Below are 72,089 nucleotides of genomic sequence, written 5' to 3'. Positions count from 1 at the left end.
TATTTTTTTATCTATCTTCTTAATTTTTATTATTTATTTATATTTATATTATTTATTTTTTTAAACTATGCCTTTAAATCTTGATCTTAACTAATAAACTATTAATTACTTTATTTTCTTCATTATTGATTTATTTATTTTGTGTATTTTATTTTATTTTATTATTTTTATTTTATTTTTAAGTTTTTAGAATTAATTGTTTATTGTTTTGATTATTTAAGTTTGACCCAAATATCTTTATTTTATTTTTTGGAATTAGTTGTTTTATTGTTTTAGTTTTTTAAGTTTGGCCTAAATATTTATTTTATCTTAGATATTCTTTTCATTATAATTTTCCTTTTGATTAATTATTTTCCTTAATTCAATATTAACGACTATATTATAAGAGTAATTTCTTTGTATTAAAATATTTTTTATTAATAAATAATATTTATTAAGTCAAAACTAACACTTATATTATAACAACTATTTTCTTTTGTCTTCATCTCTTTAAGTTAATGCCAAGATCTGGTTGTTCATCTTGTCTTAGCAATGAGTTATATTGGATGGTTCGAAACATAGAACTCTAGTGATGTGATTTTTACCGAAAGTTTGGTTACTATTCATGATATGGATCACAAAAACCTAAATTCAATTATTAGTATTGTTTATAATATTAATATTGATGCTAATATTATATTATAATAAGAAGATTTATTAGATACTATAAATGGTTTAAGATAATTTATTAATGAAAAGTAAGAAAACTTTCAGTAAAAATCACATCATCAGAGTTTTGTCGACACGTTTCGATCCTCTGGTGTGGCTCACCATCAAGACAAGATGAAGAACCCAATCTTGGCATCCAGTTAAATAATCAAAACAATAAAACAAAAATATAATTAATATAATAATATAATATAATAAAATTAATATTTGGGCCAAACTTAAATAATCAAAAAATTTAATTTTAAAAACTTAAAAATAAATAAAAATAATAAATGGTCAAACTTAAATAAAAATATTTGGGTCAAACATAAATAATCAAAACATTAAAATGAAAATAATACTTAGCGCAAAATTAAATAATCAAAACAATTAATTCTAAAAACTTTAAAATAAATAAAAATAATAAATCATCAAACTTATAAAAAATAAAAATAATAATAATAATTAACTAAATAAATAAATCAATAATGAAAAAATAATTAATCGTTCATCAGTAGTCAAGATAAAAATACAAATATATAAAAGCTTAAGAAGAAATTATAGGGATCCAACAACTGCTAATTCTCCAGCCATCGTCTCTATTCAAATTGTTTGGCCTCCTTTCAATTTATATAGCTTCCCTAAACTTACGGTGATGGAAATGATCTATCTTAGCAATTACTCAGGAATCTTCAATGTAGATGTGGTGTTTTGTATTTTCTGCATGTTCTGCTAATGCTAAGGAGTGGGTCCTCCCATGTTTGATGTATGTCGCATGTTCCTGAATCCTCTGATTTATTGAGCGACTAGTTTCACCAATATAGGGTGTTACACATGAACAAGGGATTACATAAACACGTTTCATATTCTTAGGCTCCATCAGGTCTTTTACAGATCTTAGGGAACATTAAATAGTGTTAAGGGGCCTAAAGGTTGATGGAATCTTGTGCTTTCTTAGGATCCTTGTAATCTTGTAGTGCTCCCTTCTATAAAAGGAAGTTGTACCCCAGAAAACTGATCATTGGTTTCTTTTTTAATCTTGGAACCCTTTTCAGCCTTAAGGAAAGCCCTAAGACATTGGAGCTTATTATAACCATTATTTTTTAAAACCTTGAGGATATGGATTTTCTCATCTTCAAGATGACTTTCACGAGAAACTCTAAATGCACGAGTGGCTAAAGTGTTGAGAACAACCAACTTTTGAGCAGGGAAATGATGGAACTTAGCGTGATGATACTGCTTCGTGTGAGTTTTCTTCTAAAATGCTTGGTGTGAGAATGATCCATTGTCCTTCTTTGAAATAAGGATGTCAAGAAAAGGAAGGCTCCCATTGGTTTCACATTCCATAGTAAATTTTATGGAGCTAGGATAATTATTAAGATGATGGAGAAAGAGATCCAACTTATCCTGACCATGAGACCAGATGACGCATGTGTCATCCACAAATCTCTTTCAAAGCTTTGGTTTGTATTGAGCCAAGGAAAAAGCTTTGGACTCAAAGTCCTCCATGAACATATTAGCTACAATAAGGGAATGGAGCGAGCCCATGGAAACACCACACGTTTGTTCATAGAATTCGCCTTCAAATCTAAAGAAAGTAGAAGTAAGATAGATCTCAACCAATTTAGCATTATCAAGATCCATGATACGGTTGATCACCTCACTGGCCTCATTGATGGGGATATTAGTGTAAAGGGAAACACGTCGAAAAAACTTTGATGATGTGATTTTTATTGAAATTTTTCTTACTTTTAATAGCATGGATCATAGAAACCTAAATTAAATAATTTATTAATATTATATTTTTCATATCATGTAAAAATTGTAATACTATAATTCAATATAAAAAAAATATTCATTAATCCTAAAATTTGAAATTAATACTAAACTAATAATTTAATATTAATATTAATACAATGAATAAAATAATTTAATACTAAAACACTATAAAATAATTTAATAAACTATTCTACTGTATATAATTAAAATAATTTAATAAATAATTATCAAAATAATCGACATGAATTGAATAAATTAATAAAATAATTACCAAATGATTGACCTGAGTTAAATATTCAATTGAATAATTATTATTCTTTAATAATTAAATCACGCTAGGGCACCTATCATTTATTACTCCACTTACCTTGGGCGAACCCTGAAAAGTAATGTTCCAAAATTTAATTCATGTTTTGTTTTTTGTTTTTTGTTTTTTCTTTCTAATTCATTTTTCATGTGGGAAGCATAATTGGGTAAAATTTTATTTTAAATAAGGTTTATATATTTAATTTAGATATGAAAGGAAATTATTATTAAAACCTTCATAAGAAAAGATGACAACATTTTTTATTAATTTGTAATGAACCATAAATAAATAAATGAATTCCAATAGGAGGACGATCAGCATAAAATCCAAAAAATAAGAAAGAGCAACCTAAAGACTGAATCTATAATGAATATGAAGGGAAAGCAAAGCAACCCCCACTAGAATCGATTTGAGATATGCTAATGAGCTAAAAGGAGACTCCCCTCCCAATGAACTTTCTAAGATTGTCAAGGATGTCTACAATGAAATCGTTAAAGTCTAAAACATTTCTCTCATGCAATACTATGAACCCTTCAATCCTCTTTTGTTGTCCAGACATAGACTTGCAATGGGGGTTGTTGTATCTGTTTCTTGAAAGTAGTGCTTGGCTGCGAAACTGCGCCACGAAACCAACTCAACCAATCTTTGGGTTCAAGTTTGCCCTCTAACCAGAGGGGGATCCCTCAAGTGTTATGAATATTTTTAATGTTGTTCACTGCCACTAGACAACATTCTATGAAGCACAATGACCAGATCTAAGATTTGTTGTATAGGTGGTTGTTGATGAGTCACAAATCCATGCTCACAAACAAATCCCTCTCTTGCAGAGGTCTTATCAAAGTGCCAATGTTCAACTATGCTAGAAAAAATATATCTTGAAAGGTTTTGATGGAGGAATGAAGGAGAAATTAAACAATTACATATCCTTCCTAGATGTCTAATTACCTAAATAAGAACAAAATCCTATAAAAGGATCTTTACAACAAACAATAGTACGTTTAAGAAATTGTATAGAAGCATCAATTTATTTATTTAGAGGGATCAACAGTGGCACATTGTCACCATGATATACTTAGTAAAGAACATAACACTGTGGTAGGCTATTAAGGAGGTTGATACTCAACCTAGCCTTGCCTACTGCCCTATACAACCTTAAATATATGCAAAAAAAATATATGTATCACAGGAAAAGACATACATGAGGCAAATTCTGTCAGAGGCCTAAGCCAAGAAATTTTGACTAAAAATTATGTAACATGAGACTTTACAAAAAAAACTCAAATTTTTGGCATCAAAACCCAACCCTCTTCCCATAAAAATTAAAAAATATATAAGGAAATACATCAAACCAATTACATAATTGCAGGAACAAAATTTTAATAATAAATAAAAAATAAATTAAATATGGAATCACTACCAAATGTCTCAATCTGTTAGGCTTATTTATCAAAATTTTTCCTTCCACTGCTCGATCTACCTCTTTTCCTTCTCTATTATATCTCAACTTTGAACATTAAATGTCATTGCCAATTTTATCCTTTCGAATGCAAAACATGCTCTTATGTTGATTTTCTACAAGAAAATATTCATTTGTTGATTGGATGCCTGAAATTTCTGAACTGATCCCTCAAATATTATAGTTTTCAAATACCTTACCACTGAATCTAGAATAATATTTTATCTGTTGAGTTTAATGCCATTTGTTTGAACTGTCTACTTAGAAATATACAATTTGACCTTCAATTTGTTCATTTAGAAATGTAGTCACTTACTTAAATTGCCACTTGTTCCATTACTACTAAAATGTGCTTGAAAATGGGGGATTTGTCCTTAATTGCCTACTTAGAAAATTGAACTTGGAGATGACTCATCGTTTTACTGGCGCCTGTCTTTTTTAGACATCTGAGTATTGATATTTTTCTTTTTGTTTCCTCTCTTAATTTCAATGGCCTCTTGAATTTGTTGTAGGAACATTCTCAATAATGAGAAATGTTATAATGGAATCACTTGCATGAACTGCTAAATTTGTTTTTTCATTTTGTATCTAGGTTCCAGCACATGAAATAGCCATACATTGTTGCAAGTGCTCAAATGATGCTTGAACATTGTGATTAAATATATGAAAATATGGAAATTACTTTTATTGACTAACACCTTGCTATCCAGTTGTTATGAAACATTTTTTCCTTTGTTGATATCACCACCAGCCCTATTCTTGATTGATTCTTCCATGAAAAAAACAACAATCAACATGTTAAAGAGCTTTTCAAAAAAATTGAAAACTTGTTTATGATCAAAGAGGCACTAAAAGTAGCTATATGAAAACAGTAAGTGTTGTAGCTCATTATCATGCCAAAAAAAGAGAGCAAGTACACTCAAAATTATTATTTTCCATATAACATGAGGTCTTTGTTTATACTCAAGAGATTAACATGTCTCTTCTTTAAATAACTTGGAAATTTTAAAGTCAAGAGTCACAAGTGTGTATTCCTTTGTGAAGTCCAATAAGAAATATCCTTGTTCTCCCCTAAACTCCAATTCAACAAGTTCGTTTTCTAGTTAGGAGCTCAAGAAAAACCACACTAAAAATGTACACAATTATCTTCTTTATGGAATTTAAGGTATATGCATATACTGACAAAAGAGAGGAAAAACTTTCTAGGAGCAATATGACCGTGAATGCCTAAAAAAATGTGTTGTTGAATCCCCTCCTCTGTTGCAATCTTGAAGAACTTTTGCAAATATGTAATAACGAAACACTTGAAGCCAAGTTGCTTCACAAGAAGCAGAGAAACAAGGAAATAGTTATTGTGCGTCTTCCATCCATTCCAATTGGAATAAGAAACCATAATTGTGGAGACTCCTTTGGCAAGGACATCAAGATAGGATCCTATGTGGATGCGCATTGATCCTTTATAATTGATTACATAATTATTCACATCGATACCTTTGTTTGTTCTACCATCACGCAGAAAATGTTTAGCACAGGCTAGAATATTTGATTGTCCAACTATGTAAGGCAACTAATTCATGGAATTGGCAACAAGTTGTCCCTAATGGCCAAATATTATCTTTGTCCATGCATATGTAGTTCTCTGGTAGCAACCTAGGTTGAATATAGAGTTTTGGTAATAAAGAAAAATAAGAAAACTAAACCCAAGTCCATGTCGAATGAATCTGAAACTAAAATCGATACGAGCTTCATGGCCTCCATGAAGGCCCATGTTGAGCCACTCCCAACTGTGGATACCAATGCTCTATATGAAATATTTGATTTCCCTTTTGCAACTTGGATTTTTGTAGACCTAAGATAACCTATGCTAGCGAGCACCAACAAAATATGTATAATTAACACAATGAGACTCAACATTTTTGTAAGCCTTTGAATATATAGCTATATTTCCTTTCACTTCAATGGCCTTGACAATCACTCGAAAAGAAACAACCCACTGTAATGTTGGCTGGTAAAACAAGAAATGGGTTGTGGGGGGTGACTCTGGTAAGTGGATTTTTACTAGGGAATGCCGCAATATTTCCCAAGTTGCCACATGCCTAAAGTGGTTTTACAAAACCACAAATTGCGGTAGACCGCTCTCTATTAAATGTCGAACGACCATGGGGGTCCGCAATTTAAATCTCAACCATTGATTTTTGAACACCAACATCCATCGTTGAAAGTTGCAAAAGATTTATATCTATGAAATTTCACCACCTATTGAAACTTGGAGAAAACCCAAATCTCTTCCTTCATTTTTTCAGCTACTTAATGACACCCTTGACATTCCTATAAATTTGTTGGTAATTGGATGTTGTTAATTTCTTCTCGGTGTCCCATGTGGCAAGAGTATACTGACTATAACAACTTCTGAGCATTTGGCACTAAAATTTCCCTAAAATGTAAGAGATTAACTTTAATTGCCTCCATCAACATTTATTTTCTTTCATGTTTTCACATAAATAGTTTTTTGCAATCGACACTTGGCATTTATATTTTTTAATGACAGCATTCATCTCAAGTTGTTCTCTTGTTTCCTAAACAACTATGCATGTCTACAATATTACATTCATCCCATATAGGAATTTACATTCACAAATCCCGAAGAGCCATGAAAATACCTTAAGAAACAAAAGTACAATTATTGCATGTTTGAAGACTTATAACCAAGAGGGGACACACCACTTCCAAAGTGATAGTTGTTGTAGTTTGCAGAGGTATTGTAAGACTCGAAACCTCTCAGAGATGCCCCTAAATCATCTGATGGATTTGGATATAGGTAACCTTTTGATAGAGATATTGGGCTTCTGCTTCCACTTCCATAAGATGAGCCATAGATGGCTTAGCTGAACCAATCGTAATTGCTTTGGCCAAGTAAATTGTATGAAGCCATTGCACCAACGGGATATTGAACCATATCTGAAGGTTAATCGAAACTCCTATCAGAAATATTAGATGAAGTATAAGCATTAGGATCCTTTCCCACTTTAATTGGAGGCATATGTGCTCCAAAGCCCCCAACATTTGATCGAGAAATCTTATTTTGAGACATTGAAGGACCACAATATTTTTTCCTTTATGCTATTTTCTTCTATGGATCAGCCACACGGTTTTGGAGGTTATTAGTAGGAAAGAGTGATTCAAGGTTGTGTTCTTCAATGCACATAACAATGTTTTTCACGGAAGTGAGTTCTTTTGTGTTTGCTTCATTAACAACAACAAAATTATTTCCACTTTTCAATGTTTCCAGTGTAACTTTCATTGAATTCTTTAGATATGCCTTCAGTAAAGGCACCAGAGGAAACTTTTCAAAGAGTCTTGCTGCATGTGCAAAATACACATCCTCAACTTTTTTTCCCTTTTTTATTAATTCCTCTACAATATGTGGCATTTTCTCTAAAAGCCCGAGAGCACCACAGAGCTTCGAAATCTGCACTTGGAATTTAGCTTGCACCTGGTGTTCTCTTTGTTTCACAGATAAAAATGATCTTTGATAACAATTATCTTAGTGGAATCATATAAATGGACATTCATTTTCCTTTATAACTAAACTCTCGACACGTTTGGACGTTTGGAGCCTTTGACAACTGGACATTTTGATGACTTAACACTTATATGAATGCTACTTTTCATTTTCTATGAATGGGACTTTGAGTGAAGACAACAATGAATGTGACTGACATCTCAAATTAGTGGAATCAGTTCCCCAAAGGAACCACCATATAGACAAGGTGGAGCCACCAAGTGAAATAAATGTAACCAAAATCAGATGTCTAATCCTTGTTCACCAGCAAGGACTAGAACTAGTCAACTATCGTTCTCTGGGAAAATATATCTCCATTACTTCTCTCCACGACAACAACGTCAAATGTTGTATCTATTTCTCGAAGGTAGTTCTTGGTTGTGAAACTGCACTAAGAAACCAACTCGACCAATCTTTAGGTTCAAGCTAGCCCTCGAATCAGAGGGGGCTCCCTCAAGTGTTATAAAGCTTTTCAATGTTTTTCACTGTCATTGGACATCAACCTACGAAGCACAACAAATAGATATAATATTGTTGTAATGGTGGTTGTTGATGAGTCACAAATCCCTGCGCACTAACACATCCCTCTCTTTCAAAGTCCTTATCAAAGTGCTAGCATTTAGCTATGGCAAAAAAACATATCTTGAAAGGTTTTGATGGGGGAATGGAGGAGAAAATAAAAAAATAAATATCCTTTCTCGATGTCTAATTATATAACTAAGAACAAAATCATGTAAAAGTATCTCTACAACAAACAATAGTACATTTAAGAATTTGTATAGAAGTAACAATTTATTGATTTAGAGGGCTCAACAGTGACACATTGTCACCATGATTTACTTAGTAAAGAACATAACATTGCGGTAGGCTTAGGGAGGTTGATACTAAACCTAGCCTAGCCTAGTGTCCTATACAACCTTAAATATATGCAGAAAAAGATATGTATCATAGGAAAAGAAATAAATAAGACAAATTTTGTCAAAGTCCTAAGCCAAGAACCTTTGATTAAAAATTTTGCAACATGATACTTTACAAAAAAACTTAGGGTTTTGGCATCAAAAGCCAACCCTCTTCCCATAAAAATTCAAGAATAGATAAGGACATACATCAAACCCATTACATAATTCTAGGAACATAATTATAATAAAAAGTAAAAAATAAACTAAATCTGAAATCACTACCAGATGTCTCAATTTGTTAAGTCGCTTTATCATTTTTTTTCCTTCAACTACTCAATCTACCTATTTTACTTCTTTATAATATCTCAACTTTGACCATTAAGTGTCATTGCCAATTTTATCCTTTCGAATGCAAACGATGCTCTTATGTTTATTTTCTGCCAGAAAAGATTCATTTGTTGATTGTATGCCTAAAAGTGCTCAGCTAAGCCCTCAAATATTATAGATGCCAAATACCTTACCACCAAATGTGGAATAATATTTAATCTGTTGAATTTAATTCCACTTGTTTGAATTGTCTATTTAGAAATCTGCAATTTGTTGATCTAAAAATGTAGTCACTTACTTAAATTGCCACTTGTTCCATCACTGCTGAAATGTGCTTGAAAATAGGGGATTCAATCCTTAAATGCCTTCTTAGAAAACTGAACTTCGAGATGACTCATCTTTTTACCATCACCTATCTTCTTTAGATGTCCGAGTATTGACCTTCTGCTATTTGTTTCCTCTCTTAATTTCAATGGCCTCTTGAATTTGTTGGTAGGAACATTCTCAATAATGAGAAATTTTATAATGGCATCACCTGCATGAACTGCTAACTTTGTTTTTCCATTTGGTATCTAGGTTCCAACACATGAAATATCCATACATTATTGCAGGTGCTCAAATGATTCCTGAACATTGTGATAAAATCTCTGCAAATTTCGAAATGACTTTTATTGATTGCCACCTTTCTATCCAGTTGTCATATAACATTTTTTCCTTCATTGATATCACCACCAACCCTATTTTTTATTTCTTCTTCCATGAAAAAAACAACAATCAACATTTTAATGAGCTTTTCAAAAATTTTGTAAACTTGTTGATGATCAAATAGGCACCAAAAGTAGCTATATGAAAATATCAACTGTTTAGCTCATCATTGCACCAAAAGAAAGTGCAAGTGCACTCTAAATCATTAATTTCCATCTGACATGAGATATTTTTTTTCTACTCAATTTATTAACATGTCTCCTCTTTAAATGATGGGGAAATTTTAAAGTCAAGAATCACAAGTGTGTATTCCTTTGTGAAGTCCAATAAGCAATATCCTTGTTCTCCCCCAAAACTCTAGTTTGACAGGGTCATTTTCCAGTTAGGAGCTCAAGAAAAACCACACCAAAATTGTACACATTTCTCTTCTTTGTGGCCTTCAAGGTATATGCATATACTGAAAAAAGAAAGGAAAAACTTTCTAGGAGTGACGTGACGGTGGATTCCTAAAAAAGGGCATTGTTGAATCCCCTCCTTTGTTGCAATATTGAAGAACTTTTGCAAATCTAAAACAACAAAACCCTTGAAGCCAGTTTGCTTCTCAAGAACATGAGAAACAAGGAAATAGTTATTGTGAATCTTCTGGCCATTCCAACTGGAATAATAAACCACAATGGTGGAGACTCCTTTGGAAAGTAGATCAAGATAGGCTTCCATATGGATGTGCACTAATCCTTTATAATTTCTTACAAGATTATTCTCGTTGATACCTTTGTTTTTTCTTCCATCACCCAAAAAATGTTTGGCACAAGCTGGAATATTTGATTGTCCAACTACGTAAGGCACCTAATTTGTAGAATTGGAAGCAGGTTGTCCATGCTGCCCAAAGATTATCTCTGTCCCTGCATATTTGGTTCTTTGGTAGCAACCTAGCTTGAATACAAACATTTGGTAATAAAGAAAAATAAGAAAAATATTTTTGATATATCCTTAGTAATTATGTAATGGGCTTGATCTAACTTAGTAATTATGTAATGGGTTTGATGTATTTCCTATTCTATTCTGATTTGATGATATCCTGAACGAAGATCCAACTTGGTGAAGTAAATTGATCCATGCAATTCATCCAATAATTCATCAATGACAGAAATGGGAAATTTATATTTAATTGTGAGCTTGAGCTCCCTATAATCTAGACACATGTGCCATGATCCATCCTTCTTATGCACCAATACTACTGGAGTAGACAAAGAACTTTGACTAGGTTGAATTATACCAGCCTCTAGCATTTCTGCAACCATACGTTCAATTTCACTCTTTTGGGCATAGGGATATCTGTAAGGTCTAATGTTTGGAGGAACACTTCTTGGAATCAAATGAATAGCATGATAATGATCACGAATAGGTGGGAGGCCTTTGGGAGTCTCAAATAACTTGGAATGATTGTCCAAGATTTTTTGGAGATCTGGAGAAATAGATGATTTCGATGTGGGAACCTCTAACAAACATAATTGTGCAGTTACGCCTCGTTCTTTCTTTAGAAGCTTTGTCATTCCATTAGATCTTATTATCTTTCTTGGTTTCCTTGCAATACCCCTTAATTCAAATTCCTTTCCTTCCGAAAAAAAAATTCAAGAAGAGTTCTTGAAAATTAAAAGTTATTGTACCCAAAGATTGTAGCCATTGGACTCCTAGTACAACATCAGCACCGCCCATTGGAATGGAAAGAATTGGGCTATTCAATACATATTCTCCCATGGATAGCTTGATATTATGGCACTTTCCAGATAAATTTATGGTTCCTCCACCTGCAACCATCATTTGACACTCTCGTGCTGGATATAGGAAGAAATTCAATTCCTTGGCTATCTTACAATGAATAAAATTATGGGTACTGCCCGAATCAATCAACACTATTACCTTTTTCTTCTTGATATGTCCCTCTATCTTCATAGTTTGAGGAGTGGTAATTCCAGCCAATGCATTACAAGATATTGTCGAATTCATTTCTTCTTTCTCTAGGGTTTGTTCATGGTGTATATCTTCTTCTTTTGAAATTTCTTGTTCCTTTTATTCCTCCTCTTGACAATCTATGTAAAATAATTTCTTCTCAGCACACTTATGACCTTTAGTGTATTTTTTATCACAACTGTAACAAAGCCCTTTTGCTCTTTTTTCTTCCAATTGTTGTGGTGTCAACCTTGTAGGTTATGGAAGGCTAGGGGCAACAACAATTCCATCTTTATAGTTGTGAGTGGTAGGCTTCCTTGTTGCCATAATTTTGCTTTCCATTTTTCTTTCCAACCTGAATGCCTTCTCCAATGAATTAGGTTCCCAAAGGTGAACCTCATGTTGGATGTTATCCTTTAAAGTCCCTATGAACACATCAATCCTATGCTCCTTTGGAATATATTTTACCCTTATATTCAATTTTTGGAAGTCCTCAATGTGCTCCATCATTGAACCCTTTTGTTTGAGATTTATCAATTGGCTAAAAAAGGTGTTTCTTTTTGTATCCTCATAATGCGCTACCATTTCTTCCGTAAAAATTGCCCAAGTTACAATTTGTTTACAAGAGGAAAGCCATCGATACCATACAAATTGATTTGGTTCCAAATATAAAGTTGTAATGCATACCTTTTGTGTGGTTTGCACATTATGGAGGTCGAAATATTGCTCCATCTATAGTATCCATGTTACAGGATCCTTGCCATCAAAATTCCTCATATCGGTCTTTGGAACATGGTGGGTCTTCAATCCAACGTTAGAGTCTATGAAATCATGACTAAAATTTCTTTTGTTCACATCATGAGTTTCCTTTACTACACTTTCACCATTAGTAAAAATTTCTTGTAGCAACTTTGTCAAATCTATCTTCAAATCTTCCATGTTTCCTTTCAGTTTTTCTTCTATACCATGCATCTTAACATCCACGCCATTCGTCTTAGCTTCCATGCCATCCATCTTAGCTTCCACGCCATCCATATTAGCTTCCACGCCATCCATATTAACTTGCACGCCATTCATCTTAGCCTCCATGCCATCCATCTTAGATTCCACGCCTTTCTTTAAACCATACATCTTAGCTTATGTTACCTTTTGTGAGAGTGAAATTTTTTGCACTTGGTCTCGTAATTTTGATATATCATGTCGTATTTCTTCCTCTTATTCATGATTCATGCTAGATATTTCGGGTTTCTTACTAGGTGTTTCCATTTTCTTTCTTTGCAGCATCAATTAATGATAATTATGCTTCACTATGCCCTTTGAATCACTTCAAACTTATTTTTCAACCCAAACTTCTGCAAAATTTTAAAATGACTACACACATTTTTTCGTTTTGTAGGAGCTCGATATTGAATCTATTGTATCTTTGTAATTGTGGATCTCCAAGGTCTATAATTTCCTCCTACAGTAGCCCTCTGAGTCCTCTTTCCAATGCCACCAATCTGATCGAAATTGGATTCTCCAAGAAAGAGTTATGCCCAATCTCTCAAGATGACCTGATTATATACTTTTTTAGCAGAGAAAACTTGTACAAAGTCCCATGTATCCCTGTTTCGACCTTTGGCTCTGAAAAAAATATACAAAAAACTACATTTTGTCCTCTTTCTGTGACTTCTTACGAAATTTCAATCTGATACTTAGAGAGAAAGTTATGACGATGTTTCTAAGGTCACCTGTTTGGGATGTAATTCAGTAGCCTACAAAAACCCTAACTTCATTGGATCATATATCCAAAAATATAGCGAAAGGGTCTAAAATACAGACCCATGTTTCATTGCAATTTCGGCTCAAATGGGTTTAAATTTCAGCTTCTGCATCTTCATAGGCAAAAAGTTATAGCAAAAAAACTGCGATGACCTGTTTGGAGCAGTGAAACCTTAGAATCCAAAGCTCTGATACCAAACGTTAAGAAAACAGCTCACAAAAAGATACAAAAGATAGATCAACGACTTCAAAATCAGCCTCTTCGAGGAGGAAACCTCCTTTACATTACACAAATGAAAAATTCTTGGATGATACAAATGACAAAACCTTCTTTTTGTATATAGGAGTCTGAGGAGTCACAATATAATCAAATCCAACATAACAATAATAATATAAGGGCACAATAATAACAATATGGGGATAACACGGGCACAACAATAACAATAAGGGCTACAATGACAATAGTAATGGGGCAATCACTAGTATTATAGTGACCTAACAAAGTCCATGCTAAATGAATCTGAAACTTAAATCAATATGAGCTTTGTGGCCTCCAAGAAGGCCCATGTTGAGCGGCTTGCAACTATGAATACCAATGCTCTATATGAAATCTTTGATTGCCCTTCTGCAACTTGGATTTATGTAAACCCAAAATAAACTATGTCAACAAGCACCAACATAATATGTAGAATGAAGACAATGAGACTCAACATTTTTGTAAGCCTCTGAATATACTACTATATTTTCTTTCACTTCAATGGCCTTGATGATCACTGACAAAGAAACAACCCACGCAATGTTGCCTCGTAAAATCAGAAGTGGATTGCGGGGGCGATGGGTCACTCTGGTAAGTGATTTTTAACTGGGGGAGAAGCAAATTTTCCCAAGTTTCCATGTGCCTAAAGTGGTTTTACAAAACCACAAATTGCAAAGGCCTCCTCTCTATTAAATTTCAAACAGCCCTAGGGGTTCCCAATTTAAATCTCAACCATTAACTTTTGAACACCAACATCCGACGTTGAAAGTTGCAAAAAGTTTATATCTATGAAATTTCACCACCTATCAAAATTGGGAGAAAACCTAGATCTCTTCCTTTAGTTTTTCAGCTGCTTAATGACACCCTTGACATTCCTGTAAATTTGTTGGTAATTGGATATTGTTCATTTCTTCTTGGTGCCCCGTGTGACAAGAGTATATTGACTATAATAATTTCTCAGCATTTGACACTAAAATTTTCCTAAATTGTAAGATATTAACCTTAATTTCCTCCATCTACATCGATTTTCTTTCATGTTTTTAGATCAATATTTGTTTGCAATCGACACTTGGCATTTAGCTTTTTTTAATGGCAATAGTCATCTCAGGTCGTTCTCTTGTTTCCTAAACAACTATGCATGTCTACAGCACTAATTTCATCCCATATAGGCATTTACATTCACAAATCCTGAAGAGCCATGAAAATACCTTAACAAACAAAAGTACAATTATTGCATGTATGAACACTGATAACTAGGAGGGGGAACATGACTGCCAAAGTGATAGTTGTTGTAGTTTGAAAAGGTATTGTAAGACCAAGAACCTCTCAAAGATGCCCCTAAATCATCTGATGGATTTGGATATGTGTAACCTTTTGATAGAGTTGTTGGGCTTCTGATTCCATTGCCATAGGATAAGCCATAGATGGCTTAGCTCGACCTATCATAATTGCTTTGGCTAGGTAAATTATATGAAGCAATTGCACCAACGGGATATTGAACCATATTTGAAGGTCAATAGAAACTCTTGTTAGAAATATTAGATGAAGCATAAGAATTATGAGCCTTTCCTGCTTTAGCTAGAGGCATATGTGCTCAAGAGCCCCCAACATTTGATCGAGAATGCTTATTCTGAGAATTTCAAGGACCACCAGATTTTTTCCTTTCTGCTCTTTTCTTCTCGAGATCAGCGACACAGTTTTGGAAGTTATTAGTAGGAAAGAGCGATTCAATATTTTATTCTTCAATGCACTTAATAACAATTTTCAGGGCAGTGAGTTTTTTTGTGTTTGCTTCATTCACAACAACAGAATTATTTCTACTTTTCAATGTTGCCAGTGTAGCTTTCTTTGAATTCTTCAGATATTCCTTCAGTAAAGGTCCCAGAGGAAACTTTTCAAAGAGTCTTTCCGCATGTGCAAAATACACAACCTCAACTTGTTTTCCCTTGTTGATTAATTCCTCTACAATATTTGGAATTTTCTCTATAAGCCCGAGAGCACCACAAAGCTTCGGAATCTGCACATTGCATTTGGCTTGCACCTGGTGTTCTCTACGTTTGACAGATAAAAATGATCTTTGACAACAATTATCTTAGTGGACTCGTAGAGATGGGCACTCATTTTCCTTTATACCTGAACTCTGCGCGTTTGGACATTTGGAACCTTTGACAGCTAGACATTTTGATGACTTAACACTTATATGAATGTTGCTTTTTGTTTTTATATGAATCGGAATAATTCCATATGTGTAAGTTGGCGTAATAATATATTCTTTATAATGCCCCTTAGCTTTATCACAATTCAAAATGTTGAGCATATATGCCCCTTTTGTGGCTCCTCCATTGGCTTTCACCTAGCCGTTGTGGACTCCGTTCTATTAGTGTTTTTGTGGCTCCTCCATTGGCTTTCACCTGGTCCTTGTGGGCTCCGTTTTATTAGTGTTTATTTGGAGATTGGGTGAGAGGTCTTTTTTTTATAAAAAAAATATTAATATTTTAAATAAATAATTTCAATAAAGTATATATTATATATATATAGATATATAATTAATTTTTTTTAAATATTTAAAAGCTATAATTTAAACATTTATATTAAATAAAATATAATTAGTTTTCGCTCAATATATCTCAGAAAGTTTTGTGGGTCAATTTGAGTTGCAACGGGGCCAAAGTGCTATATCTTTGCAAGTTTAGCCATGCTGATGGATGAAATGAATATTGCTGCAAACTGGAAGAATGTGAAGGGGAGATGTAAATGCAATGACAGTTTTAGCCGCAAGAAGAGATCCAACAGAAACAAACGATGATAGTGCTAAAAGGAAGAAGCGAAGATCAATTTTAGATTGTATTGGAAGCGAGATGTTGATGCCACGCCATGTCTCGGACACGTACCCTGTACCTAGTGTGATGTCGTCTCATAAGCCGCGAACATTAGCCAATCGGCAGTAGACTCGTTAAGATTGCTGGCAGGCCTCCCCAGGGGTTTTCAATGTGTGGATGAAATGTCTGTCGGATTGAATTTCTTACCGATCATTTTGATTTTTTTTACATGGAGAAATCCCGTTTGGAGCAGTTCTCAAACATATATATGGTTTTGTCTCGAATTAGATTATGATATGATATGTATAGAGATTAATTTTCACTTAATTAATAGATCACATCCTGGATACTCTAGTGATCACTTCATTTACTTGCTACAATTTGTAAAATTTTCCACAAAATATACTGACAAAAATTTAAAAATGCCTAATAAATACATATATAATAAATATTATATATATATATATATATATAAAATAAACATTTTTAAATATTATATAATATTTTTTAAATTAAATAATTTTAATTATAGGATAGTTGTATTTATTTTGGAATAAAGTGTTTATAGTTTTAATTTAATTATAAATTATTATTAAGTAGATCATATGAATTTAACTTTTTTGGAATATTTTAAAATATTCATAATAGTATGTATAAATCAAAAGTTGATAATTATATTCAAAGTAAGAATCCACCATTGGGATTTCCTCTTATTTGTGTGACATAAAGTCAATTATGACAGCAACCACTATAATCTCCTATGTGAACCACTTAGCTACATCAATCACTAACCATAAATAGATTTGAATATTAGAGCATTCACTTACATTTACTTTACATTTTCTTGGGCTTGCCAAGTGAGGCATTCACTTACATTTACTTTACATTTTCATGGACTTACCAAGTGAGGCATTCACTTACATTTACTTTACATTTTCATGGGCTTGCCAAGTGAGCTCCCCTGGGTTGCTATTTTTAGTCTTTTAATTAAATTGATCAAAAAAATGTGTTATGAACAAGTCTCATTTGAAGTAAGTTATGGTTTTTTGGACATGTCGTATTCATAAACCATGGTATTGGCCCACGATATTGTAACAAAGTATATTTATTGAGCGGAGAGGCTTATTCTACAACCCAATATGAGGGGATGTGTAAGTTCCCCGTCAGTAAAATTGACACATGCCCCTATAAAATAAAAATAATTATTCTCTAAATAGAAAATTAATGTCGCTATAATAATATAAAAAAAATGTTGTAAATTAATTAGAAGTAAAAAGATGTGTGAGTAAGATGTTTAAACCTTATACTTTTCAAAATATTATACTTTTTAAACTTATTTCAACAACAAATTTAAATAAAATATTTTTTTAAAAATATTTCAACCGATTATTTAAATAAACTATTTGAAGATCTATGTTAATTAATTTATGTCCATATCAACTTCATATATACCTATATATACAAAAACAAATGGTTAAAATAAAATATTTTCATGTTGAATATAATAAAATATTCAGTGTGGGTTATCAATAAAATATTTTAATACTTGACATATACTTAAAAACATATTAATAATAAAAATACCATTTTAATTTGGGCTCATAAAATGTTTGGTCGTACATATTATACAAAATATTCTAATGTCAACTATGTATATATTATATATCATTCTTTTTGTATATATCGTCAAAAAATATATACTTTATATAGCATTCAAAAATGCAATCTAAACAATGAAAAATTACACTGTATTTTTCATTCTAAAGAAACATGTATGTGAACAAATTTGATCCCACTCTACACATTGCATTTTTCATTCTAAAGAAACTTGCATGTGAACAAATTTGATCCCACTCCGGTGCATGTTGGATCCATACTTAAGATGGATCTATGCTGGTAGAATAAGAACCTCCATCATAAAGAATTTTCTTCTATTTCTGAGTTTAAACTAATGTGACATGCTTAATTTAGATATAAGAATTCAGGATCCATCACATTTTTTCTTTTATTCGACTTTTCTAGTCAACCAGTGTGGATCATCATCAAAACACACTGATAAAAAATATGACTAACTTCTAATAAATAAATAATTGAGAAATACAGATTGAAAAATTGGAATAGATAAAAAACTAATAAAAATAAATAAATGTTGAAATTGAATCAAATGAAAATTAAAAAATAAAACAAATTAGAATAAAATAAATTAAATAATCTTTAATGGTGAAAAATTATAATATTATAAAAATAACATAACCTTAATAGTTAAAAAAATCTTGTAATAATATAATCAAAACAAAATAACTAAATTATAATTACTTATATATACGTATATATAAAAAAAAAATTATAATAATATAAATAATATAAAGAATAATTATAATATTAAAATAATAAAACTCTAACACCACAGAAATATAAATGGTAAGATTTATAAAAATATTAATATATAAATAAAATATAAAGATATGAAAAAATGTGATAGATAGAGAAGTTTTATATCTAAACTTTGTTCTATATTTTTTTAAATGTAAATATGTTTAAATTATACATTAATTCTTTTAATACTTTTAATAATAATAAAGATATAACTTAGTTTTTATGATTTTATTTTTAATTTATAGCAACATGAGATGAGATGTATAATAAAGTGTTTTGGTATTTATTACCTCTTATTGTTTTTAATCACTTTTAAAACAATTTTATTTTTTAGCTTATTTGGGTGGTAGTATAATTGGCAAAAAGCATGGGTGGTAGCAAAATTGGCAAAAAGATGTATAATAAAGTGTTTTGGTACTTATTACATCTTACTCTTTTTAATCACTTTTAAAACAATTTTATTTTTTAGTTTATTTGGGTGGTAGTATAATTACCAAAAAGCATGGGTGGTAGCAAAATTGGAAAAATCCTTGTGCATCCAAGTGATGGGAAGTTCAATCCCCTTCTAACCTTGAGGCCATTGAGGAGAATTGAACCCATGAACTCCTAATGGCAAGGTGTTTTAGCAACGGGACCTCAACCAAACTAGCTAACCCTTAAGGCTATAAGAGATGTGTCCCATAACTTTATATTTCAAAATAATAAAATAATACTTGCATTAACAAATAAAAAAATACTAATAACAAATAAACCAATGTTGTTAATAAATAAAACATTTCATTTTCCACCTTAAGTTTACATCTTTATGTAGAGAATAATTGAAAGTAAAAAAAGAATATATATATATAATGGAATATATAATTCCTTATATATTTTTTTTTCAAACAGAAAAAACACTTTCAATTGATTGAAAAAGAGAAAGCACACTAATCGAAGAATAGAGCTTCTCAATGTCGTCATATGATGAACTTATAAAGTTAAACCAATCAGCTCTCTACAGAAAAACATAGAGCTACCTTCATGCAAAAAATAGGACCAAGATACAACAGGTATTCAAAAAAAAAAGGAAAGTATTCCCATAAAACATAGTAGGAAAGGAGTCCTCTTATGAAACCGATCTAGAGAAATAGAGGAAGTCTCATCTCTTGCAGAGAAGCCAAATAAAATTTGTTGCTCCAAAAACATACAACAGGTCAAAGACAAATGGAAAAGAAAGCAGAAATCACTGCATGGAATTATTCAATTAGATCAGAATGTCTCTTGACCTATGCAAAATGCAATTATCATAAAATTGAAAATTGATCCGGTTGGACTCCAAGCTACCTCCATCCTTGGAGATCTAGTCAACATCATTGTTTTGGGATCGATAGATGTACGAGATGGAGATGATGTGGAGCATTTTGAACAAGGCCTTTGTACTATTTTTCCAAGATTCGTTAGCAAGAGAGTTTAAGGAACCTCTTTAATTTTCCTAATTGATGATAGATTTTGAGTCTCCAAATATAGTAATATCCTTTAAGCCGAGCTAAGAGGCACATTACAGAATGCCTCATAGAGAAAGTAATTCAGCTCGAGTGTTGGTACCATAGCCACAGTGCCAATGAAATATGTAGGAACTCTCAGGCCCTAGGAAAATGATCATATCACATTCATATAGGCCAAAAGATGATGCCCCATTAATATGGGGTTTTTAGATGGAATGCCAAATAATATTATTGATATTATATGATGTGTAATTCTTTTTATTTTCAATTAACTTGTAATAATTAAAACAAAAATATATAAATAACAAAAAAATAATGTCAACCATAAATAAAATATTTCCATGCTCATATTGAGTAACATAATTTTATATAGAAAAAACAAAGTAATTTAAATTTTTCAAAAAAATATTTTGACATTTCATTATAAAATAGATGTGTATCTGAACATGAAATTGATATATAAGGCTCACATACTTTGTTAATAAATATGCAACATTCTTGCTTGATCTGGTGGATGAGAATTGGAAGCTCTAAGGTACTAGGGTTTTGAACAGGGGCGACAAGAGCGAATTGGTAACGATGGAGGGGCTTGGAGGAGGGAGCTCCACTCTGTCCTACAGTAACTTGGTTTCAAATAAAAGCAAATAGGTGAGTCTGAACAATTTCCAGAAACCACTAGAGGTAGAGACAAAGACAACTCGCACTCACAAGCCGGGAAGCAACAATTACCATGAAAAGGAAGGGACCCACAAGGAAGCTAGGCGGGAAACGAATCTGGGCGACAGTAGTCAGAGAACTGAGAAAATGTCTAGGGCGGGACCCTGCAAGCCAAAGGTTAACATTAAACCTCGGGTGGTCTTAAATGATCCTGCACTACAGGTGCACATAGATCATATGGCGACTTATGAGGTCATTTGCAATTTCATGGGCATATGGCCCACAGAGAAAGCGTTGTATACATGGATAAGAAACAACTAGAAACCGAAGGGAGAAATAAATCTACATCTTGGCTCCAAGGGTTTCTTCATAGTGGTTTTCACTAACCTAGAGGACAAAGACATAGTTTTCGAAGGAGGACCCTACTTCTATGTTGTTGTAGGCCTTTACATGCGACCTTGGGTGATGAACTTTGTTCCAGAGCGAGAAATGTTCACATCGGTCCCGGTATGGATTAGATTATACTCATTACGTTTAGATTACGGGCTGCCAGAATCTTTAAAAGCTATAGGTAACAAATTAGGGCATTTCATAAAGATATCAGAGGTGACTCTGCAAGGGAAATATACCTCCTTTGCCCGCATATGTGTAGAGATGGACTTATCGGGAGCACTCCAAGATGAAGTCATCCTAGATGTTTATGACAAGCAATGGGTCTGGGCAGTCGAATATGAAAACATCCCGTTCAGATGCCGTAAATGTCATGAACATGGGCACCTCTTCAGAGACTGCCCACTCAACAAAAGGGAGGAATACTCGAAACCCAACAAAGGAAAAGACCCTGAAGGTTTTACCAAAGTGGGAGGTAGAGGAAAGGGAGGGGTAAAAAGTCCCAAAAGAAACCTAGCGAAAGCAAGATACCAAGTCATAAAAGTTTCGAAATTTTAGAAGAAGGAGGAGGAGAAAATGGAATGCAAAAGAACCTAGAGGACTATCATATAGAGAAGGAAAAAAAGGATAGCATGGAAATCATACATGAAAACAGTGGACAAAAGGAGGACCCACCGAGCATCATGGAACCTAGAAGGGACCATGAGATGACCCCAAGAGAAGGAGGTACAGAGGACCAAGACCTACAGGAGATCCTTGAGAGGGAGAACCTTGAACTAGAAAAGTTTCTAGAGCAAGGAATCAGTAAAGGAATTGGCTCTCTACCACAAGAGGAGTTTGACAAAGTACAACAGCTATTCCTCCGAAGGTCACATACAAAGGCTGCAAGAGTCAAAAGGAACCACGATAGTCAGGAGAACAAAGGGGTTAAATCAATGGAGATAATAACAGGACACACCACCAAGAACCCAGGCAAAAAAAGAGGAAGAAGGAGACATAATGAACTACTAACAGAGTGTCGAAAACTCATGATTAATTCCGGTAAGATGAAAGATCTCACAAGTTACTCTTTTACAAACCCATCATTATGAAGCTTACAACCTGGAATATTAGAGGACTAGGGAGTAAAAGGAAACAAAGAAATCTCAGTAACAGAATAAAAGAAGAAAAACCAGATATGGTATTTATATAGGAAACAAAATGCTCAGTAGACAAAATTAGAGAAATGCATAGTAAATGGCTTATTAAGTATGAGTACCTATAAGTCAAAGCAAATAATTCAGCGGGAGGAATTCTCACTCTATGGAATCCTGGATGCTGAGGCATCCAGAAACCACCTTTCAATGGTCATCCAACCTTTGGGGCACAAGGATTGTTACATGATCACAAATGTCTATGGTCCTCAACTCCTGGAAGACAAATTCAAGCTCCTCACGTCTCCGGAAGAGTTGAGAGAGAGACATCAAGCAATGCCCTAGATTCTGGGAGGGGACTTCAATATGATTAGATCTCTCACAGAGAAAAAACGAGGAACCAGAACACTTGGTAGAGACTCAATAGCCTTCCAGAACTTCCTTAACAATATGAGACTAGTGGATATGGACACAATAAATGGCATCTTCACGTGGAACAACAAGAGAGGAGGAACTTCCCAAGTAGCCTCGAGATTAGACAGATTCATAATATTAGAGGATCTCCTTCTCACCGGTCGTATCATGATAGCTTTCATCCTCCCTTTCGAAGGCTTGAACCACTGGCCCATCCACCTGGAAGCTTCCTTTAATGGAACCCTGAGGAACATACCTTTCAGGTTCGAAAATGTTTGGCTTACTCACCCTGATTTCATCACTAACATTGGAAATTGGTGGGCTAAAGAAATACCCACCCAAGGCACAAAAATGTTCCTCCTACATCATAGACTCAAACACATCAAGAGAAAACTCAAAGAATGGAATAAAAATGAGTTTGGAAACATATTCAAAGCTAAGGGAGAAGTGGAAAAAAAATTACAGGAAATTAATCAAATTCTCATCACACAAGGCTTCACAGAGGAAAGAAAAATGCAAGCGGAATCACTTCAAAAAGAATGGGACAACAGATGCCAGCAGGAAGAAATCTTCTAGAGATAGAAATCTAGAGTGCAATGGATTAAGGAAGGGGAGAAAAATACTAGGTTCTTTCGCAAGTCTACCATGGAACACAGGGCACATAATAGGATCACAAAGCTTATAGATCCTCAAGGTATAGAGAAAAATACTCAAAAGGAAATGGAAGTTGTACTAGTTCAACATTTTCAAAGTGTAGCAGAGGAGACCATGGAAGACAAATCTGCATTTACTAAAACTTTTACTCATCATATTCCGAAAATGGTAACCAGAGAAGTCAATTATAATCTCAATAGGCCAGTAATAGAGGAAGAGGTCAATGAAGCAATCAAAGAGATGCACAATGGGGAAGCTCCAGGCCCAGATGGTTTCAATGTAGACTTCTTCAAAACATGTTGGGAAATAGTCAAACATGACATTCTGGAGGTGGTGGAGGACTCGAGAAAATCAAAATCAGTTCTGAGAGCACTTAATGAATCCTTCATAGCCTTAATCCCCAAACAGGAAAAATCCATGACTCCCGATAGATTCAGACCCATAGCTTTATGCAATGTGGTGTACAAAATCATTTCCAATGTAATTGCTAACAGAATCAAACCCCTTCTTCCAACACTTGTGTTAGAGGAACAAACTGGATATGTGGAAGGTAGACAAATTCTCAATAATAATATTCAAGCTCACAAAGTGGTGCATTCCCTTAAGACAAATAAGCAAGCGGGTATGATAATATAGCGAGACATAGCAAAAGCTTATGATAAGCTAAGATGGTCTTATATCATGGAAGTTCTTAAAGCATATGGCTTTGACCACAACTGGATAAGATGGGTCATGGCTCTTGTTACCATTGCTAGTTGTTCTATTCTTCTTAATGGCTCTCCATCCAGAACCTTTAGGCCATCAAGAGGCCTCAGACAAGGAGATCCTCTCTCCCCCTTCCTCTTCATTCTGATGATGGAAGGATTGGGCAGAGTGATCATTTCAGCCAAGGAGGAAGGAAGAATCTAGGGACTTAGACTCACTCCAAATGGGAACACATTCACCCATCAAAAATTCGTGGATGACACTATGCTGCATGGCACACCCACAGTCAAGGAAGCCAAAGCTTTCAAACAAATCCTGTATGAGTTTGCAATGGTTGTGGGTACTGAGGTAAGCCTCACGAAATCTAAAGTCTTCTTTTTCAATACTGATATTTCAATTCAGAGAAATCTCTCCCGAATTATAGGCTTTCAAAGAGATCATATTCCCTCGAAATATCTGGGAATACCCCTCACTGAAAAACCTCTAAGCAAAGAAGTCTGGGAATCTGTAATTAATAAATTGAAGGACAAAGTGAGAAAATCGACAAACAGATCCTTGAATTTAGCAGGGAGGTTATTTCTCATAAAGGCAGTACTACAAACCATTCCAATCTACATGTTATCTGCCCTTCGAGCACCAACGGGAGTCTTATAGAAAATCAGGAATTTTCAAAGGGGTTTTCTTTGGGGTAAAGGGGAAGAGAAAAATAAATGGGCTCTGGTAGCTTGGGACAAGCTCTGTAAACCCAAAACCCATGGCGGTTTGGGTCTCCATGACCTGGATATTCTAAGCAAAGTTTAAGAATTCTTTTTGGGTAAGCCATCCTTCTAAGAAATTGTTGCATTGATGTCTTCCATCATTGATGCAGATCCTTCCCGATTGCTTGAGCTAAGTTTAGTTAGAGTTAGCCAAGTTTAGTTATATTGATGAAGTTTAGTGAGAGGAGCTAAGTTTAGTTAAAGTGATTAGAGTTTAGTGTTCCTAAGTCTAGTCTAAGTTCAGTATTAGTAAAGTCTCAGATTGCTCCTAAGATTCCTAAAGTGGCTAAAGGAAATAAGAAACCCCTGGGCTAAACTCTGGAAACAAAAATATGCAATGGATTAGCAAGAAACGGACCACATTAGAATGATAGGACACATCAGAGGTTCCCATATTTGGAACAAGGCGTGGGAGAACAGAGCCTTAGTTTAGAAACACAGTTTTTGGGAGATCCGAAATGGGAAGCTTGCATGGTTATGGGAGGACAACTAGCAGTGGGAACGTAAGCTTGGTAGAGAAGGACTGGACATCATCAAAAACGACACCATTAACAAAGGACTGAAAAAAGTAAGTGACTACTAGGATCAGTCAAGGGACACTAGTAAATGGAGAATTTGGAAGGTACCAGACTACAGTGAAGAGACCCCACTAAATACCCAAGCTAAAGTTTTGGAATCTATTCTAGAAAAGAGACAAATTTTGACCTCTACCTCGAATGATCTACTAAGATGTGGAAGAAACAACAAGGGAATCTTCAACCTCAAAGAAGCTAAAAAAATAGCCACGAGACTTAACTACCCAAGCCCTGATAAGACATGGAAATACCTATGGAACAACCCACACTAGATGAAGATCAAACTGTTCAGTTGGTTGGTTCAGCACAAAAAGATTCTAACTTGGGAAAATATCAGAAAGAGAGGTTTTGCTGGGCCATCAAGATTCCAACTATGTGGCCTGCAGGAAGAAACTACGGATCACCTTCTAAACCTCTGCTCTTTCACCTCCACCTTATGGAATTGGGTAGCCTATATCTTGAAGCAAACAGACAAGAATGAAAATGATATCACTGACACTTTAAAGAACTGGAGGAAGGACTTCTCAGACAATGAGACTGTAAACATAGCCTGGGCTCTGATTCCAGAATTCTTGATCTGGGATGTTGGGAAAGAATGTAACAACAGGATATTCAAAGATAAATATGGCTTAGCTCAAAGTATCATAGCACAAATCCTCAAACGGCTCAAAGAAACTATCAATGCCCTTCGGAAGTAACCTACTGAGAAACCCCCTGGTCATAGGGATGCTCACATTCTGGAACTCTTGGGACTGTAGTCTCATGTCCCTTAAGGAACAAATAAGTCAACAAAGAAAATATCAGTAGGAAAGGCTTTCTGGCAACCCCCTCCCCATGGCTTTTTAAAATTCAATTTAGTAGGAGCCTCAAAAGGTAATCCTAGGGACGCTGGTTATGAAGGAGTCATAAGAGATGAAGAGGGCAACATAAAAGTCATCTTTCATAATTATCTGGGGGGGCCACTAACAATATGGCTGAACTCATGGCCATTGAGCAATGTTTAGAGATTCTGATAAAGTTCAATTTACATAATACAATCATCGAGGCTGACTCGAAATTAATAATTAATTCGGTCAAGCGGCTAGGCATGGGCACTGCACTAGAGAAAGACTCAAGACACTGGAGACTTCTGCAGGTCTATCATCGAATTCAATCACACCTAAGAATTATAAGAACTCTTAGTTTTGTTCATGTGCATAGAGATGCCAACAGAGTAGCGGACTGGCTTGCTAATGAAGGGGTGAGCTGCACAAGAGACAAGAAGTGTTGCTTGTGGGAGTCAGTACCCGCAGGACATCTGCATGAGGGCTGCCACTCTCTAGCCCTCATAGACAAGGAGCATTATCAGCTCATGAAGGGGAATCCGCCAGTTGACATTTAATCAAATGGATGATAGGGGTTCGATTGATAGCCAACCTGAGATTTGGCATATTCAGGTCATGCAGGGGGACACCATAGGGCACCTTCTCATTGGTTTTGCAAGCGAGCGGGCAGTCAGAAAAATTTTGATACTCTGCAATAAATTACGAGGCATCGGTTCTAATGGGTGGCTCAGTCGAAGGGATGGCAGTAGTGTAGCATATTCGTGGTTTCCGGGTTATCGGGTGTCAAAGCGGTTTCCAGGTTATCTGGCATCCTCAAAACCCGAAGTGGTTTATTAGAAATGTCTCTGATGCCATTTAGCGTTCAACACGTGGCTTTCGGAGGTGAGAGATTACCGCCTTCATCGGGTGGGTATTCCTCCGGCTTCTTCTCCACCTGATATTTCCCTCAGTCGTTGGATCATGTAGCTGCAGATCAAGGGCTTAGGTTTGATGAGTAGGTTAGTGGGTCCAGGCGATCCCTAGCGGACCCGAAATCTTTATTTTGTGGTCCCTATTCACCTCTTCGGGTCCGCTCAAAGTTTTTTCAGGTTTTCATGTTTTAGTTCCATTCTGCCCCTTGACCGCTTGACCTCGGTTCTCGGTTCGGGTGGTGGAGGAAGTGAGTTTTGTTTTTTCTTGGGCACTAGGCCCAGTTCTCAAGCAGTTGACTCTTCTCCCAAAGCTTGAAGTGTTTGCTAAGTCTTTAGCCCTCTTCCTCTTTGGGTGCGATGTATTTTATGTAATATATTTTTTAGTGACAAGATAATAGAAGGACCGACTCTTGCTTTAGCAAAAAAAGAAATTGATATATAATATTTAAACAATATTAATAGCAAGAAAAAGTTCCATATAGATCATAAATCAAATATTTTGATATGTATGTTAAGTAAAATATTTTTAACATAAAATTATATGTACAAAGATAAAGAGCTAGAGAGTTCTTCCCAATATGGAGTCGATATGTAAAAATGATTCAATTTGTGTATATTTGTGTATGTATATAGATAGAGAGAGATAATGTGTGTGTGTGTATATATAGAGATATAATGTGTGTGTATATATAGAGAATATATCTTCTTCTGAATATGAGTAAGTGTTCCATTAACATGTGGAGACTGTGAATCATAAATAAAATATTTCAATGACAACTATGTACATTAGTATAAACTAAGTGAAAAAAAAAAAAAAAAAATCTTATAGCTAAATATTTTATTAGTGTTTTTATGAAACTAACATAGATCCATCCTAATACCACATAAACTAAAAGATAAATCGAACATGTCTCAAATTGAATCTCTAGGTATAAACCTTTCAGCGAATTTTATACTCAAGAAGAAGTTTGCATCTTGAGAAATTTTATCCTCTCATCCTTTAATAGATTCCGAGTTAAAATAAATCTATGATAGAGTATCTATGTCTATTATTTATAAAAACGACTCTCTTTCTTGTCTTATTCCCTATTTATAGAAACCTCTCTTAGCAATGGTGAGGAAAATTTTGATAATGTAATAAGTAATGTTTGTTTGTTTTTAATATTAAACTTTATATAAAGTAAAATTTAATTAGGTTTATCAAATTCTTCTTTTTTTGGAATTTGTAGATACATTTTATAATCCAAAAAATAAAGAAGATGTTTATAATTTAATTTACATTTAAATGGGTTTCTTGGGATAGTTTAAATATATTTTATTAATCAATTTGAATTGATTTTACAAATATGAGAAAATATTTTTTTATAATTTAATTTGGCATGGAGTTATTTACAAAGTTTAGAGGTAATTTATCCATTAAAATAATAATATTATTAATTTAAAATTATAATTTGAGTAAATATTAATGATGATGATAAAATATTAAAAGCCCAAAACATAAATTGTCTAATCTTTTTCTATTCAAATTATTTTTTATTTTAATAATAATCTTAAAAAAGTTTTGATCTTCCCATTTATGGGGGTAATTATTCATTTTTATTTTAGTTTTTAAATTACTTATCATATACTAATCAAATAAAAAATAAAAATAAAAACTTCACCTTTTAAAATACAATTAGGTGCATTATTTTTCAATAATTCATAAGTAAATGCTATTTTGATTCAATATATGTTGATTCGATATTTTTAAAATATTGATTGATTTTTAAAATGCCTAAAATACCTCTCTCAATCAGGGTGTGTGCAAGAGGATCGTCTCACTTGGACCCAAGCCATGAATGATCTTATGGTTATTAATGTGGGAGGGCGACTGTGGTAGGTGTGCGGCGTGTATGACAGATATGAGGTGATGCAAGGATGCGTGGGAGAGAGCAAGTTGGGTAGCAAGATGCAGCGAGAATTAAACATCCAGGTGGTGGAGGATATCACCAGTTCTTTGCATGCAATTTGGTTGTGGTGTATTGCGGTTCTGGGAGCTGAGGATCATTGGTCGAGCTCATTTCCTATGGAAAGTTTGGAACACATGCCTCAGTTGCAGAAGGGTCTAGACGTAGGCTTCATGACGATGGTTCTAGGGTATGTGTTGTCTCTTGCCTTTAACCCTTGCCAAAGACATACCAAAAATGTGACAGTAATTCGTAAGATTTTACTTCCCTCCTATGAATGGGTGACTATGAGATTTGGTATGGTCTGTTCGTTAAATGGGAATGTGGCTGAATTTGCTGTTTCTAAACTGGTTTCAGCCCTGTATGGTATTTTATTGCTACACATAAAAATGTATGGCATAATATGGACCTTTTGTCTTTGGGGGAAGGGTATCCATCATGGTTGGCATGATTTTTTATATTTTTGGTCAAATTGGTTTACAATTAGGACTTGTAGGATGTTGGTTTTGATTCATTGTTACTCTGAATTTCGATGTGGTAAATGGCTTGAGGAGCAGGTTGGCAATCCCTTCCTCGGAAGGGGATCGACCCACCATGGTTTGTATTTTCTCAATGTGGTGCTAGAGCACGGGGTTATAACAGATGGAGAAGAGTACCAATGGTAGGGGGATGCCCAGTTTCGCCTTATTTTTATCAGAAATGAACCTAATTTTATATTTCCCCTCTTTCGATTCTTTGTTAATTCTCTAGGTGTTAGTAGGTTGAAATCCCGCCTAGTCTATGAACCATGAGATTCTGGTTGATTATCGGTTTAGCTCAAAGATTGTTTTGTTGTTCAATGGGAGTTGGAAAATATGGCTAGACCAAACATAGTGAAATAATAAAATGATATAGGAGGGTGCAAGCATTGCCAAAATGCAGCACCTCGGGAGGGAAGAGGAACTTCCTCCTCGCAACTGCCAAGGTGGAATGACCGAAAATCCCAAGCTCAACATATCAGTTTTGCGACTCAAGCTTATGTTACAAGAACCCCTGCCTAGGTGAGACAGATGATTGTAGGTTGGGAGGTGGACCTCAACCAATGCGCCGAGCAAAAGATATAGGAGGAATAATGGAGGTTGTTTGTTCCAGATTCCATAAATACCTAGGACAAGCTTACACAGTATAAACAAACAATTCATCTCTACTGGATGATGAAGAATATAGTGGCTAGGGAAATTATGAACACAACATGTTTCATTAAAACTGATCCAAGATTTCAAGAAATCCGAAAGTAATTCCAACTTGTCTATTTCCAAATCTCACAAAAAAATGTTCGATTGGGTCGTATTGAACAACACATTAGGTGCCCGCCTCAATTATAGATTTCGGGTTCCAATGAAAAGGATCTATCTCAAGTGGGGTCCTTAGGGGACTCGCTCTAGATGCTTCTTTTTTTGTGGTTGTTAAATTTTGATGTTGTATATGTCTTTAAGTAGTACTACTGTTAGTAGGTTAAGAGTGAATTGGTTTTTAGACATTCAGGCCTATAAGGTTAAGTTTGACAGACTTAAGAACTTCATATATTGGATGGCGTATAACACGTTCCAATGGACAAAAGACATGGTTTCCCAATGGGCAGGTTGAGGCCACGAAATGTCTATTATGGTGGTAATATGCTCTTTATGAATGAATGAAAGGTCCTACTAAACTTACAAAAAAAAGGTTTAAAATACCTAAATGAAAAATTCTTACATAGGTTGGATTCGAGTTGATTTCTTTGTTGTCTATATTGTTGACATCTAGAAACCTAGAAAAGTCAATCACTAAAATGTAATGTTTTGGAAATATATGATGCATCCAAGATTTAAAAAAGTGCATAAACTATTATAATATTAAACTTCAGAAAATTAAAGATTTTATAGACATCAATCACATCTTAGATCAAATAGTTATTTCTCAAAGTAGGAGAAAATCAAGGCACCTTCTGTACTCAACTCATTATGAGTAATAATATCCTTATTTATTATAATACATTGTCTATCCAATATAATCTAAAACTTTAGAAGAGATGAAATGTGTAATATTGATAGTTAAAAATCAAAATGTTAATATTATATATAATTTTAATTTTTAAAAACATATATATATATATATATATATATATATATATATATATATATATATATATATATATACTTACTTTTCGAAAAATATATCCATCTAACATCTTTATTTTTAAGAATTTTAAGAATTTATATTTCAAAATTTTTAATCTTTCTTTATAATTAATAAATTTACAGAAAATGAATTTACATTTGCATAAGAAGTATCAACTATATAATAAAGTATATTCAATGGATTAACTTTAAATAAAAAAAGATTGCATTTTTTTATCAAACATTTGATGGCTTTTTAAATTAGTAATTGACTTTCTTTTAGAATGATGTTTTTTGTTTTCATGACATAGAAAAACTTACCTAGTCTTTTTGTTAGTTTTTCAATATGTTTAATGCTAGAAAGGCACCTCCTCCCCTCTAAAATGAAATATATAAAGTAATAACTATATGATTGTAGTGATTATGATATAAAACCATAATTCAAAGAAAATTTAAAAGCTAGGTGATTATATAATTCTTGGAAGCAATATGATAGAGAGAAACATACCCACTTGTAATCATAAAAATAGCAACATACATCAATATCCTCCAATTATCTAATTTTTGGAATCAATATGATAGAGAGAAACCAATCCACTTGCAACCATAAAAGTAGCAACAAGCATCAACATCCTCTGGCATGAGGCTTTTAATAACCTCCTCACACATGAACGTGACAAGTATATTTCTTGTAGTTGACCTCAATGCTATTAATGTATAAAATATATTCAATAAGATGGTTTGAACAAAAAAGACTTATGATATGAATTAGTCTCATAGTCAACAAAATTCCTAGTAAAACACTTAGTGAGATTGTCATAAGTTGAATTCAAATATAATAATAAATGTTGATTTTGAACGACATGATTGGTCAAATTTCTTGGAAAAAAAAATACAAATTTCGCATTGGTTAATGCAAAACCTCTCAGAAATATCAAAAAACTTTAATTTTACAAAATAACCTTTTTTAACAATCAATGTGTGGTTAATGGCCAACTTTTTCATGTCATCATCAATAGTGGAAGTTAGAAGACATGAAAATCGACAATCCAAAATCTCTTTTTTTGACACTATCAAGCATTTACAACTATAGTCCCTTCATTGGTATGGACAAAGAAAGGATGTTTGAGTAACTTAAAAGTGTAACATGTGGCATAAAACCAATGAATGATGATGTTACTTGTGATGTAGCACCTTCTTACATTGTATTCAGGGACATTACATTTATGTTCAAGTTATTAGTTGTAAGGGAGGAAAGATCCCTAGCTAAGAATTTCACATAGTAAAGGATGTGACCATAAATATTCTTTTTATAAGTATCACTATGAGAGAAGTAATGAAATTGCTAGGAATTTGATTCACTCAAAGTAAGAGAAGGAAAAGGAAGTAAAAAGACTAATCTAATTAATCATCATAATAAAAACTCATGAAAGTAATATGTGATTGGTTTGAAATGGGATTCCTACCTAGGTCATGGAACATACATACAATTGGAAAGAACAATGATCAAAGCCAATGTGTGGCCACTAATGGGAAATTGTTGACATGATGATCCTTCCATGCAAGATGGACTATTGATATCATTTGAAACAATAATTTATAGCTTCTAATTGAGTTGTACCAACTACCCATGAAATTTCCCCAAGGTTTAATGGTGATGGTGAAATGCAATTTTAATTATACTAAGTTGTCTCTAAATAATTATAACATCTCATCATTATGACATATGTACAGTTTATGCTACACTTAAATTCTATTCATCTCATAAGAAGTTGTCTCTAAATCATTATAACATGGCATCATTATGACACAAGTAGAGTTTGTGTTACACTCAAATTTTATTAATTTCATTTTTCTTTAAACATTTTTCGAGTTGGCTTTCATATGTATGGATTAATTACTTAGAATTGTAACCTACCACTATTGTCACATGGTTTAGTGTCGTCATCTCTAATTATTCCACCTTGTAATATAAATGGATGCAATATTCTTCATTATTGACATGCTTTCAATACCTTAACTTGTTATTAGTCAAATAAATGGATTACAACTTTCCATATTATGTGTGTTTAATCACAAGAGACTATAAAGATTCATTATTATTGAATCATGTTAGCCAAAATTATTTTTGGAAAAAAAAATAAACTATCTATAATGTGATTTGATTATCCATTTTTTTGAAAATTAAAAACACTTAGCTATAAAAACACATGATTTATAGAGAAAAAACTAGAGAAAAAATAAAAAATACCTAATATAATATAACATTTATATAAATATATAATCCCTAATATAATATAATATCTATATAAATATACAATCCCTTATATATATATATATATATATATATATATATATATATATATATATATATATATATATATATATATATATATATATATAGATATATATATACATATATCTATATATATATATATATATATATATATATATATAATCCCGTGCATTGTAAGCATGTGAAGACCATATAAGCCAACCAATGTTGGCCAGCACAAAACTTAATCAATGTACAAGATTGGAGACAAAACTCCACTTTCTTGCCAACAACAAGAAGGAACAGGGTGAACCTACGATGTATGAAAAAGTTGGTGCAAGATGTGAGAATTTTACGCATCAAGAAGCTGGTACAAGCTTGTTCTTTAGGAGCAGGTGCAAGGTTGCAATTTCAAAAGAAGAGTAATGGTGTATAGCATGAAGTGTCATTCTTTCATTGCCAGTGGTATAAGGCTTCAAGGACAGTTGGTCAGGATCTCAGCCCTCTTGTGGAAAACGGGTTGCAATTGTGACCAAGTTGCACATTGAATTACAAAATAAAATGAAGATAATTACGAAATAAAATGAAGATAAATATATATGATTCAATTAGAAAACCTCCACAAGCTCCGAAGTTTTGAATTCCTAAATATCAAATATAGATATTAATAATCATGGATTGCTAACGTACATATAAACAGTCATGGATCACTAACATCTCTCATTCATCCATATCTATAGTCACGAATTACTACTATCCTTATTTATTAGTCCCTTCCTCTGGCATAGGAGGGACTATAGTGTTCGATCCGGCATTGACCCGGTATTACTTCTTCGGTTGACCATAAATTTCCAGTGTTTAAGCAATTTTAAGCAAAGTTTATTGCTGGCGATTTCACTCCAAAAAATTTTAACAAAACTTTCGATTTCACCCTCTTATTGCGAGCATCTCTTGCCCCGATGTGATTTTAGTGAGGGAAAGATATTTTATCCTAAGTTTTTCTTGCCCTTGCTTAGACTCTTAAGCTGGATGTTCTAGTTTATACGTAGGTTGGATGTTCTGGTTTATACGTATGCTTAGGCATGTTATCCATCTGTCACTATGCAGCCTCGATGCATCAACACTTGGATTTCTCGTTGGATGAAACCTACCCGAGATCCTTTGTTCTGTGTGAAAACCCAGAAGCGGGGTTGTCTGTCTGTCGTTCTTTCTCGAGTGCATTTCTTTCATTTTCTGGCTAGCTAGATTTGTAAGCGGTAGCTCGAGCCAAAAGAGTGTACTAGTTGATTTCTGTGAGACAGAAGTAGGTACATGGGAGACAGGAGGGAAGACTGAAGCTCACAAAAAATTAGGTACATTTCAGAAGAAAAAAAAAAAAAAACAAAACAAAAAAAAGACATAATTACTTACATGACCTAGTACTTCTCGTGCTTGGCTAAGAACTGGATTGGAACTGACTCGATTGGATTCACTATCATTGGTCAGTTTGAAATATTGGAAGCTCATGTGCAGGCAAGATACACTGATAATTGTAAATTCCCCTGCTACTTAAAATAAAGAAAATGTTCCCTACGATTACCTCGTTTCTGCCTTTGGTCCTAAGAAGTCATATGATTTTCGATTTTCCAGCACTAAGCTACCCAGATAACGCATTCTTGAGTACGGTATATATCCATTGGCTTGAAATATGATCCCTTGAACTAATGGTTTGTGCGCCTCCGACCGAGAACGTCTGTAGCATAGGATGCCTTACCTCAAGTGACGGAGTAGCCGCGACGATCCGTGCCGCAGGGGCTGGCCTATCTAGCGTCCCTGCCCTAGAAGCTCTCTTACCATCCCCGTAGTCTCCTTAGAAATTCGGCTCTCGATACACAATGAGCTTGCTGCTCCCTCTGCCTATTGCTTTGCGACTACAGGTTCTCTTGTGGACAGCTAGGCCCTACCTAGGATCTAGGTATCACCACCGGGCATTACCGCTTTCCGGGCCTGCCAAATACTTACTCTTAGACAATATCTTCTTGTACACGTCCAAAGAATTGGAGAACTTCTCCTCGTTCTTCACAATTTCTGTCTGGTTCTGAGGAATGCCCCACAACGGAGCGAATCCCAGTTGAAATACTAGAAAGGAACTGGGAGGATTATAAGTCCAGCTTTCCACCTCCATTCAATGCTCAATCACAGCTCTCTCTGAAAAACTCTTACCTAACAGCCCAATGGTCCCCTGTGCTGCGTACTTCTCTATAACGTACCAAACGATGGCCCTTGATTCTGCATTAACCATAAAGCAAAAAATGGATAAGTAAAAGATGAATCTCTAACAAATTGCCATAAGTTTCTAGATGCAGTTTGAGTAATTATGTGATATGTATGGATACAAACCAAAAAGAGTCAGAGCACCGTCCTCGAGCACAGGTACCTGCCCGAAGGGCTGCATAAACGAGAACCCAAATTATAACATAGTATATCCAGGTTATCTACTGGAAAAAACTACTTGGCAAAACCTTCTTTACAAGAGTCATCGATTTCTAGCATGAAATGACAGTTGTTAAACTTAGGTGAACCGCAGGGTATAGTCGAGATTGGTACTTGTTAAAATTTAACCATCACTTGTCAATATTCTAAATTCACTTGTCAATATTGTGAGACGTGTCCAAAAGAGATCTTCGATGTATTTAAATAAATCATAAGAGTGGTAGTAAATAAATCTATGAGTTGCATTTATTCCTATGATATGTTGCTAATTCTATTTCAAGAAGACTGACTGACACACATATATCATGTCATTTACTGCTATGATGCAGGTCACTTACTGATACAATGTAGGTGAATGAAGGTAGAAGATATTTCATTATAATATTGAAATATTTTTGTGAGAGAGGTAGGGCGATGTAGTAGAGCACTAACGCTGAGGCAGAAGCGAGTTTTCTTTTCCTGCAAAATTTGTGTACCTTCTGTATGAAATAGTCCTCCTTATCTGATTAAGGATGCATGCAATTATTCCTCCTCTTGTTGGGTATTTATTCTTCTTGTTGTTATTGGGTATTTGTGATCCTTTGATTTTTGCCTTTTGCACAGGATGGCTGCATGCACTTGAGAATTTCATAATCAATAAAGGCTCTACCCAAATTGGAAGCGCTTCTCAAGCAAGTTATTTTGGAGGACCGGCTTCACCAGCTTGCAGGGAATATCCTCTTCTTAACACTTTAAAAAATTCTCAGCGGCTTAAAATAGATACAGTCTAGGATTTCCTTTTGTATTTAGATCTTAGATGATACGCGTCAAATTTACAGTAATCATGGCTATATATTTATGCTCTGCCTTTCCCATAAAGACTGCCCATCCAAAATTCTCCAAAATCCCTCTCTAAACATGCGAACAAAAGGTTGGGATCTTAACCTTTTTCTGCCCCCTATTGCAACCTAGGACTAAATCTTATTCACCAGAGCTTCTTACCCTGCTATCTTTCTGCATTTCCTTGGATGTCTCTCTGGTTGAATGCATCCCGTGGCATCTACCTTTTTATCCATCCCGTGGCTTCTACCTTTTTCTCTTTTCTTTGCTTTTGAGACCTGGTAACTATACTTATTGCCAGAATAATTACTAAATTGTTGTTTAAATAAATTTCAGAATTCTACCTCATGGGAAGGGTTTCATATGAAGATGTTGGTTGAACCCTTGTAGCAGTGGCTTCCGCTGTTTCTTCTATGGCTTCAAATCTCTGGTACAAGGAGTTTAAAAATACATTTTTAGTAAGGAGGGGCATGTGGGGCTGCATGCAAGCCCCAGGTGGCTACTATGAAAGTTTTATTTTTTTATATTTAACTTTATATTAGTGACTATACTTTATACTTTTATTTTTTATTAATTTTTCTCTCCATATGAACTACAAATTTAATATAAAATAAATTTTATCACCCTTGCATGCAACACACATGTATTAATCAATATTGTTGTGGGTTCGCCATTTCTTAAATGCATGGAGAGGAGTTTTCGATTTTCGATTTTCCGGCGCTAAGCTGCCCAGAGGAGGAATTCTTGATTTTGTAATTACCTAAAGTGTGTTGGGATGCCTAGGGGACTTTTTTTCTGAATAATATCGCTCACCCGATCAGGCCATCAGGTCTACTCTGCTAAGGGGCACGGCTGGGGTTTGTCAAAAGGGCATTCTAGGGCTATGTTTGGTGGAATAAAATGTACGTTTCTTCCAGATCTCGAGGCAGTTGCAAGTATTCAGGCCCCTAAGCAGGGTGATGACATGTTAACCACCGGTCCCTACACCTGGTGATGATAATGCACAGTTTCAGGCACTAGCACTGTACACCCAAACCTTCTTGAAAATGCATTAGATAAGGGATTATATAAACCATGAAATAAGTGAAATTGCAGTACCATCTACGTTAGCATATTTAACAACAGAAGAAGCAGTTCAAGATTGATACCAGCGTGAGTCTTTGATCTAGTTTAAGAACCTGTAAAAGCATTCATTTAAGCTTCTTATAATAGTTGCAGCACTGTATGATTCACTCACACACTTAATGTAATTGATCGAGTTCAATCAAGCTACGGGTATTGTATCAAATCAGTGAATTCGTATGTCCTTCCTCTACACAGTCGTCAATTCCAGAACCATTAGAGATCCAAATGCAGCAAATCTCTGGTACAAGGGGTTTAAAAATACATTTTTAGTAGGGAGGGGCATGCTGATCATTCCTTCACAAATGCATTTATGGAGAGCCCCATGACTCTTGCATTTCCATTGGTCCTTTTGTAACTGCCAGCATTCATCATGTGGCCTTATCCCTCAATAAGCCTTGTGCCTGCGAATTAAAAACAGGTTCTGGCAGAAATTGTGCTGTAGAATCCCGTATACGTGAAATGAGTGGTCTGGTTTTCCGTTACTGGTATTAATTGCAGCAAGATCTGGAGCACGAGAGGCAGTATCATCAATGGAGCCAAATGACGCTAATACTATGAGTTAATCCTTTTGCACTAGAGTTCTACAACAACTATTAACTTCACCCTAATCAGGAAGTATAGTGTTGCACTTTTTAAGCCAAGCTCAGGAATTTGTTGAAATGTACTTTCAACTGTAGCGTTCGTTCAACAAAACCGCCAAACTTCCCCGCACCACCTTTTGTTGTATTGTGGTTTTCCTCCGAAGGAAGTGAGCATATTCAACGATGAAAACGTGTCTGAGCAGTCCTTGCCAAAACCACCATTCCCCGGCGTGTAAAGTTCAGTAAGGAAAGGCCTTGCGATATTGTCAACAGCTGTCCGATTAATTTGGGGCAGATCAACAGTTGATGTAAAGACCTGCACCAAGAGCCATTTAATACTTGACGTGACGTGAAAGTTTATTGACAGCCAGCGTTTATCATAAATTAATTAATGTGAAATTTATTATGGTCATAGAATGTAGGTAAGGTTTTTAATTTTATTGTTTTTTTATTTAACGGGAGTAGTTCCTCTTACGGGACAAGTAAAAGGTAAATATTATGTTTTTTTTTGTTGTTCGTTGACTATGTAATGTAGTGCAGCAGAGCACGAATGTAATTTTTTTTTAGAATGAAATGTAACCCAGTAGCGTGCGAATGTAAGAAGCGAATGAAATTTTTTTACACACAGCAGTGTAAATTTTGCAAGGAGAGACAGAGTGAAATTTTTGGGGACTGCCTCTGAAGCAGGCTTGGTGTACTCCCTCTGATGGAGGAAGAATTTTTGTAACAGCAGTCTTGTTAATGAATACAAAGTCTTTTTTTGGTGTGTGAAAAACTCTGTTTTCTGTGTTAAAAACATAGCATTATTCTCTGTTCATTTTTGTTTAGAATTATCATAAATTCCCAACATGGTATTAGAGCTTGTCCAGGCTCTTTGAAGGTGTCAAAGAAGCTAAAGGAATGATTTCTTGCTGCAGCAGCTTCTCCAGCAGAGTGAAGACTCAGTCAATAAAGAATCCAAGGTATTTCTCAAGATTAGTTTTTTGTTGAGGACAGCCAGTTATTTTAAATACACAGTCAAGTATTTTGAAGCATAGTTAAGAGTGCAAGAATGGCTGGAGCCAACACTAGCATGGGTATCTGTAATACTAAGCTCCCACAATTTAATGGAAAAAACTATGACTATTGGGCAATAACTATGAGAGCTTTGCTTGCTTCTCAAGACTTATGGGAATTTGTTGAGGATGGTTTTGAAGAACCAACAGATGAAAATGAGTTTAATAATTTAACTCAGGCAGAGAAAGATATGTTGAAGAGCAATAAGAAGAAGGATTCTAAAGCCCTCTACTTTTTGTATCAAGCAGTGCATGAGAGTGTGTTTCCAAGGATAGCAGTAGCTAAGAGATCCAAAGAAGCATGGAAAACTCTCAAGATATCCTATCAAGGAATGGAGAAAGTGAAGACAACAAAACTATAGTTGCTAAGGAGAGATTTTGAGACTCTCTGCATGAAGGAGTTAGATAATATTGACTCATTCTTCACACATGTGATTGGTCTGGTCACACAGATAAGGACTCATGGAGAGATTCTTGAAGAAAGGAGGATTGTGGAGAAACTATTGAGGATCCTACCCTCAAGATTCGATGTGATTGTCACCACCATAGAAGAGACAAAGGATCTCACAAACTTCTCAGTTGATGAACTACATGCATCACTAATAACACATGAGCAGAGATTGAGTAGAAATGAAAACTCATCTCTAGAACATGCCTTTAAGACCCAGATGTTCTTTGGAAGAGGAAGAGGTCAAGGCAGAGGAAACAAGAGAGGAAGAGGCAGAAGCCAAAATAGAGGTGGAAGAAACAGTCCAGCAAATGCTCAAGGAAGAGGTAGCAATCCAAATCAGAACCAAGGCCAAGGCAACAGTCAACAAAGTGGACAACATCATGTTCAAGGACAAAGGTATGATAAATCCAATGTCCAATGTCACTATTGTAAAAAATATGGGCATTATGCAAATGAATGTAGGAAGAAGCAGCATGATATGAGTAATAGAACTAGTGCAAATTTCACTAGAGAAAATATCAGCCAAAACAATTTTTTTTTAGCTTGTAATATGGCTGAAGCAAAGAGTGAAGATGTATGGTTTCTAGACTCCGGTTGCTGTTGGCATTATGATTCTGGTATGGCTTTATGATACATATGTTGTACTTGATGGCAACCCACTCATCTCAGATGATAAATTATAGTGCAGAAAAGTTCACGCACTTATATGCAGAGAAAAGCTTATTCTATGTAGAGAAACGTTCACGCACTTATATGCAGAGAAAAGTTTATTTCATGTAGAGAAAAGTTCACGCACTTTCATGTTGGAGAACTTACCTTTGGTCCATGGTAGTTAGTCCTTGGTATTTGAACCTATGGTTTTGGACCATGGTACCTCGTCAAAAGTGTGTATATGTTGGAGAACTTACCTTTGGTCCATGGTGGTTAGTCCTTGGTATTATTGAGCCCCATGTTTTTGGGCCCCTTGTATTGGTTATCTATGGTATTGATCCATGATTTTAGGAAGAAGCTTGCCTATATAAAGCAAAGGAGATCACTTGGCTAATTCATTCTTGCAAATCGAATATCTTAAGATCTAAAATATTGGGTTATTGTTTTAAAAGTTTGATCTATGAAAAGGAAGTTGAAAGCGAATCTGTGAAGGGTGATCTCTCGAGCGCTGCAGCTGCGGAAGTGCGGAGGCGCCACAGAAGGCGCAGTGCGGAGGCGCCACAGAAGGTGCAGTGCGGAGACGCCACAGAGGCACCACAGAAGGCGCAGTGCGGAGACACCACAGAGGCGCCACAGAAGGCACAGTGCGGAGGCGCCACAGAAGGCGCAGTGCGGAGACGCCACAAAAGGCGTAGTGCGGAGGTGCCACAGAAGGCGCAGTGCGGAGGCGCCATAGAAGGCGCAGTGCGGAGACGCCACAGAGGCGCCACAGAAGGCGCAGTGCGGAGGCGCCACAGAAGGCGCAGTGCGGAGGCGCCACAGAAGGCGCAGTGCGGAGACGCCACAGAGGCGCCACAGAAGGCGCAGTGCGGAGACGCCACAGAGGCGCCACAGAAGGCGCAGTGCGGAGGCGCCACAGAAGGCGCAGTGCGGAGGCGCCACAGAAGGCGCAGGTGCGGTGGTCGCGGCACCACAGAAGGCGCAGGTGCGGAGGTAGTACAGATATCCGCAGATCTATACCAGTGAAGTTGCGATCCCTGCTTAAAATTTGTTTTAACTGCCTTTGACTATTCTGCAGGGTTTTGGGTGCATAATTGATGTTTGGTTACTGGTATTGAGTTCAGATAACAGCATGATTAATGACTTATCTTTATGTACTAGATCTGGTTGATAACTCTCATAATATCATTGTATATGTATGGATCTGGTGATTGGGTGATTCAGAAGGTTGTTTGATTATGAGCTTCAATGTTGTTGTTGGATCCAGTTTGAAAATTTATGAAAAGTGGTCCTTGAAAGAAACGAAGTAGGGGGTTGTTGCTCCCTTCCAGGAGAGACTGGAAAACGAGAGAGAGTTGTAGCTCTCTGCAGGTTGCAGCCTGCGTACTGGTAAAGGACTGCACCAGTACAAAATCATTGTAACAGGAGTTTCTAATTTGAAAGAAGATAGAGACATATTGCAGCAGGTGGTTTTCACCCACATTGGGTTTCCACCTTATATCTGGTGTTCTTTGGTGTGACTATCTGTTTTTCTTGTTCATGCTCATTATTTTATGGTACTGATATGCAAAAATAATTCAAAGTGTAAATAAGGAATATTTGTTAAAATAACTTGATAATACTGATTCACCCCCCCTCTCAGTATTATTTTCAACAATTGGTATTAGAGCAGGTCCTTCAGAGAAGCTTGATCGCTTGAAGGTAGATCATTCATCATGAGCAACTACGAGAGAGAAGCATCAATCAGGCCACCAATTTTTGATGGGACGAACTTCAATTATTGGAAGATAAGAGTTACTGCCTATCTTCAATCTCTTGGTACAGAAGTTTGGGATATCATAGAGACAGGCTACACTTTTACTTCAGCTACTCCTACAGATTCGGCCGAGAAGAAGAAATATGAAACAAATGCGAAAGCAGTCAATACTCTATTGGGATGCTTATCCCAATCAGAATTCGTGAAGGTAATGCACTATAAATCCGCAAAAGAAATATGGGACAAAATTGTCACGAGCTGTGAAGGAGACGAACATGTAAAGCGTGCTAAACTTCAAACTTTCAGGATTCAGTATGAGAATCTCAGAATGTATAATGATGAAAGTGTGGCTAACTATTTCCTTAGGGTAGATGAAATTGTTAACTGCATGAAAAACTTGGGTGAAGAAATAAAAGAGGCTATTGTGGTTGAAAAAGTCCTAAGATCCTTGTCCCCCAAGTTTGAATCTAAAGTGTCCGCTAGAAAAAGCAAATCTACAAACTCTCACCATGTCTCAACTACATGGAATTCTAACTGCTTATGAAATGAGAAAGGGAGGTCCATCAGACAGAAGAGAAGCGGCTTTCAAGGCTTCAGGCAAAGGAGATTACTATGAAGCAAGTCACGTGCTAGAAGAAGAAGAAGAATAATCAAATTTTGTCAGAAATCTTCAAAGGGGTTCTTGAAGGTTCAGAGGTAAGTTACCTTTTAAATGTTTTGCTTGTGGAAGAGTAGGTCATTATGCTGCAAAATGTCCTTATAAGGATAAAGGAAAGGAACCTGCTAGATGGAACAAGAAACAGAGTGCAAACAAGAAAAGTTACTACACTCATAAAGATAGTGATGGTCAATCGATTAGTGATGAAGATGAACAAGGTAACGACTATAAACTGTTAATGGCATTTGAAGATGATGATTATATGGATGCTATAGATTTGGATAGCCTTTTTGAAGAAATTACTAGACTCAAGAGATGTATAGAAGAAAAGAATATGATCATTGATACTCTACAATTTCAAATTGATGAAAAGGAAAAACATCTTGAAAAATTAGAAGGTGAAATTGTTGGTCTTAGAAAAGAGATTGAGAAAACAAAAGCTATTAATCTTAAGTTTGTCAAAGGATCTGAAACTTTGGATGAGATTATCAATGTACAGCGTTCTCCACTAAACAAGACAGGTCTGGGCTATAATGGAGAAACTTCTCAAGCAACCACTTCAAAAAGTTATCTTGATGCAGCAAGAAGAAATGAGCAAAAGCACAATGAAGACCATCAGGCAAGGCAGGGACGAATTGCAAATAGAGACCATCAAGGGCAATCTGTTTTAAGGGTGAACAAAAGCTACAACCAGCCACAGGTAAAATCTTCTCAATTTAGTTCAAGAATGGATGACAATAGAAATTACAATCATTTGGCCGGTAGATTTGATAACCGCAGAAATTTCTTCAATGGACAATGTTTCTCTTGCCATAACTTTGGTCACAAAGCAGCTCAATGTGTTGCATATAAACAATCATGACTAGAGAAGCTCAAAAACAAAGAAGTATGATCGGGATTACAAAAAGGACCTATAACAACTTTTCGGCTCTTGAAAATGAAGTTGAATGTTCTATTTGCAATAACTTTGGTCATGAAGATTCTGAATGCAGGAGCAGGTTTCAGCAGACAAAGGAACAAGCCTCAAACACCAAAACATGGAGAATAAAGGAACCACAAACAGAAAGATGTGGGATAGCATTCTATGCAGAGGGACAGGAAAATCTATGGTACATTGACAGTGAATGTTCGAAGCATATGACAGGTGATAAAGAAAAACTTGAGTCTATTCTGCTCTAGAAAAGGGAAAGAAAGTTTCTTTTGGAAATGATACTCCTGCAACTATAAAAGGAAAAGGCACTGCTCAGTTAAAAGAAAAGGTCAAGGCTGGAAATGTTTTGTATGTTGATGGATCGAAACATAATCTTCTAAGTGTCAGCCAGATGTGTGATCAAGGAACCGAGGTGATATTTAGAACAAATGGATGTCTTGTTCGTGATCTTGATACAGGTAAAACGGTGATCAAAGGTAAAAGAACTCCAAATAATCTATACGTATTTGAAGAAGGACAACAACAATGCTATCTAAGCAAGGATGATGAACACTGGCTATGGCATCGGAGGTTGGGGCATCTAAGCTTTTCACAAATAAGGAAAGCATGCAAATATCAGGCAGTTCGCGATCTTCCAGATATCAAAATTCCAGACAACACCATATGCAAATCATGTCAGTTTGGAAAGCAAACCAGAACTAATTTTCCAGAGAAGGAAGGATCAGCTAGCATGCCTCTTGAGCTAGTACATACAGATACATGTGGTCCATTCAGAAAAAGAACACCTCGAGGAGAAGAATACTTGATATTATTCATTGACGATTTCTCCAGGTTCGTCTGGTTAGGACTAATGAAGCACAAAGATGAAGCATTCGAAAAATTCAAAGCCTTGATTGAAAATGAATCAGGATACAAAATTAAGTGCCTCAGATCTGACAGAGGTGGGGAGTTTACCTCGAATGAATTTTTCAATTTTTGTGAAGAACATGGGATAAGAAGAGAATTCTCTACAGCTAGAACTCCTCAGCAAAATGGAGTTGTGGAAAGAATGAACAGAACAGTCCAACAAATGGCTCGTGTTATGCTTGATGAGTCGGGTACTCCCGCAACTTTCTGGGGTGAAGCTACACATGCTGCGGTTGTTATTCTCAACAAAACAAATGTCCGTGTTAACAGCACTCAAACCCCTCATGAGCTCTGGTGTGGTGAGACTCCATCGGTGAAGCACTTCAAAATCTTTGGGAGCAAATGTTATATTAAGAATACTGATGAGCAACTTGGCAAACTTGAACCTAGAGCAGATGAAGGCATTCTTCTTGGTTATTCTCCACATAGCAAAGCATACAAGTGCTACAATAAAAGACTTGGCAGAATTGTTGACAGCATTGATGTAGTGGTTGATGAGAAGGGATACATTCCTAGGCAAGTACATCATGAAGACATCGAAGAAGATGAAGGCTACCCTCAAAGACAGAATGATGAAGAAGAAGAACCAAAGGAGCAGACAAGAATAGAAGAGAAGACTCCATCCAGATATGTTCAGAAGAATCATCCAGAATCTCAGATTGTGGGGCAGAAAGAAGCAGGTGTACAAACAAGAAGAACAATTGCAGAAGCTTCAAGCTATTTGGCATTACTCTCTTCCACTGAACCACAAAATGTGAAAGAGGCATGCAAAGATGAATGTTGGGTCAAAGCAATGGATGAAGAACTTGAGCAGATCGAAAAGAACAACACTTGGGAGTTGGTTCCTAGACCAAAAGATAAGAATGTTATAGGAACAAAATGGGTCTTCAAAAATAAATTGAATGAAAATGGAGAAGTAATTAGAAACAAGGCCAGACTTGTTTGTAAAGGGTATGCGCAGCAAGAAGGAATAGATTTTGAAGAAACCTTTGCTCCTGTTGCAAGACTTGAGGCCATCCGAATGTTCCTTGCTCTCTCAAGCTTTCAAAACTTCAAAGTATTTCAAATGGACGTGAAATCAGCCTTTCTGAATGGAGACTTAGAAGAAGAAGTATATATTGAGCAGCCAGATGGTTTCATTCTTGGAAATGATCCAAATCTTGTATGCAGATTGAAAAAGGCTCTCTATGGTCTCAAACAAGCTCCAAGGGCTTGGTACTATCGTTTGGACAAATATCTTCATCAACAAGGTTTTTCAAAAGGATCAGCAGATAGCAATCTTTATATAAAAGTTGAAAATGACAAATTGCTAATACTTGTTGTGTATGTAGATGACATTATCTTTGGCAGCAATGAAGAAGCTATGAGTCAAAGCTTTGCCTTGGTCATGCAGAAAGAATTTGAAATGTCCTTGCTGGGAGAACTGGCATATTTCCTTGGTTTGCAAATCCAACAAAAGGAAGGAGGAATCTTTTTGTCTCAAACCAAGTATCTCAAACAGATTTTGAATAAATATGGCATGGAAGATGCAAAACCAGTATGTACACCCATGGTCACAGGATGTAGCCTCAGTGCAAATGATGAATCTGCAGCAGTACATCAACCAACCTACAGATCTATGATTGGAAGTCTACTTTATCTGACAGGTACCCGACCGGACATCATGCATGCAGTTGGAATAGTTGGAAGATTTCAGGCAAATCCGAAGGAGACTCATCTTCATGTAGTGAAGAGAATTTTCAAATATCTTCAAGGGACTCAAAATTATGGTTTATGGTATCCTAGATATACAAATCTCACACTTCATGCTAATACAAATGCCGATTGGGCCGGAAGCGTGGATGACAGGAAGAGCACAAGTGGTGGCGCATTCTTTATGGGTTACAGACTAGTATCTTGGTTCAGCAAGAAACAGAGTTCGATTGCCTTATCTACAGTTGAAGCAGAATATGTTGCTGCTCCATCTTGCTGCACTCAACTCCTTTGGATGATGCAGACCTTGCAGGATTTTCAAATCACTTGTACACCACCTATCTCCATCTTATGTGATAACACAAGTGCAATCAGCATCTCAAAGAACCCAGTCATGCATTCAAAAACCAAGCACATACCAATCAAGTATCATTTTCTTCGAGAACAAGTGCTTGAACAGAAGGTCAAGTTGGAGTATGTTCCTTCTAAGGAACAAGTTGCTGATATACTCACCAAACCATTGCCCAGAGAGACTTTTGAATACCTCAGGAAAAAGCTGGGGGTTGTTGATGCATCATCTTGTTGTTGAATCTCTTCTGATTGTTGGTTGTATGGGAATATGCGTACATGTGCTGGGTTGCGGATTGGTTGAAGATCAAATAGCACTGGTTCAGGGGAAGCTTATAATGCATTGTTGGCATTATGGAGGATGTACAGAAGGCGATCATGGATGCTGATCTGAATATTACTGCAATATGTCTCTATCTCTTTCATGGTCATTTATGGTGTTTGGTGGATTATGTTTCTTCTTTACAGATCTGGTTCATATTCAGGGGGAGCATGCTCTTAGGGGGAGCATAACCCTTTGCCCTTGATGTCAAAGGGGGAGAATGAGCTGAAGATTTTGAGGTTGCCATCAAGTCCAAAGGGGGAGATTGTTGGCATTATGATTCTTGTATGGCTTTATGATACATAAGTTGTACTTGATGGCAACCCACTCATCTCAGATGATAAATTATAGTGCAGAAAAGTTCACGCACTTATATGCAGAGAAAACCTTATTCTATGTAGAGAAAAGTTCACGCACTTATATGCAGAGAAAAGTTTATTTCATGTAGAGGAAAGTTCACGCACTTTCATGTTGGAGAACTTACCTTTGGTCCATGGTAGTTAGTCCTTGGTATTTGAACCTATGGTTTTGGACCATGGTACCTCGTCAAAAGTGTGTATATGTTGGAGAACTTACCTTTGGTCCATGGTAGTTAGTCCTTGGTATTATTGAGCCCCATGTTTTTGGGCCCCTTGTATTGGTTATCTATGGTATTGATCCATGATTTTAGGAAGAAGCTTTCCTATATAAAGCAAAGGAGATCACTTGGCTAATTCATTCTTGCAAATCGAATATCTTAAGATCTGAAATATTGGGTTATTGTTTTAAAAGTTTGATCTATGAAAGGGAAGTTGAAAGCGAATCTGTGAAGGGGGATCTCTCGAGTGCTGCAGCTGCGGAAGTGCGGAGGCGCCACAGAAGGCACAGTGCGGAGGCGCCACAGAAGGCGCAGTGCGGAGACGCCACAGAGGCGCCACAAAAGGTGCAGTGCGGAGACGCCACAGAGGCGCCACAGAAGGCGCAGTGCGGAGGCGCCACAGAAGGTGCAGTGCGGAGATGCCACAGAAGGCGCAGTGCGGAGGTGCCACAGAAGGCGCAGTGCGGAGACGCCACAGAGGCGCCACAGAAGGCGCAGTGCGGAGACGCCACAGAAGGCGCAGTGCGGAGGCGCCACAGAAGGCGCAGTGCGGAGGCGCCACAGAAGGCACAGTGCGGAGACGCCACAGAGGCGCCACAGAAGGCGCAGTGTGGAGGCGCCACAGAAGGCGCAGTGCAGAGGCGCCACAGAAGGCGCAGGTGCGGTGGTCGCGGCGCCACAGAAGGCGCAGGTGCAGAGGTAGTACAGATATCCGCAGATCTATACCAGTGAAGTTGCGATCCCTGCTTAAAATTTGTTTTAACTGCCTTTGACTATTCTGCAGGGTTTTGGGTGCATAACTGATGTTTGGTTACTGGTATTGAGTTCAGATAACAGCATGATTAATGACTTATCTTTATGTACTAGATCTGGTTGATAACTCTCATAATATCATTGTATATGTATGGATCTGGTGATTGGGTGATTCAGAAGGTTGTTTGATTATGAGCTTCAATGTTGTTGTTGGATCCAGTTTGAAAATTTATGAAAAGTGGTCCTTGAAAGAAAAGAAGTAGGGGGTTGTAGCTCCCTTCCAGGAGAGACTGGAAAACGAGAGAGAGTTGTAGCTCTCTGCAGGTTGCAGCCTGCGTACTGGTAAAGGACTGCACCAGTACAAAATCATTGTAATAGGAGTTTCTAATTTGAAAGAAGATAGAGACATATTGTAGCAGGTGGTTTTCACCCACATTGGGTTTCCACCTTATATCTGGTGTTCTTTCGGTGTGACTATCTGTTTTTCTTGTTCATGCTCATTATTTTATGGTACTGATATGCAAAAATAATTCAAAGTGTAAATAAGGAAGATTTGTTAAAAGAACTTGATAATACTGATTCACCCCCCCCCCTCTCAGTATTATTTTCAACAGTTGCAGTAACAATATGATAAGAAACATAGCCCTGTTTTCTATGTTAGATCAGAGTGTGAAGTCACAAGTCACACTAGGGACTGATAATAAAGTTTATGTTATAGGAAAAGGAGAAGTAAATGTCTTAACAAAGAAAGGTGAAAATAAAACCACAACAGATGTTTATTATGTTCCTGGAATGAAATGTAACCTCTTAAGTATTAGACAGCTTGTTTAAGGGGTACAATGTTTTCTTTGTGGATGATGTATGCACCATCATGGATAAAACATCCAACAAACAATGTATTGCTGAAGTGAAGATGACAAGGAACAGGATGTTCCCTCTCAGAATGATAGAAGATTTTAAAAATAAAGAAGAAATAGCAGCAGTGACACAAGAGGCTTTCCAAAGCGAACCGAAAGATGAAAATTGGTTGTAGCACTTGAGATTTGGACATCTCAACTTTGGAGGTCTTAACTTGTTGAATAGAAAAGGAATGGTAAGAGGATTACCATTGATAGAGAAACCAGACAGCGTTTGTGAAGGTTGTATCTTGGGGAAACAACACAGAGAAAGTTTTCCATCTGGGAAAATCATAAGGGCAAAAGAACCCTTAGAGATTGTCCACTCAGATTTATGTGGACCGATGCAAACTCCATCACTTGCAGGAAGCCACTATATACTAACATTTATTGATGATTTTACTAGAAAAACTTGGGTTTATTTCTTGAAGAACAAAAGTGAAGTGTTTGAAAGATTTTAAAATTTCAAAGCACTTGTAGAAAACCAAAGTGGGCTACATATCAAAGTTCTAAGAACTGATAGAGGAGGTGAGTATATCTCCAAAGAATTTCTACGTTTTTGTAGAGAAAATGGAATTCATAAGCAATTTACCACTAGGTACACTCCGCAGCAAAATGGAGTTGCCGAAAGGAAGAATAGGACAATCATGGATATGGCGAGGAGTATGTTAAAGGCAAAGCCTTTGCCAAATTATGATTGGGTTGAAGTTGTACACTGTGCAGCGTACATTTTGAATAGATTCCTTACAAAAGCAGTCATGAACAGAGTGCCGGAAGAAGCATGGAGTGGGACAAAGCAAGGAGTCACCCACATGAATTTTTTTGGATGTGTGGCTTATGCACACATTCCAGATCAACTAAGGAAGAAGTTGGACACCAAAGGGGAGAAATGTATTTTCATTGGATACAGTGAGGAATCCAAAGCTTATAGATTGTATAACCCATCTACCAAGAAGCTTATTGTGAGTAGAGATGTTCAGTTCATTGAGGAGGAAACTTGGGATGGAAGCATAGAGAAAACAGTGAATGTTAAAAACTCTTTGTCACATAATGAAGATGATGAGGAGATGGTTGAAATACATCCCCAAACAGCAGCACCAACACAAGGACAGAAAGAGACACCCTTGAGGAGAAATGAAAGTGCTTCTTCAAGCACACCACAAGGACGAAATTCAAGTGCTTCTTTAAGCACTTGTACACCAAATGAAAGAGGTAAGAAGTTCAGAAATTTAATTGACATTTATGAACAAGAGGCAGCAAATGAAGGTATGAACTCTTTGTTTGCTTTATATTGTCATGTTGATGACCCTGTTCATTTCGAAGAAGCAATTAAGGATAGGAAATGGATAGAAGCTATGGATGAGGAGATCAAAGCCATAGAAAGAAACAAGACATGGGATTTAGTTGAACTACCAAAAGGAAAGGAAGTCATTGGAGTTAAATGGGTCTACAAGACCAAGAGTAATGCTGAAGGAAAAATAGAAAGACACAAGGCAAGACTAGTTGTCAAAGGATATAAGCAGCAGTATGGGAGAGACTATGAGGAAACTTTTGCACCGGTTGCTAGAATGGAAACCGTGAGAGCAGTGTTGTCCATAGCAACACAAAACAAGTGGAAAGTTTACCAAATGGACGTGAAGTCAGCATTCCTAAATGGAGTGTTAATGGAAGAGGTTTACATTGAACAACCTCTAGGCTATGAAAAGAAAGGCTAATAGCACAAAGTGTACAGATTGAAGAAAGCTCTTTATGGGCTGAAGCAAGCACCAAGAGCGTGGTACAGTAGGATAGATTTCTATCTACTGGAAAAAGGATTTGAAAAGTGTGAGGGAGAACCCACCCTCTACATCAAAGAAAAGGATGGTAAATTACTAATTATTGTGTTATATGTTGATGATGTTATTTTCACAAGTAATGATGATTATATTATTGAAAATTTCAAAACAGTCATGAAAGAATAATTTGAAATGACTGACATGGATTTGCTCAGATACTTCTTAGGAATAGAAGTAGAACAAAATGGAAATGGAATTTTTATATCACAAGCAAAATATGTTAATGAAGTGTTGGAAAGATTTAATATGCAGGAGAGCAAAGCAGCAATCACTCCCACAGTGATGGGATTAAAACTCAGCAAAGAGGACAGCAGCAAGGATTTTGATCCTAGTTTGTACAAGAGCATAGTTGGCAGCCTCATGTATTTGACTGCAGCTAGGCCAGATATAATGTATGCTGTTAGTTTAATTTCTAGATTCATGGACAGGCCAAAAGAAGCACATTGGCAGGCAGCAAAAAGGATTCTGAGGTATGTTAAAGGTACTAAAAGGTTTGGAATTTTATATACTACTTCAGAATGTTAAGATTTAATTGGATACAATGATAGTGATTCGGCTGGAAGTGTAGATGATCGGAAAAGCACATTCGATTATGTTTTTCACATGGGTTCAGGAGCCATTTCATGGGCTTCTAAAAAACAACCTATCGTATCATTATCTATAGTAGAGGCAGAATATGTGGTAGCTACAACAGCAGCGTGTCAAGAAATTGGATGAGAAGGATGTTAAGGAGTTTATGCCAAGAGAAAGCAAAAGGAACTGTGATTTTTTGTGACAATAGCTTAGTTATTGCATTATCCAAGAATTTTGTGTTTCATAAGAGAACGAAACACATTGACACAAAGTTTCATTACATCAGGGAATTGGTAAACAATGGAGAAATTGTCTTACAACACTGCAGAACTCAGGAGCAGGTTGCAGACATTCTGACCAAACCATTGGGGCAGAAAAGTTTTGAGTTTTTGAGGAAATGTCTGGGTATGACTGATAACCCAGCAGTTGAAATTAAACAAGAGTGTTGAAATGTACTTTCAACTGCAATGTTTGTTCAACAAAACTGCCAGACTTCCCCGCACCGCCTTTTTTTGTATTGTGGTTTTCCTCTGAAGGCAGTGAGCATATTCAATGATGGACACGTGTCTGAGCAGTCCTTGCCAAAACCACCATTCCCTGGCGCGTAAAGTTCAGTAAGGAAGGGCCTTGTGATATTGTCAACAGCCATCCGATTAATTTGGGGCAGATCAACAGTTGATGTACATGCCTGCACCAGGAGCCATTTAATACTTGACGTGACGTGAAAGTTTATTGACAGCCATCGTTTATCAGAAATTAATTAATGTGAAATTTATTATGGTCGTAGAATGTAGGTAAGGTTTTTAATTTTATTGTTTTTTATTTCACGGGAGTAGTTCCTTTTACGGGACAAGTAAAAGGTAAATATTATGTTTTTTTTGTTGTTCGTTGACTATGTCATGTAGCACAACAGAGCGTGAATGTAATTTTTTTTTAGAATGAAATGTAACCCAGCAGCGCGTGAATGTAATAAGCGAATGAAATTTTTTTATACACAGCAATGTAAATTTTGCAAGGAGAGACAGACTGAAATTTTTGGGGACTGCGTCTGAAGCAGGCTTGGTGTAATCCCTCTGATGGAGGAAGAATTTTTGTAAAAGCATTCTTGTTAATGAATACAGAGTCTTTTTTTGGTGTGTGAAAAACTCTATTTTCTGTGTTAAAAACAGAGCATTATTCTCTGTTCAATTTTGTTTAGAATTATCAGAAATTCCCAACAGAATTCGCTCACAACTGAACTTGGACTAACTATTGTTGCAACATTATTAACTTCCATATTCGCAGTATTGCACTTACAAAGCTAAGGTCTAGAATATATTGAGAATCGAGCTTGGGTTAATATGATAATCTAGCTTGGGCTATGAAAATCAAATTTCTATATATGGTAAACTCATAGAAATTTATACCTAAACCTTGCCTTAAGAAGAACATGGGATGTGATTGGGATTAAGTTGTAGTTATGCAAAATATTTGGGTGGGCTAGGCAAAGTGCCTAGTAAATATGAATCTGTATGTTCATCGTTTTGTGTGAGAAGGCCTGATTTCACTTGCATCTAGTGTTTGTGATAGAAAAAGGCAATGCAATCAATATGCACCAAATAATAGAAAACTTTTGAGTCATAACCTTTATCGAGTTCTGCAATGTTCTTCTTTTCAAATATTTTTCACACTCCCAATGCCATGCTACTGGTGTTGTGTATATTGTATGCCTTGGTCAAAAACATAATTTGCCAGATGAAAAAAACGTTTAAACTTTTGTTATATGCTGTTGCAGGACCCTGAAGGTGCAGGCAAGATGAAGTGGATGTATTCTGGTGTGCACAAAACAAGTCCATCTCATTAATTTGAATCAGAATGTGCTAAAATGGGGAGCTCATGCAGGCCAATAGAGGTGTTGGGCTCACAAGCGCCATTAAATTTTGGCTCTTAGGAAAAAGGATTCTCTGAGACATTGAATGTCTTTGGAGATACTAGGCAATCAAACTTGGCCCTCTTGCACATGCTGGAAGGCATAGGAATGAACGGAGACGAGGCCGGATCAGTACCAGCTTGCAGCTTCAGTCATGGCCCATAGCTCCTGCTTCCTGTGCTAGAGCAACAGAGGCCATGGGGATTTCAGGAGCTGCTATCATTTCCGATCTGTGATAATGATAACAAACGTGAAAGTCAATCCCTTGATGAGTTTCTGCACGGTGGTCATGGATCTGAATATGATTTGAATCTGACAAGCTGTAGAAGGGCAGAATGGCTCAAATATAACTTTATGCAGAGGGTTGAAGTTCAGCCTTTTGAACTTGAAACCTGCATAACCCATGTCTCGGAATCATGTACTTCGCTTGTCAAAACTGAAGCAAAAGATTAGTTCTCCAGCTTGGATGCCCCAGAGGAGGGTGTGAGCTCTTCAAGCTGGGAGCCCAACTCATCTAACACTATGAATTTTTCAGAAAATTGCAACGGCAAGAGATTGGGGAATATTAATGGTTACCAAGCCAATACAGCCACCCATGAATGAATTAGGAAGAGGAAGTGTTCCAAGGTCTGCAAGAATAGTGAAGAAGTGGAGAGCCAAAGGATGACTCACATTGCTGTTGAGCACAATAGGAGAAAGCAAATGAACGAGAATTTAACAGTCCCGCGTTCCTTGATGCCAGTCTCTTTCATCCAAAGGGTACAAATTCTACACCATTATATTGTCATTTCAATTCCTATAACTTGATATGAAATTTATGGCTTAGGGATTTATTTGGGTCATATATGTCTTTGTTCAGGGAGACTAGTCCTCCATTATTGGAGGTGCAATTGACTTTATTTTCCCAACGTCATTTTGTTGATCTTTAACATTTCCTTATAAATGGACGGTTTATCTTTGACATCACTCTGTTTATGCTTCAATGTTTTGGTCAATTCTTTGTCATTTATTCTTGTTTTTTAACTTTTCCTTGTAATCTCAGGGTTCATATTTGACATAGATTGTCTGTTATTCTTTTCAACACTCTCTTGTTAATTCAAAGCTCATGTAAGGAATTACTTGTTCTTGTATGCATTAAAACTGGAAGTACAGGACTTTTTGGTTGCATCTCTTTTAGCACATAAGATCCAAAAAGGCTCATTCCACAGAACCCCAGTGTGATGGGTTATCTTTGTTCTTGTGTTTACGCTCTTTCTTGCAAGCCAAGTATCCAAGATCAAATCTAGTGCAGGTAAGCTCTTTAATTTAATTGTTATATAAATTCATTCATTAGGTCTATTGACTGGATTATTCCCTGGTGGTGTTGTCACTGATTACATAACATCGTGCATCTGCAGGCATCCCTAATTGCATTGTGCACTTGCAAATAGAATATTAAGTCGTTAGCAATGGATAGATTATATTCAAATGAATAATAGGAAGATGCTCTACTACAGAGGCTGTAAAGAAGATTCTTAAAAATCAATCTTCTATTCCTATTCTAGGTTTAGAACAGACAATAGACCATTTAAGTGATTTTATTTTGGATTTGATTTAGCAAGATATATTTGCATACTTTTCATAATTTATGATTATAAAGCTTCAATTTCAAGTTAAGTGCTTGTCTTTAATATTTTGGTCACGGTTACTAATTACAGATTTCATTTGTTTTCTTAAGAATGAGATACGAAATTTCACTACAAAGATAGTGGAATTGATGAAGAAAGAAAAGCTCTTCGCATGGCAAAGTGGACCCATTATATTAACACAGGTACCCTGTCTTGTTGTGATACTTGTCTTCAGTGTTGAGTCTGAAGTATGGCTTTCTGGTCTGACCCATAAGTTTATGCAGATTGAGGATGAATATGGTAACGTGGAGAAACCTTATGGAGGAAAGGGCCAGTCATATATACAATGGACTGCAAAAATGGCATTATCATTAAATACAGGCCTCCCTTGGGTGATGTGGACTGAGAATTAGGCAAGATGGTAATGTTTTCTTGCCTCATCACAACTATAAAGCATATTTACAGGCTCTTCCAAATTTTGATTTTCCCTACATCACAGAATTTACATATACTTAGGAACATTATTATGTTCGAAACAAAGTTGCAATCTATTGCCTGGGTAGAGCTTGAGTATTAGAAATGCGGGGGCTTCCCGCTCACGCTACTAAAATATCGTTTTCATTACAGGTTTACGGCATTTGGATTGAGCATCCCTCATAGGCCTACAGAGGATGTTGCTTTTGCAGTAGCCCGATTTTACCAGAGAGGAGGAACATTCCAAAACTATTACATGGTGGGGTTTATTCTTATTTTGTATTAAGCTCAAGGCCATATGTATAAATATTTATGCTACTAAGCTCATGCAGTTATATTTTTGTTTTTATTTGCATGATAACCCAGGATTTATTAAGCAACATACATCTCCCTAACCCTTAAACACATCCCAACCCTTAAACACCTGGCCTCTCTCAATAGAATAAATGAACAATCTTATTTACCATATGCTTTTTATGTTGCAATACCATGGAGGCATAAACTTTTGCTAGACAACTGGAGTTCCATTCATTGCCACCAGTTATGATTATGATGCACCAATTGACGAATATGGTATGCAAGAGTTCCCAGTGCCAAATTCTATTCCACAGGGAAAGTGTATATAGATATAATTAAAATTTCTTTCATTGATTGAATGTTTTCTGGTTCAATTACCTTAATTCCACAATGGGAATTTAGAACCATTGTTAGGTCAAAGGGGGCATCTGAAAGAGTTTCACAAAGCTATACAGAACTGCTTGACTAACTTGAAGGCATCAAATACTGTGGATATGTAGGCAACAATATATTTTAAAGGTAGTAGCTTATGTGCTACCTTTCTCAGCAACAAGGGACTTAAGCATGCAGCAACTGTGCAATTCAATGGAAACTCTTATCAGCTACCTGCTTGGTCTGTTAGTATCTTACTTGACTGCAAGGTTCCGGCAACTCAAAAAACTCGAGTTTCTCAACCCCGGCAGGGACTATCGCTACGACAGTCGCTCCCTTGTTAATTGATAGATTACAACACACCTACTATTATTTAACTTACGTATAACATTATGAATTAATGCCTTGTGAATAAAACCATTATTGTTTAACCCAGCACATTGTTATGACACATTCTTTAATATATGACATTCTAATGGCGAATGGTGTAAATTAAATAGCAGTGCTATTCGGAATTCCCTTGCTAGTGAGTCAGATCTGAGGTGTTTGGATAAAGAAAATTATAAGGAACCTTGGTTGGACCAGACCCGTTCTTCAATATTTCTGCATTCTGGTTTCTTTCTCTTATATTCTTCTCTATCCCCTTCAACTTTGTTCCGAAACGTTCAAAAGCCTCTATCACACGTTCATCATCCCTCCATTCATTCGTGGGTCTCTGCCCCAAATATACCTCGTCTGTTGAATGCTTCGATAGGATTTCTATCAGGGCTATACCAAGGGTGGTTTGAAACTGGTTACTTAGAGTTCTAAGGATAGCCAAGTCCGGATTCTCCACCAGCTCTGAGAACTCCTCGGACCCTTCTTCAGGGATCAACCTTCTGCTCATGGTGGGCCGATCAGACATGTATCCGGAGTAAGGGTATTGCCCGTAATTAACCGCAACATGAAGAGCCGAGGCCACCCATTTGATTGTTGTTATTGCTTTTTCAACTTCTTCCACACTCTCCATGTTGTACCACCATGTGTCATCCTTCTTGTCTCTGTGACCAACATTTCTGATTTCGGTCCACCATGCTTGAAGCTCTGTATCAGATTTCACTGCATCATCACTTTGGTAGTACAAGGACAGGTACTCCTTAACCCATGAAACTATTGCGAACCATATCTCCAATCCATCCACAGCATAAGGGTAGTCTTCGATCATCAGCTTCAACCCGTAGGGCGTTGATGAGTCCACCACTACCATACCCCTGTCAAGTTGTAACCACATATATATATATATATATATATATATATATATATATATATATTCAAATGGATGACACAGATCGACAATAGATTTTAGGCAGTATTGATTATGATTACCTCTTAAGGAGATCTGCAGGCAACCCTTGTTCGTCAAACCTCCAGTCCTTGTATGCTACCGCAGACATCTCCATGCTATACTTTCCAGGAAATACTGTTGTTTCAAGAATGCCTCCACCATTTATAAGAATTTGGCGAGCCAGAGCATTGATGTTCATGGTGTCCCGGAAATGGGGGCTCAGTAGCTTATACACGGGATGCATCACACTATGTTGTCTGTTGGTGGCGACGATAAATGGCTCCGTCACTGCGTGAGTCTTGAACCTGAAAAACTCCCACCATCACTCAGTTGGGACCCTATATTATATAATGATATTGTAAATACTAAACAGATTCTGCGTGTATATTCCCATATTCTGCATGATTTCACCAGTGACTGATAAGCTGATGGCAACCAGAATCATTAACGGCTACGTAGCATTTGGCGAGCTGCAATAGAGCTCCTTGTGCGCCTTCCTCTGTCGGGGTAAGAACCTCCTGAACACTTTCGCGGCGTTGATCTGAAGGGGGTAGGCTCAGCTCGATTGCGACTGGTCTTAATGTGCCATCCTTCTTAAGGAAGAGAATTGTGCGAGAAGCATATATATTGGTGGTAGGCAGGGCGTTTATTCGGTTCACATAAGGCATGAAGACATCATGGTGGTCCAGAATGAACAACCTGTTGTCCTCCATACTCTGAACATACATATCATATAAATTTATAAATACATATTTTTGAAAGGGATTCAAAATCTTGAATATAAGATTTTTAATAATTTAAAATAGAGACCTATCATATTAATTTTTTTTTTTTTTTTTAAGGAAGACCTATCATATTAATGTTTTGTAAAATCAATCATGGTCAACTATAGTATGATGTTGCATTGTGACAAATATTGTTTTAATAAGAAAATCAATCATGGTTCAATGTCATATTGTGAGAAAGGTTGTCTAGATCTGAAAATTAATCATGCTTAACCATGGTCCAGTGTGTCAATATGAAAATCATGCATGGTCAACCATGTTTTTTTTAGGGTTTATAATATTTATCTTGGGTTTATATACCTTGAGTTTATAATATAATCCCTTGAGTTTAATATTATTCCCTTGGGTTCATAATCCCTTGGGTTTTTAGTATTAATACCTTGGGTTTATTAATCACTTGGGTTTACAATATCAATCATTGTCAACCATGGTCCAACGTTGCATTGTGACAAACATTGTCTCAATATGAAAACTAACAATGGCAAACCATGGTTCAACTTCACATTGTGACAAATATTGTTTCGATTTGAAAATAAATCATACTTAAGGATAGTCCAATGTCACATTGTGATATTGATTGTCTCAATATTAAAATCATCCATGGTCAACCATGTTTATTTTAGGGTTTATAATATTTATCTTGGGGTTTATATACCTTGGGTTTAATATTATTCCCTTGGGTTCATAATCCCTTGGGGTTTTAGTATTAATCCCTTACGTTTATATTATTGCATTGGGTTTATAATCCCTCGGGGTTTTAATATTAAATCCAAGGGATTGATATTATAAACCCAAGGGTTAATACTAAAACCACAAAGTATTATAAACCCAAGGGACTAATAATATAAAACCCGTAGATGACCATGATTTATATCGAACCAAAAATATTAATATTATAAACCTATGAATAATATTATATTCTAGGAATATGAATCGTTAGATTAATATACCCAAGGGATTGATATTATTATCCCTTGAGTTTATAATATTAAATAATAATTATTATAGAGAAGAGTTTTCGGTGAAAATCACATCGTAATTTATTTGTCGACGCGTTTTGAACTAACAAGTGTGATTCAAGACGATGAACCACACTTGTTGATTTGAAACGCATCAACAAATAAATTATGATGTGATTCTCACCAAAAACTCTTCTCTATAAACTCGATATAAATCACAAAAACTAAATTCAATAATTATTATATAAAAATAATAATTATTAATTATAATCATAATAATAATATTTTGTTACAATAATTTTTTGTATTATTATTTTTATTATTATATATTTATCACTAATAAATATAAATCAAATTTTCAACTATATCATCCACATTAATATTTTTAATAAATATTAATGTGGCTGTGTTGGTTCATATGCATATTCCCGTAAATAAAAAACATCATATTAATTTATAATTATAAGATACGAGACCTATCATATTAATTTATAATTACAAAAGGGATCTCGAACTTGGAATATAAGATTTTTAATAATTTAATACACAGCTTTCCATCGATAAGAGATGTGCTCTTTTAATTGAAGTTTGACTTAAATAATTCTTATATCGAGGATTTTGCTCGAGAAATATTTTTTTTAATTGAAGTTTGACCTAAATTATTTTTATTTATTATTATTTATTCATAATTTAATTTTTTTGTTTATTATTATTTATTCATAATTTATGTTTTGTTAGAGTAAATTTTATTTAGTTAATTTTATTCACTATGGACACTGGTTATGGACTAGTGACTTAATTGAAGTTTGAATTAAATAATTTTTATTTATTATTATTTATTATTAATAATTTAATTTTTATGAGACTATAATAAAAAATTAATTTATTGTGATTATGGGTTATTGATTTATAATTTTTATTGGAAAATTATGATATAAGAAGATATCGTTGAAGAAGGTTAACTCTTAAATTCTATTGAAGTGTGTGTACTTTATTCTTTTAGACATGAATCTATGATGTTTTAGAAGCACACATTTTTAATCATTAGGGCTCCATAATTGTATAGAGTTCTATTTATGAGAAGTGACCATGAAAGGAAAACAAATATATTAGAATTGTTACATTTTGTTGTATTTGGTCCACTTAAAGAAACTTTATATTTATAAGCCTTATTTTGTAATATTCATAGATGATGCAACTAGGAAAATTTGGGCCCATATTTGAAAAGAAAATGTGAAGTGTTTGAGATATTTTAAAAAATTCATGTTGTTCATGATAGTGAGACTAATACACTGTTGAATTGTTTAAGAAAAATTAATGGTGGATAACATTGAGAGTAACATATTTCTGAATTGCTAGGCAGAAGGCTGCAAACCCCATGAAGAGGAAGGGACCCACGAGAAAGTCCGACAGGAGGAGAAAGGAGAAGACAGAGGTCAGGGATCTAAGAATAGAGCTAAGATGGGGCCCTGTAAACTAAAGTCCAACATTAAACCGCAGGTAATCCTAAATGATCCAGCTCTGCATGAGCATAGGGATCATATGACAAATTATGCAATAATATGCAAGTTTATGGGAATCTAGCCAATGGAAAAAGCTCTATACACTTGGATAAAATACACCTGGAAACCAAAAGGAGAGTTAAATATACATCTTGGATCTAAAGGTTTTTTTATTGTGGTATTCATGAACTTGGAAGACAGGGACAAAATTTTTGAAGGAGGACCATACTTCTATGCGGCTGTTGGTCTCTATATGCGACCTTGGATGATGAACTTTGTTCCGGAGCGAGAAACATTCACATCAGTCCCGGTATGGATTAGACTATACTCCTTACCTTTAGATTATTGGATGCCAGAATCTTTAAAAGCTATAGGTAACAAATTAGGTCATTTTTTAAAGATTTCAGAGGCAACTCTCCGAGGAAAGTATACCTCCTTTGCCCGCATATGTGTTGAGATGGACTTATCAGGAGCACTCCCAGATGAAGTCATCCTAGAAGTCTATGATGATGAATGGGTTCAGGCAGTTGACTATGAACACATACCATTCAGATGTCGCAAATGTCATGAACATGGACACCTATTCAGAGACTGCCCTCTTAATAAAAGGGAAGAACACCAGAAAACCAACAAAGGGAAAGACCTCACAGGTTTTATTAAAGTGGGAGGAAAAGGGAAAGGAGGGGGAAAGAAGACCCAAAAGAACCCTAGTGCAAGCAAGGCAAGAAGTCACAACAGTTTTGAGATCTTAGAAGAAGCAGAAGAAGAGGAGGGAACTCAAATGAAACCAGAGGACCAGGAAAAAAGGGGGAAAGGAAAAGAGACTAGCATGGAGATCATTCAGGAACAGAATGAACACAAAATAGACCCATTGAGCACCATGGAAATAGAAAGGGACCATGATATGACCCAAAGTGAAAGTGGTACAGAGGACCAAGACTTACAGGAGATCCTTGAGAGGGAGAACCTTGAACTAGAAAAGTTTCTAGAACAAGGAGGCAACAAAGGAATTAACTCTCTACCACAGGAGGAAGTTGATAGGGTGCAACAGCTATTCCTTAACAGGTCACATCATAAAGCCCTAGGAGTCAAAAGAGGACATGACAATCAAGAAAATAGAGGGGTTACCTCAATGGGATTAACAATAGGAAAATCGGCTAAAAACCCAAGAAAGAAAAGAGGAAGAAAGAGACAGAAAGAATTGCTACTAGAATGTGGAAAACTCATGATTGACTCAGGCAGGATGAAAGATCTCTCCAGTTACTCCTTCACAACCCCCCTCAATGAAGCTCACAACCTGGAACATTAGAGGACTAGGGAGCAGAAGGAAACAAAGAAATCTAAGTAATAGAATCAAAGAGGAAAAACCGAACATAGTGTTCATACAAGAAACAAAATGCTTTGTAGAGAATATCAGAGAAAAGCATAGCAAATGGTTAAATAAATATGAGTATATTGAGGTCAAAGAAACTAAATCAGCTGGAGGTATTCTCACTCTATGGAATCCTCAGAAATTTGGTATTCTTGATGTGGAGGTGTCCAGGCACCACCTTTCTTTGATTATGCAACCTGTGGGTGACAGGGAGTGTTATATGATCACCAATGTCTATGGCCCTCAACCACTGGAAGATAAATTCAGGCTCCTCACCTCTCTGGAGGAAATGAAAAAAAGACATCCAGCATTACCCTGGATTCTGGGGGGAGATTTTAATATGATCAGATCCCTAACGGAAAAAAAAGGGGGAACCAGAATACTTGGTAGAGATTTAGTTGCCTTCCAGAACTTCCTCACCAATATGAAACTGGTGGATATGGACACAAGAAATGGCATTTTCACTTGGAATAATAAAAGAGGGGGTTCTACCCAAGTAGCCTCAAGATTAGATAGATTCATAATCTCAGAAGAACTTATGCTCACTGGACGAAGCCTGGCAGCATTCATCCTACCTTTTGGAGGTTCAGACCACTGGCCCATCCAACTGGAAGCTTCCTTAACTGGAAAACCAAGAAATAGACCCTTCAGGTTTGAGAATGTCTGGCTCACTCACTCTGATTTCCTCACAAACATTGAGAAATGGTGGAAAGAAGAGCTTCACTTTCAAGGCATGAAGATGTTCCTTCTACATCTCAGGCTCAAGCACATCAAAGGAAGACTCAAAGAATGGAATAAAAATGAGTTTGGAAACATCTTCAAAGCTAAAGGAGAAGTGGGAAAGAAATTATAGGAAATAAACCAAATTCTCATCACAGAAGGCTTTACAGAGGAAAGAAAAAAGCTAGCAAACTCGCTTCAGCATGAATGGGACAATAGATGTCTACAAGAGGAAATCTTCTGGAGACAGAAATCTAGAGTACAATGGATTAAGGAAGGGGAGAGAAACACCAAATTCTTTCACAAATCCACCATAGCACACAGAAATAACAATAGGATTTTGAAACTCACAGATCCTCAAGGAATAGAAAAAAATACTCATGAGGAAATGGAGGATGTACTAGTCCAACATTTTCAGAGCATTGCTGAGGAAACCATAGCAGACAGATCCCAATTCACGAGAAGATTTACTCAGTATATTCCTAAACTGGTTTCCAGGGAAGACAATTATAATCTCAACAGACCAGTAATGGAGGAAGAGGTCGAGGAAGTTATCAAAGAGATGCATAATGGGAAAGCTCCAGGCCCAGATGGTTTCAATGTGGACTTCTTCAAAATATGCTGGAAGATAGTCAAACAAGATATTCTAGAGGTAGTGGAGGACTCGAGAAACTCTAAATCAGTTTTGAGGGTGCTCAATGAATCCTTCATTGCCTTAATCCCCAAATAGGAAAAATCCACCTCTCTTGACAGGTTCAGACCCATAGCATTATGCAATGTGGTGTACAGAATAATTTCCAAAGTCATTGCCAACATACTTAAGCCCCTCCTCCCAACTCTGGTGTAAGAGGAGCAAACGGGTTATGTGGAAGGGAGACAAATTCTCAATAATATAATTCAAGCTCATGAAGTGGTACATTCCCTCAAAATCAACAAGCAGGTAGGGATGATAATTCAGTTGGACATAGTGAAAGCTTATGATAAACTAAGTTGGGCTTACATAAGAGATGTTCTAAAAGCATATGGCTTTGACCATAATTGGATAAGGTGGGTCATGGCTCTCGTCACCACTGCCAGTTGTTCAATTCTTCTCAATGGCTCTCCTTCCAGAACCTTCAAGCCTACAAGAGGTCTCAAACAAGGTGATCCTCTTTCCCCATTCCTCTTCATTCTCATGATGGAAGGGTTAGGCAGAGCGATCACGGCTGCCAAGGAGGAAGGAAGAATACAGGGACTGAAACTCACTCGAGATGGAGACACTGTGACACACCAACAATTTGTGGATGATACTATGCTGCAAGGCATACCTACAGTCAAGGAAGCCAAATCTTTCAAGCAAATTATATATGAGTTTGCAATGGCATCTGGTACTGAGGCAAGCCTCTCAAAATCAAAGATCTTCTTTTTCAATATTGATATTTCTATCCAGAGAAACCTCTCCAGAATTTTAGGCTTTCAAAGAGATTCACTGCCCTCGAAGTATCTGGGAGTTCCCCTCATCAACAAACCGCTGAACAAGGACATCTGGGAGTCTGTAATAAACAAATTGAAAGACAAGATCAGCAAGTGGACAATTGGATTAAAGAGGGTAAGTGACTATTGGGACCAGACAAGGAACAATGGCAAATGGAGAATTTGGAAACTTCCAGATTACAACGTGCTGACAATGCTGCAAACTCAAGCTAAAGCCCTGGAAGCTATTCTGGAAAAAAGGAAAATCTTGACCTCAACCTCAGATGACCAATTAAGATGGGGAAGAAATAATGAGGGTGACTTCAACCTCAAAGAAGCAAAAAGAATAGTTACAGGTATTAACTTTCCAAACACTGATAAGACATGGAAAGACCTTTGGAATAACCCACATTAGATGAAGATTAAACTATTCAGGTGGCTAGTTCAACAAGACAAGATTCTAACGTGGGAGAATCTCAGAAAGAGAGGTTTTTCTGGCCCCTCAAGATGTCACCTATGCGGCGAGCAGGAAGAAACCACAAATCATCTTCTCAATCTCTGCTCCTTTACCTCAACACTATGGAAATGGGTTGAAAATGTCTTCAAGCAGACAGACAGGAATGAAAATAATATCATTGTTACACTGAAAAATTGGAGAAGAGATTTCTCGGACAATGAGACAATAAACACAGCCTGGGCTTTGACTCCAGGGTTCTTGATCTGGAATGTATGGAAAGAGCGCAACAACAGGATTTTCAGAGACAAAAATGGACCAGTGAGTAGCATCATAACGATAATCCTTAAACAACTAAAGGAGACTGTCAACACCCTTGGGGGATTTTCCACAGGAAAGCATACAGGATACAGAGAGGTGTGCATTCTAGAAAGGTTGGAGTTACAGACACATATCCCTCAGAGTCCACATCTTACCATAAAGCATACTTTAGAGGGAAAGGATTTCTGGCAACCCCCTTCACAGGGCTTTTTAAAATTCAACATAGATGGAGCCTCTAAAGGTAATCTTGGAGACGCTGGTTATGGTGGAGTCATGAGAGATGAGGAGGGAAACATAAAAGTAATCTTTCACAGTCATCTGGGAAAAGCTACCAACAATATGGCTAAACTCATGGCTATGGAGCAATGCTTGGAAATACTGATAGAGCATGACACGCATAATGTTATCATCGAGGCTAACTCGGAATTAGTCATCAATTTGGTCAAGCAGATAGGCTCAATATCAGCACCAAAGAAAATCTCAAGTCACTGGAGGCTTCTACAGGTCTATAACGGAATTCAATCACACCTAAGAATTCTAAAAACTCTCAAGTTTGTGAATGTATGCAATGAAGCCAACAGAGTTGCAGACTGGCTAGCTAATGAAGAGGTCAGATGCACACGAACTAACATGTGTTATAGGTGGGAGGAGGTAGCAGATAGCCAAATGCGAGAAGGTTGTTCATATCAGGCCCTCACAGACAGGGAGCAATACCAGAATAGACAGGGCCACAGAATATCAACGTTCGTCAATGAAGATTAGGAGTATATTAGAAGGATACATAGGGTATGGGAAGTTAAGGGTCTGGCAAGAGATCAACATAGTTTGTATTGGCATTGGAGCTACTGGAAGCCTGGCCAGAGAAAGTCCTCGTGCCATTGGCAGTTTGCTAATGAGGAAGAAGATCGACGGCGATAGGAAAATTCATGAAAAACTTATGTGAGAAAACACATAGGAAAACCTGATCACAGGAAATTTCGTTCTAAAGTTGGTCTTTGGGAAATTGCTCACTCACACCAATTGTATGCCCTAGCTTATCCACGTGGAAAGACACATATTTATTTCCATTACAGTTTCCAGCACGTAAAGTTCTTGGATGATTGAATGCATTTATGGCGTTGTTTAACGAGGGTTTAATCAGCTAAGAAATTAATGGAGAATTTATGCTTGAATCAATTAAGAAATTAAAGAAAAAAAAATTATTAATGGTGAGAGTTTTTGAACCATTTTTTTTTTCAGAGGAAAAAACCAGTATAGATTTATATTAAGAAAATATAAAAGGTCTTCAGTACATAAAACAGATGAAAGAGCTATAAGAAAAAGCCCCCCACTAATTGCTGAGTAACAATAGACAGATAGTCCAAAACAACCAGTGACTGAAACATAGAAAACATAAGACTGATGAATGAGCTATATGATAAAGCCCCCCACTATTTTCTTGATAACAAAAGACAGATAGTCCAATCAACCAGTGACCGAACCAGGAAAAAGCCATGAAACACAACTTTATAGCCCGCTTGTCCAAAATTGCCACAGATAACAAAACTGGAAGAACTGAACCAGGAAAATAACCCATGAAACACATCTTTTTAGCCCGCTTGTCCAATATTGCCACAGATAACAAAACTGGAAGAAACAACCCTCGTAATGTAGAAGGATCCAACAGCTTCTCCTTTAAACGGAGATCCAAAGAGACAAAACCATCGATGTCAGAAGATATGCAGCCGCAGAGTCATGTATCATGAACATTTGGCGAGAGGACGTTTTGGTGAGACGATTCATGGAAAGCCAGGATCTTCTGAAGAACAACATGTAGGGGTTCTCTTGAACCTTGGAAGATATGTGCATTTCGTCAGATCCACAAAAACCAACAGGATATAATAAACAGCGACCTCCAGGATGAGGATTGCCTACTCCACCATATAAAAGCATCCTGAACAGAAGAAAAAATCATGTGAGGAAACCCAAACAAGACAAATCATACCAGATATTAAGGGTCGAGGCGCATTGAAAGAACATATGCAGATTTGATTCCACATCGTTGAGGCACATGGGACACCTGCTCGGCCCCTGCCAATTCTTTCTCTGAAGGACTTCCCAAGAAAGATTTTTATTCCAATATAACAGCCAGGAAAAGATGATCATTTTGAGAGGACATGAAGCTTTCCAGAAGCGGGAAGGAAACAACAGAAGAGGACCCCCACCAATGACAGAGATCAGATCAGCGTAAATAAGCTTCACGCTTGCAGGCTGATTGGATCTTCTAAGGCACCAAACGAGAAGGTCTTTAGTGCCCGATTGCTTGATTCCGAAGTTGTTGAGACTAGCTTTAACCGAATTCCATAGAGGGAACATCGAAGGAGGCAGATGCAAGTCCTCCCCTTCTTTCCACACCGGGAAAGAACCAGACCACTCCTTTATCAGCCTATCCCATGTAAAATATCCCAGCCTGTGAAGAAAGAGGACCAGCGGCAGAGGAAAAGAGAAATTCCGGGCGCATGAAAATGAATCATAACCAATGAACATACTAGAGCCTGAGAAGAGATTCCAACTTAAATACTGCATAAATAAATGCTGAACTTTCCTGAGACTCTGCCAAATCGACGATCCACTCCTAATGCCAATGGACTCCCTCCTGTACCAGTGTTCAATGCACCTTCCTCTTAGATATTTGCCTTTTATAATCTTGCTCCACGGCCCATCACCGATTATGCCACGATGGAGAGACTTACATAGGAGAGCATTACCAAAGATGCGCAGGTTGAGAAGACCCCATCCTCCAACATATTTTGTTTTTGATATAGCCGCTAACTTAACAAGATGCATTTTGTTCTGAAATGCGTGTCCTCCCCAAAGAAAATTTGCGATCAGCCTGTTCATATGATTAATGGTGCTTGAAGGGAGATAGAAGATATGTGCCCAATAGACAGAGAGTTGAGACAGAATAGCCTGGACAAGAACAAATTCGTCAACCAAAGAAAGAAGTTTAAACTCCCATCTTGAGATCCTTTTATAGAAACAATCCAAGAGCCATAACCAGTCTGATTTTGTGTTTCCTTTAGCCCTTAAAGAAACTCGCAAGTATTTAAAACCTTGCGATATAAAAACAGGAGAAATACTCAACAACTCAGCTATCCAAAGAACTAAGTCCATATTTGAATCATTATGATACAAGGAGGACTTTCCCCTGTTTATAAACAGACCAGTGGCTTTCTGGAAATTAACAAGAATATCATTAATGCACAACCATGAAGCCTTGCAGAGCATAGCCAAGATAAGGACATCATCCACGAAGAGATTATGAGAAAGGGAGACCTACTTGCAAATCTTTACCGGGCGGCATCGCTTCTCCACTACTGCTTTATTCAACTGCAAGCTGAGACAGTTCATAACCAGAATAAAGAGTAATGGGGACAGGGGACAACCCTGTCGAAGACCTCTCTCCGCCTGAAAAAAAGGAGAGGGGATTCCATTTACAATCACTGAATATTTAACATTCTCAACACAGCTCATAACCCAGTTAATACTTGGGGACTTCAGTCCAATTTTTGCCAGCAGGATTCTTAAAAAACCCCAATCCACGCAATCATATGCTTTTTGCAAATCAATCTTGAGAATGGCCGCGTCCATATTCTTAGACAGCATTGAGAATAGAGCTTCCTGTGTCATAGCGACCGCATCCAAGATAAATCGGCCCTTTAAGAAGGCATGCTGATCCCTCGAGATAAAGGCATTTAGAGCAGGTTTCAATCTTTCTGCGATGATTTTTGAGGATAATTTGAACAAGATGTTACAAAGCGAGATAGGCCTGAAGTCATGGAAGGTTTCAGCCCTGTACTTCTTTGGAATCAGAGCAATAAAGGTTGAAGAGGTGGCAGAATGTATGCTTCCAGACATCCTAGAAGCATCAACCATCCGTAACAAGTCCATTTTAATAAGATCAAAGAAGTGGGAGAAAAATTCGATTGGCCACCCGTCCGGACCCGGACTTTTATCCTTTTTAAAGGACTTGATAGCGCTCAAGAGCTCTTCCTCGGATATTGGCTTTATAAACTCATCATTTGCAGCTTCATCGAACATTTCCGGAACCAGTTCTATGCCCCACATAGCATCTTGAAAGAGAACCTCCCTTCTTTTAAATTGGTTTTGAAAAAATCTCACGGCCTCCATTGTGATCTCATTCTGTGATATGAGAATATTTCCCATTTCGTCTTTTATGCTCCAGATAGTGTTCCTTTCTCTCCTTGCATTAGCGAACTTATGGAAGAATCTCGTATTCATGTCTCCTTCTTTGAGCCAAATGGCTCTGCTCTTGAGACGCCATGTTGCCTCCTCCTTTTGCAAGATCAATTGTTTCCTTTTCTCCAGATTCCTTATCATAATTTTCCTTTCTATAGTTTGACTGTGATTGTAAAAGAAAATCCAGCTCCCTTCATGTAATTTCCAGCTCATGTTTATCCAAGCTCCTCTTATGATTTTGCCAATCTTTCGTCACGACCCGCAGACTATCCATCTTTACGCGGAAAGGCATATAAGGCGCCATTTCAGCTTCATGGATGGATTTCCATTTACTGGAGATTAATTCATTAAAAGATGGATCAGCCAAATGTATCCTATTGAATTTAAAGGGATAACCGAGCCTGATGACATTTTCGCGCCATTTTAGGAGAATGGGTCTATGGTCTGAAGTGTGATCACTTCCAATTGATAAAACTGGCATTCCCATATTTCCAATAATGCTGACATGCATAATGACTCTATCAATTCTCTTAGCTATGTACGCCTGCCCGGTCCTACTATTGTCCCATGATGGTCTCATTTTTTCCGGAGCGATGTCAACCAGATCCCTGTTTAGCAATTCTTTTCTGATTCTGTCGGCCATTGGATCAATTTTCCTCACTAGAGCTTTTACCGGAGCAACAGGAGAGAGTGACCTTGATCATTCCAGAGAAAAATCTTAACATAGAATAGGAGAAACCCGAGAAAAGCAACCCAATTTTTACATAAGAAGAAACCAAAGATAACAGATCTCAGAAGCTGTCCGGCTTTAAACCAGCCAAAAGCCAAAAGGCCCCGGATGTGAAGAAACACGGGACGATATACCGAAGGAATATTTATGTGCTCAGGAAGCAACGTAAAACCATCTAGTCCCGCTCCAGGTGTCCATGCATGTACTATAAACTTGTAGGAGACTATAGATAGGTGTCTGAAAGCTGACACCCACCCAAAACACTTAAGCCAATCATCTGCAAGATTACCTGAAAGTGCATGCAGGAAAAATTCTGTCAAGACGCAAGGTGGCGAAAGCTTGTGGGAAGTCTTGCGGACCAAGTCAAACTCCCGCCAGGTGCCTAGCCAAAACGAGTGTCCAAACGCCTGAAGGTGACTGAAAATGCATGCAGGGAAGCTCCGTCAAAACACAAGGTGGCGGAAGCTTGTGGACAGTCTTATGGCCAGATTAGACCATAAAAACTCCCGTCAGGAGCCCAACCACGACGAGTGTCCAAACGCCTGAAAGAGTCTGTGAACAGGTGTCTAAATCTCTCTGGAAAGACGCATGCTCTCCCGCGCTCCGACTCCAGCTCCAGCTCAAAAAAAACTATTGTCTAAGATGGTCCTGCCTTAAACCAAAAAAATAACAAAAAACCCATCCAACCAATACAGAATACAGAATGTAGACCATTTCTCCCGTTACTGCTCTACAGATGTATGGCAGTGAATTCTTTTGAACCATTTACACATTATTATACTTGATATATAATTGCTATAAGCAATATATAATTGATTAGCTATTAACCAAAACAAAATTAAAACTCTTTCATAATTTAACAATATTAATTAAATTTTATTAATTTTTCATAATATTTAAATTTATTTATTTAAAATCTAATTAGTTCAATTTTACCGCTCTTATATTTTTATGTATTATTTATAACAATAATTTGTAAAAGAAAACCTATTGCACAACCCACATAAAAGCACAAATGGCGCGTAACAGCAGTGTCATGATGTAGTTATAGAAAAAGACAGACGCATAATACCTTAATCCACATGTTGCAATTAGTATTTACGCAGAAATTACATTGGCTTCTCAGGTTAAATTATTGACTTCATGCTGAGTGACGTTGATACCAACACTCACATATAATAATTCTTATACCAACATTCACATATAATAATTATAATAATTCTGTACGCTCTTATTAAAATAATGAAGTTCCATTTTTTCATAAGTTGAATCTTTCTTGACCTCTTTTTCTTCTTTTTTTTTGGGTTATTTTTATCTCCATGTTTCACAATGCATATACTAAAATTTAAAATGCAATTTTATTTTATAAATGTATTTTGTATGATTTTTCCTGAGAAGGAAATATTTATAATGATATCAATTG

The 72,089-nt window shown here is 36.3% G+C and overlaps 2 protein-coding genes and 3 pseudogenes across 2 annotated transcripts; 1 reads left to right on the top strand and 4 right to left on the bottom strand.

Moving 5' to 3' along the window:
- Window positions 1-35,705: 35,705 nt before the first annotated feature.
- LOC149153694 (glutathione S-transferase F10 pseudogene) lies at window positions 35,706-36,182 on the bottom strand (annotated as a pseudogene).
- Window positions 36,183-36,723: 541 nt separating this feature from the next.
- On the top strand, window positions 36,724-54,980 carry LOC149153693 (transcription factor bHLH70-like; annotated as a pseudogene).
- A 2,351-nt stretch (window positions 54,981-57,331) lies between these two features.
- Window positions 57,332-58,054, bottom strand: LOC149153692 (putative linoleate 9S-lipoxygenase 4 pseudogene; annotated as a pseudogene).
- A 115-nt stretch (window positions 58,055-58,169) lies between these two features.
- On the bottom strand, window positions 58,170-58,845 carry LOC149153691 (putative linoleate 9S-lipoxygenase 5). Its single transcript, XM_089443899.1, has 2 exons — window positions 58,544-58,845; window positions 58,170-58,437 (listed from the first exon to the last, which is right to left on the bottom strand). Exons 1-2 carry the CDS (start codon window positions 58,843-58,845, stop codon window positions 58,170-58,172), a joined length of 570 nt encoding a protein of 189 aa, XP_089300025.1.
- Window positions 58,846-67,371: 8,526 nt separating this feature from the next.
- Window positions 67,372-70,077, bottom strand: LOC149153690 (uncharacterized). The gene is made up of 4 exons (XM_089443897.1): window positions 69,031-70,077; window positions 68,806-68,910; window positions 67,757-68,646; window positions 67,372-67,630 (listed from the first exon to the last, which is right to left on the bottom strand). The coding sequence occupies exons 1-4, from the start codon at window positions 70,075-70,077 to the stop codon at window positions 67,372-67,374; spliced, it is 2,301 nt and encodes a 766-aa protein (XP_089300023.1).
- Between the last annotated feature and the right edge of the window lie 2,012 nt (window positions 70,078-72,089).

The sequence above is a fragment of the Pinus tabuliformis genome, chromosome 9 (assembly GCF_031772625.1).
Source record: "Pinus tabuliformis cultivar Carrire ecotype Pingquan chromosome 9, CPIR1, whole genome shotgun sequence".
Lineage (NCBI taxonomy): Eukaryota > Viridiplantae > Streptophyta > Pinopsida > Pinales > Pinaceae > Pinus > Pinus tabuliformis.
This window is presented reverse-complemented; position numbering and strand designations above follow the sequence as displayed.

Bases quoted from the DNA above. Each gene is read 5' to 3' on its own strand.
- LOC149153691 (XM_089443899.1), bottom strand. From the start codon at position 58,845: ATGGAGGACAACAGGTTGTTCATTCTGGACCACCATGATGTCTTCATG. The intron at 58,438-58,543 runs GTGAAATCATGC...GGAGTTTTTCAG, and splicing joins CATCAGCTTATCAGTCACTG to GTTCAAGACTCACGCAGTGA.
- LOC149153690 (XM_089443897.1), bottom strand. From the start codon at position 70,077: ATGATAAGGAATCTGGAGAAAAGGAAACAATTGATCTTGCAAAAGGAG. The intron at 68,911-69,030 runs GTAAAGATTTGC...GTTAATTTCCAG, and splicing joins TGGAGAAGCGATGCCGCCCG to AAAGCCACTGGTCTGTTTAT. The intron at 67,631-67,756 runs GTGTCCCATGTG...TCTTCTGTTCAG, and splicing joins AATTGGCAGGGGCCGAGCAG to GATGCTTTTATATGGTGGAG.